Source organism: Cucurbita pepo, chromosome 4, assembly GCF_057944985.1.
Source record: "Cucurbita pepo subsp. pepo isolate OVF chromosome 4, ASM5794498v1, whole genome shotgun sequence".
Taxonomy (NCBI): Eukaryota; Viridiplantae; Streptophyta; class Magnoliopsida; order Cucurbitales; family Cucurbitaceae; genus Cucurbita; species Cucurbita pepo.
This window is the reverse complement of record NC_141801.1, coordinates 899899-967670: the sequence shown is the minus strand read 5'-3', so window position 1 is coordinate 967670 and position 67772 is coordinate 899899. Positions and strand designations below refer to the sequence as shown.

At 38.0% G+C, this 67772-nt stretch overlaps 10 protein-coding genes and 1 long non-coding RNA gene across 17 annotated transcripts in view; 5 read left to right on the top strand and 6 right to left on the bottom strand.

The window, feature by feature from the left end:
• Positions 1-4726, bottom strand: part of LOC111792551 (uncharacterized) — a 27024-nt gene extending 22298 nt beyond the window's left edge. Inside the window, exons 1-6 of one of the 7 annotated variants that reach the window (XR_015420680.1) lie at positions 4446-4726; positions 3607-3733; positions 2557-2627; positions 1548-1706; positions 924-1150; positions 483-603 (exon numbers count right to left, since the gene is read on the bottom strand). This is a non-coding gene — a long non-coding RNA (uncharacterized LOC111792551). Of the gene's footprint in view, positions 1-482; positions 607-923; positions 1151-1547; positions 1707-2556; positions 2628-3606; positions 3734-4445 lie in introns of all 7 variants that reach the window. The other 6 variants (XR_015420679.1, XR_002814806.2, XR_002814807.2 and 3 more) reach the window with 6 other exon arrangements.
• Positions 4727-5060: 334 nt separating this feature from the next.
• On the bottom strand, positions 5061-9694 carry LOC111792143 (uncharacterized). Its single transcript, XM_023673473.2, has 17 exons — positions 9549-9694; positions 9388-9477; positions 9182-9293; positions 8713-8740; positions 8487-8585; positions 8321-8387; positions 8202-8236; positions 8042-8116; positions 7867-7962; positions 7246-7309; positions 7096-7149; positions 6749-6834; positions 6585-6645; positions 6433-6497; positions 6178-6283; positions 5818-5906; positions 5061-5630 (listed from the first exon to the last, which is right to left on the bottom strand). Exons 1-17 carry the CDS (start codon positions 9612-9614, stop codon positions 5468-5470), a joined length of 1356 nt encoding a protein of 451 aa, XP_023529241.2. The 5' UTR covers positions 9615-9694; the 3' UTR covers positions 5061-5467.
• Positions 9695-10742: 1048 nt separating this feature from the next.
• On the bottom strand, positions 10743-19433 carry LOC111793168 (26S proteasome non-ATPase regulatory subunit 2 homolog A). Its single transcript, XM_023674935.2, has 25 exons — positions 19123-19433; positions 18759-18859; positions 18458-18578; positions 18322-18381; positions 18051-18118; positions 17873-17915; positions 17623-17688; positions 17474-17512; positions 17267-17349; positions 16160-16274; positions 15841-15915; positions 15215-15373; positions 14315-14422; positions 14093-14197; positions 13870-14010; positions 13691-13795; positions 13145-13366; positions 12877-12990; positions 12582-12797; positions 12132-12191; positions 11928-12041; positions 11744-11829; positions 11529-11637; positions 11261-11439; positions 10743-11179 (listed from the first exon to the last, which is right to left on the bottom strand). Exons 1-25 carry the CDS (start codon positions 19246-19248, stop codon positions 11104-11106), a joined length of 2691 nt encoding a protein of 896 aa, XP_023530703.1. The 5' UTR covers positions 19249-19433; the 3' UTR covers positions 10743-11103.
• A 1398-nt stretch (positions 19434-20831) lies between these two features.
• LOC111793432 (uncharacterized) lies at positions 20832-23379 on the top strand. Its single transcript, XM_023675302.2, has 3 exons — positions 20832-21203; positions 21415-21827; positions 22685-23379. The coding sequence occupies exons 1-3, from the start codon at positions 21039-21041 to the stop codon at positions 23118-23120; spliced, it is 1014 nt and encodes a 337-aa protein (XP_023531070.1). The 5' UTR covers positions 20832-21038; the 3' UTR covers positions 23121-23379.
• Positions 23380-28226: 4847 nt separating this feature from the next.
• Positions 28227-32058, top strand: LOC111793429 (receptor-like protein kinase HSL1). Its single transcript, XM_023675300.2, has 2 exons — positions 28227-30846; positions 31503-32058. The coding sequence occupies exons 1-2, from the start codon at positions 28263-28265 to the stop codon at positions 31847-31849; spliced, it is 2931 nt and encodes a 976-aa protein (XP_023531068.2). The 5' UTR covers positions 28227-28262; the 3' UTR covers positions 31850-32058.
• A 1388-nt stretch (positions 32059-33446) lies between these two features.
• NUC (C2H2-like zinc finger protein) lies at positions 33447-36866 on the bottom strand. Its single transcript, XM_023675304.2, has 3 exons — positions 36417-36866; positions 35304-35706; positions 33447-34635 (listed from the first exon to the last, which is right to left on the bottom strand). The coding sequence occupies exons 1-3, from the start codon at positions 36526-36528 to the stop codon at positions 33837-33839; spliced, it is 1314 nt and encodes a 437-aa protein (XP_023531072.2). The 5' UTR covers positions 36529-36866; the 3' UTR covers positions 33447-33836.
• A 4514-nt stretch (positions 36867-41380) lies between these two features.
• LOC111793430 (phosphorelay protein) lies at positions 41381-44373 on the top strand. The gene is made up of 4 exons (XM_023675301.2): positions 41381-41928; positions 42384-42496; positions 43255-43359; positions 43565-44373. The coding sequence occupies exons 1-4, from the start codon at positions 41550-41552 to the stop codon at positions 44228-44230; spliced, it is 1263 nt and encodes a 420-aa protein (XP_023531069.2). The 5' UTR covers positions 41381-41549; the 3' UTR covers positions 44231-44373.
• A 2422-nt stretch (positions 44374-46795) lies between these two features.
• Positions 46796-47929, bottom strand: FLA13 (FASCICLIN-like arabinogalactan protein 13 precursor). Its single transcript, XM_023674559.2, has 2 exons — positions 47411-47929; positions 46796-47323 (listed from the first exon to the last, which is right to left on the bottom strand). Exons 1-2 carry the CDS (start codon positions 47750-47752, stop codon positions 46925-46927), a joined length of 741 nt encoding a protein of 246 aa, XP_023530327.2. The 5' UTR covers positions 47753-47929; the 3' UTR covers positions 46796-46924.
• Positions 47930-49567: 1638 nt separating this feature from the next.
• Positions 49568-52615, top strand: LOC111793433 (uncharacterized). Its single transcript, XM_023675303.2, has 2 exons — positions 49568-50432; positions 52091-52615. Exon 1 carries the CDS (start codon positions 49780-49782, stop codon positions 50428-50430), a length of 651 nt encoding a protein of 216 aa, XP_023531071.2. The 5' UTR covers positions 49568-49779; the 3' UTR covers positions 50431-50432; positions 52091-52615.
• Positions 52616-53295: 680 nt separating this feature from the next.
• Positions 53296-61220, bottom strand: EMB2785 (elongation factor family protein). Its single transcript, XM_023675641.2, has 19 exons — positions 60754-61220; positions 60511-60585; positions 59933-60083; positions 59089-59157; positions 58557-58729; positions 58304-58441; positions 57868-57993; positions 57690-57788; positions 57316-57436; positions 57048-57111; positions 56858-56912; positions 56666-56790; positions 56066-56139; positions 55920-55969; positions 55139-55225; positions 54973-55023; positions 54811-54894; positions 54478-54528; positions 53296-53841 (listed from the first exon to the last, which is right to left on the bottom strand). Exons 1-19 carry the CDS (start codon positions 61096-61098, stop codon positions 53758-53760), a joined length of 2022 nt encoding a protein of 673 aa, XP_023531409.2. The 5' UTR covers positions 61099-61220; the 3' UTR covers positions 53296-53757.
• Positions 61221-64364: 3144 nt separating this feature from the next.
• LOC111793833 (basic leucine zipper 34) lies at positions 64365-67440 on the top strand. The gene is made up of 4 exons (XM_023675891.2): positions 64365-65287; positions 65388-65478; positions 65558-65684; positions 66884-67440. The coding sequence occupies exons 1-4, from the start codon at positions 64770-64772 to the stop codon at positions 67069-67071; spliced, it is 924 nt and encodes a 307-aa protein (XP_023531659.2). The 5' UTR covers positions 64365-64769; the 3' UTR covers positions 67072-67440.
• Positions 67441-67772: the final 332 nt, after the last annotated feature.

The following is a 67772-nucleotide window of genomic DNA, read 5'->3' as shown; positions in this document are numbered from 1 at the left end:
TCGTAAGAGAAAATTCAGAATCCAAAAGCTCATTCTCAAAACTCAAGTGGTTGAAAAGCAAAATGATTCAACGTAACAAATTTCATCAATCATAAAATATACTTGTTTGAAACTCTTAAATGTATTTTTTCCATAATGTAAGTGTATGCACAAATGCATGTAACAACAAGATAACCTCAACCTCGATCTCAAATGTTTTGGCTAGCTTTGAAACAAACACTCAACTCAACTCAACTATGAGGGCCTTACGACTAATTAGTCCAGAAATTATATTAAAACCCTTCATTTATGCTGAAATCACATGCAAATTATAAAAAAAAAATTTTAAAAAAAAAAGTGCACAGCCTTGGGCTTGGAATCATACCAGTATAAACAACAATTATAAAAACTAAAAATAAACTTATAAACAACAATTACTTCATATGACCCCAAAAACGTAAATACGTAAATTCAACTTCACAGCCTTGGGCTTGGAATCATACCAGTATTCCTAGCAGATGCGAAAATCCCACCGGCCTGAATTGACAGGACCAACTGCTTTGTTCTTCCCCACTCTGTTATCGGAACCAATCTCAATGACATAAGAGTTCGTCGTTCTCTTCTCTTCTGCCAACAAATAAATTTGAATATCAGGTTTGTCCCCTGGCTCCCCACACAAAGAAGAGATAGAAGATGACGGGGAATGAAACGAAGAGTCCAAAATCGACTAAAAACGCCTAATTCTCTGTAATCGAAACCACGGAAAATACAAAAGGTGTCGATAACAGGCAAAAAAAAAAGAACAATTGTTTGATTAACCTCTGAAGTTCTCCACATTAAAATCCTAAATCGGAATAGTTGGCTGTGCCCTTAAAATTTCAACCCAGAACAGAGTCAAGTCGAAACTACCCATAAAATTAAAGGCTGAGATGAAGTTGCATTACCTCTGTTTTTCATCACCGAGACGAGACGAGAAACTTCTTTCGATTCTGCTCTCTCTTCCTCCGATGGCCTGGTAATGATCGAGCGTCTGACTTCGGCCTCAATGACAGGACCAACTGGTCTTCTTTTGCCCAAGCAATCACTTCATCAAGAGTAACTGCTTTGTTCCTCCCCACTCTGTTATCGGAACCAATCTCAATGACATGAGAGTTCGCCGTTCTCTTCTCTTCTGCCAACACATAAATTTGAATATCAGGTTTGTTCCCTGGCTCCCCACACAGAGAAGAGATAGAAGATGATGGGGAATGAAACGAAGAATCCAAGACATAATCACGTTACCATGAGAACGAACAATGAACCTACTAAAAACGCCCTAATCCTCCATAATCGAAACCACGAAAATTACAAAAGGTGTCGATAACAAGCAAAAAAGAAAAAGAACGATCCGATCCTTGAATTAACCTCTGAAGTAGCTCGAGTGAACCCTAAATCAGAATAACATCTGAATTTCTCCAATAAACCCCTAAATCGGAGTAGCCGACTGCGCCTTTAAAATTTCAACACAAAACAGAGTATTCAAGACCAAATTACCCATAAAACTAAAGGCTGAAATCAAATTACATTACCTCTACTTTTCATCACCGAGATCAGGCGAGAAACTCCTTTCGATTCTGCTCTCTCTTCCTCCGATTGCTTGGTAATTATCTAGCGTTTGAATTCGGCAACTGACGTTCAGAAGGGAAGAGGCCGTTGATGGAGCTCTCTGATTCTAGTGCGAGAATGTCCTGAAGAAGAGTGTGAGTGTGAGTGCGAGTGTGAGTGCGAGAGGGATATATATGATCCCCGCGGGGGGCCGAGACAGCTGGCATCCGAATAAGCGGGGTAACGGCTATGAAGACCATTTGACTTTGACCGTGGAAAACGGTCAACGATACCAACGGCTAGGTAATTTAACCGATTTCTTCATCTTCCGTAGTTTTCGGGATTTTTCTGATTTTATTTTGATTTTTTTTTTTTTTTTTTTTTTCACATGCTGCTCAATACTTTAAATATTATTAAAATAATTTTTTAAAAAAATAAATATTTGAAATCACAATTTAAACACGACACCACATGGAGTTAGTTTAGAGTTTCCACTAAAAAAAAGTTGAGTTCTTTACAAAATGAGAAGGGTTGAGGGGAAGAGAAAAAGACATGTATGTATATTATTTTAAAATAAAAAAAAATGTCACGTGAACTTGGTAAAATACAAAAATTTAGGTGGGGATGTACTTGGTTCGGTTCGGTTCGGTTGAGGGATTTTTTTGGTTGGTTGGATTGGTAATTCAACCCAAAAAATTTTACAATCCAACCTCTATTCTCGGGTTGGGTTGTCTGGTTGTTAACTTTCTTCTAAAAAAAATTAAAAAAATTTATTAATTAACAATTCATAATTATTCGATGGAAGTACTACAAACAAACCCGTATCAATCTATAATCATTAAAAAAATATATATAAACAACAATAAAATATTGAACACTTATTATAATTGGTTACTCTAAAAAAAATTAAAGTATAGATGAATTTTTTAAAATTATCATAAAAATAAGAAGTATATAATGTTGCAACTGGCATAATAAATAATTTAAAATTACCTCTAATTTTTTATCCCTCCTTTTTATCCATCCAATTTGGTGTCCACAATTTTAGGTGTCGGGCCCACAGCCTACAAAAGTATTTCTAGTAAGCTCAAATTACCACTTTGTCAAACTCGTGAATATGCTTGACTTTTTACGTATGCATTTTATACCATTTGTTTGGTTCGGGTCAACCCGAGGTTTTTGTCCTATGAACCCAAAACCGAACCGAGTCAGTTTGGGTTCAGGAAAAATAACCCAACTCAATCCAACTCGAAATACTAATTCATCCCCATTCAATTCCTATAATTTGAGTTGGATGGAAAGGATAAACTCAAATTCTCATTGGAAATATTTTCTTTTAAAAGAGATGAAAGGCATAGGAAATATTTTCTTTTAAAAGAGATGAAAGGCATTGGAAAGACATAAGAAAACAACCAAATGTTCATGTTTCTTGTAGAAGAACAAGTACTCTTCCTGCATTCTAATGTCCAAATTTGAAGGATCAATTGTGTATATCACAGGTTATCCTCCAACGAAACGCAATCCAAGTAACTAACAAAGCTATTCAACTAGCAGAGCAGGTTTTAATTCATACCGACAAAAATCAGAAACTCAAATAACAAACTCACAGCATAAGAAGAACATTGAAAAGAGTAAAAATTCATCCTAGTATGATTGCCGAGCATGAAAATGGCTACAGTTGGGTCTGTTAGACGAACACGACTCTCCACAATGGTATGATATTGCCCACTTTGAGCATAAGCTCTCATGGCTTTGTTTTGGGTTTCCCTAAAAGATCTCGTACCAATGGAGATAGTATTCCAATGTGTTGTGCATAACAAAGGCAATCCAAGTAACTAACAAAGCTATTCAACTAACCGAGCAGGTTTTAATTCATACCAACAATAATAAGAAACTCAAACAACAAACTCGCAGCATAAGAAGATTGAAAAGAGTAAAAATTCATCCTAGTATGATTGCCGAGCATGAAAATGGATACAGTTGGATCATAACTTAGTCCAATTCCTAGAAACCACTAGAGGAACAAGAAGAGATTGAAAGTACCTCTTCCGAAAGCCAACCATAACTATGGCGAGAGACAGCATGCATCATCGGAGTCATCAATGCCGAAGAAGTAGCAGAATGGAGCGGAAACATGGACTCCACACACAAGCTCATTTCAACTGGAATCCTTCACAGAAAGAAAAACATTACTACCTTATTTTCTACTCATATTTGTTAGTAGACGAACATGACTCGTCCACTTTTTGAACATAATCTCTCATGACTTTACTTTGAGCTTCCCCAAAAGGCCTCGCACCAATGGAGATAGTATTCTTTGATTATAAACCCATGATCATTCCCTAAATTAGCCGATGTGGGATTTCATCATCCAACACCTCCCCTCGAACAAAGTACGTCTCCCCTTAATCGAGACTCGATTCTAAGGAGTCTTAGTCATTTTTTACTTTGCCTTCGAGGAGGATTGACTCCTCTTCTTTTAGAGTCCTTTGTTCGACATTTGAGGATTTACCAATTTATTGGCACGACTAAGTTTAGGGCATGACTCTAATACCATGTTAGACGAACACAGCTCTCCACAATGGTACGATATTGTCTACTTTGAGCATAAGCTCTCATGGCTTTGCTTTGGGACGAGGCCTTTTGAGGAAGCCCAAAGCAAAGCCATCAAAGCCATGAGAGCTTATGCTCAAAGTGGACAATATCATACCAATGTGGAGAGTCGTGTTCGTCTAACAATATCAACGTTTGTTCAGATCTATATCCGCACAAATACCCTATCTCGATCCTCAATCCTCGCACTTAACTCAACTCACACAGTTTTTATAGTTGATTTAGTTTGAATACACTTCGTTGAAATCAAATGCTGTTGAGGAAATTACCTTACATACAGCACACTGAGAGAAAGATCGTTCGGAAGAAATGCGAAATGTTGAACGAGCCGAGCCCGCTCTGGCTCCGGCACTCAGAAGAGCCGTAGCCTTGCCGGAGGAGGATCGGAAAATGGCCCTAGCAGCGAAGGAAGCCATCGGCAAATATGAGGACGCGGCGAGAAATTCTGTGCAAGCCACAACGAACAGAGCTCCCGTCTTGGACTGGGGGCATTCATTGTCCAACCCAGCCGCCGCGTCCCGAGAAATTTGGGGGTTTTCATTTCTTTCCCTTTTTTTCCTTTTTCTTTTTCTTTTTAAGATTAAATTAGTTTATTATAAATTTTCAATAGAAAAAAAATAAATAAACATTAAATTTAAAATATCCAATAACTTGTAATATATTGTTTAAAATTACATATCGTTCAACATGGTCGGATGATCAAATTTTCACATTTTATTCATTTATTTTCTCGATATCACCTCTCATTAAATTATGAATGGTATTTCAAACTATACTATAATTCACGAATAACATATGAAAGCTTTGGAGTCGTAAATCTAGGCCACTAGAAGGAGCACTATACGTAACAGCAATATATAGGAGTTTCTCATAGAACGACGTGCTGATATGTAATTTGTATTGATCATTGGGAAGTCGAAACTCGAAACTAAAGCCAATCGACATCGTCTGAGTTGGGTATTACAGGGCCTAAATATAGTCAAAGAACTAAAATTTGATGAGGTTTAACACATTCATAAAGCTAAACAAGCTGAAAGCCAAAGGTTACTTTGGTATAGTTTTAGCAAGACGTCGAGCTACTCGATCGACAATCAAGAATTTGTACAACACGGCAAAATTTTCACTCCTACGCTCGTTCAATTGTCGGTCGAAACCATGGGACGAGGGCAGGGTATTGGAAAAATCTTGAGAACTACTGATGCCTGAATCGTAATGTTAAGAACCTTACCGATCAATCCTTCGAAGCTCACGAGTTTCTAATTGTCCCCTCCTCTCCTGGTTCGTAGTTAGTTTACTCAACTTCTTTGATAATTCTTCTTCTACGGAGTGGTACAGTTGAAATGCTCCCAGGAGCGCTGTGAGCTTTCCTCCTCTCAGCCTTCTTTCGTTCGGCATCGACAATAGTGCGACGGAGGGCAGCAGCTTTGAATATTGGTTTAGGTAAATGCCTATGCCTGCGATAACGAACCAAAAATCGTAGTTTCAAAACCCCTATCTAATACAGTTTATTACCCGAGTACAGCATAGGAAATGGCACTTCACAACAGAAGAGAAACTGGGTGTATGTTATACATACACATGCTCATGGAAATATCGGATGCAGGTAGGAAAACAGATAATGAACGTCGACACGATTCTTACCTGACAATACGCTTAACCTCGGGAAGATGTTTATAACGATTCTTAACAGCCTCTTGATATTCATGCTTTCTCTTCTCCCTTGGAAGAAGCTGCAGCAACATTAATTCAATTTAAAAGCAAATCATGGCTTCTATCAACTGTTATTACAAACATTAACCATTACAACATCAAAAATTAGACTAACATCATGTTCCACCTGATCATAGTAGTTTTCATGCAAGCTTTTATAGAATAAAGTTGATGAATTAGTTCTTTTGGTAAAAATATTGGGTATTTTATCAAAAGAGAAACTGAAAAATAAACGCATCCAGATCGAACAAGTGCAAAACAGAGCAAAAATACAGATAGAAGATTTCTTACAACTCCTAATTGTTCAGATGCTTTAGCCTTCCAAAGCCGAAGGTTCGTGTCGTCACTCCCTGATATTACATAGCTTGCATCACAGCTGAACCTGACACAGAAGACCCTACAAATACCAAAAAGGAGAGAGTAACATCAGCGCAAAAGAATCAGTTGCTGTTCATATTTGAGCAATCGCTTAAGTATTGAAACTAGTAGTACATTGGAAGGCTACGATCAAATGATAAACCTATAAATAATGAATATGGATCAAACCTTTGCATTCTTTTGGTATGATAAATCTCACGGCTGTGACCCCCATTATACGGAAAAATTCTTATCTGCAGAATTAAGACATGACAAGTTCAATAACATATCTTGGAAAACAAGGTATAAATGGCTGAAAATAACCGGGGGCTAGAACTCACTGTTCTATCATATGAGCCAGTAACAAATTCTCGACCACTCGGTGAAAAATCAATATCCATTCTGAAAACAAAAAGATGAATCTTCAGATGGGTTTTAATAAAGAATGAAGATTAGGAGTGGCACTCTAATTCTTATAAACAAAAATCACAAGTCAGTATCTTACACAGCAGATACATGATCTCGGTGCACACATTTTGCCTCGCCTAGTCTCCTAGAATCGTAGCTATAACAGTTGCAGTCTTCATTTGCCTGCAATTCATAACATAAGAGGTGTCATGCTGACGGGAACGAAGAACAATTTCATACATACTAGATGGCTAAGAAATATAGATAACATTAAAAAGTCAAGACTAATTAGAAAATTCAATAATGATGAATGCTTTAAACTATTTAATATACATTAGAGCAAAGAAGATTTGATTAATCATAATGAATGCACAAGGATGTAAGTAGTATGAGCCAAAAAGCTAAGACAACAACTTCAAGGAATAAGAATGTTAAAATGCTTACAGCAGTGAAGTTCATTGGCTCCCTTGGATTCCAACAAATGGAATTTGTCTTTGTCTGTCACAAGAAAGGTAACAATAAGAATACAAGAAACATAATAAAAGGTCGTTTTCGCAAAGAAGGAACTCCTTTGACTAACCGCCACTATCATACCTGCATAATTATTTTCCTTACGGGGGATGACATGCGCAAATCATACAATGTAATGCTTCGATCACTACAAGACAAGACAAAGAACAACATAGAGGGATAAATCTATTATCATCATACAAAGTTGAAAATTTTCTGAAAGTAAACAAATTGGCAACACAGAAAATTCTACCGGATCTAATATCATTACTAGCTCAATATCTGTCCTGTTTTTTCTGATAGAGCTAGTTCAAAATTTCAAATTCACACTACTTGAATATTACAGTAGTAACTATTAAACAAAGCACAAAAAAGAACCAACTTTTTAATTGAATATTACAGTTTCCAGACATGGGAAAGTAAGATAAACATAAAGAAAAACTACCAAATGTAACTTTTAATCCAGCTAAAAATGCACAGAACTTATTAGTTTAAAATTTGTTTACGGTTAAGAATTTGACGTTTCAGTTCCAGCAAGAATGAAAAAGATTACTGCCTTAAACAGCAGGAGATAGAGAAAGAATAGACCTAGTGCAAACTAAAAAGTGCATAACAAGCATTACGCATAGACCATTATTAAGTAAACTGGCATCTTTGCTCATACGAATAAAGAATGGCAGTTAGGCCACGACTGATCATGCATACCTAGCTGATGTTGCGAGGACATTGGGTTCTCCAGGATTGAAACGAACAGAGATAACTGAGTCTGTTCCCCACTCAAAACTGCTCACTGGTTGAGACCTATAACAAAATTTAAAAAATCCTCAATATATAACAAGAATAAAGGAAAGTACTGAATTAAATGAATGGCGATGGATACCTGTTGTGATCCCAGATATTTAGTTGAGCACCGGCCGTGGCAAAAAGATTTCCATCCCATTGATGATCAACAGCCCTATAAATAAAAATTTTGGCTCAAATAAAAAGATAACTTGGATCGAAAGAAGGAAAGAAAAAACTTTCTAAAATTTAAAACTCACCAGAAAGCATTCTTCCAAACATAAACTGCCAGAGGCTGAATGTATGATTTTCAAGATGTTAGTCGGTAATAGTACAAAAAAATTCTTCAATGCAACATGTAGATAATTCAATAACACACCTCAGATGAATTGTTTGAAGTCTCATAAGAATTCAGAGTGGGAATTGGGATATTCCATAGCCTGACACTAAAACAAACAAACAAACAAACAAAGTTTGGTCCCCAGGTAGAAAATTACAACAGTGTAACATTCTAAAGTACATAGAATATAATAATGGTGACTTACGTGCAATCTGTCCCACATGATATCAAGATGCGTCCATCTGAAGATGAAGTCAAGCCTCGAACAGCACCTTGATGTCCAGGAAACTGACAAACCGTTCGCCTATATTGTACACGGGTTAGCATTTATTTTTGGATTTTTAATTGCGGTGCTATATCTCTCTTTTAAATTTTTGAGTCACTATAAAAACAAAATTTCAAACACCAAAAAGCGGGAAGCATCACATTACCTGTTAGCAATATCCCATAGGCGAATATCTGTAGACAAAAAAACAAAAATAAAACAAAGCAAAGATAAAGTCAGATATAAAACAACTACTATGCATGACAAATTATATCATTGTTTGAATGCAGCAAGAGCAGTGCAGTACAATTAATCGATGGAGATTACTAAACTGCTTCAAATTAAAATTTATCGATGGAGATCACTACAGTATATAAAGAAAATCTCAATGCTGGAAATAGAAAATAACAATCTACTGCAAATTAAAATTTAAGATTCTAGTATAAGGTTCCAACAACTGTACAGTTCAATGAGAGGTTAACCAAAAAAAACCCCACAAGATTTTAACAAACGAACACAAGGGAGGAAATTTTCTAAAATCTTCCAACCTAATCTCTGCCAACTTTACAAACACCAAAGAAAAGACTAAAAACATCAAGTCATTAGCCTAGCAGCTGGAATATTGAAAATCTTACCTCCATCCATCGAACCGGAGAATATCCCTTTCAAATGATTAGGATTCTTCGCCATACATGAAACAGCGTCTAAATGCCCATCCATGGCTCCTATAAATGGTTTTGCAAACATCTAAAACACAGAAAGCAAAAGAAAATTTAAGAAACTTTCGAAATTGCTAGACAAATCAGCTGACGGAAACCATAGTTTCAAATCATATCATTACCCTGTCCAATTTCGCGGCATTAATAGCGCGAACATACTCAACCGCCTTCTCTTGCGTTCGGAGATTGGGGTCGAAGTTCCGAAATACCCTCTAATGCAAATAACGATGTCAATTCATGTAGCAAGAAATAAATTCAACAAAAGTTTGCGTCTATTAATCACCTGAAGGTCTTGGCTTCGTTCTCGAGTGAATTCATCAGTGGAGCGGGATATTACCTTGACCTTCATTCTTGATAAAGGATGCAAGGGAGGACAGCACCGAGAGAAAAACCCTAGTTGTAGCAGAAGAAAACGTTAAACCCTGCACTGATCTGGAATATTTATTTTTAGAAATAATATTGCTTATTATATTATATTATTTAATTTATTATAAAAAATTATTTGAAACTAATATTTTTTAAAAAAATATAAATAAACCGGATTTTTTTTTTTTTTCCTGAAGAACTCGATTCCTGCAATATTTTTTAAAAAAATATGAACATATAAACAATTTTTTATTTGAAAGAAAGTAATATTTTGAAGGTAGAACAGGATTTTTTTGGCTTTGTTTTGGGTTTCGGGACTCGTACCAATCAAGATAGTATTTTTTGTTTATAGATTCATGATCATTCCCTAAATTAGTCGATGTGGGACTTTCATCATCCAACACCTCCCCTCAAACAAAGCACGCCTCCCCTTAATCGAGGCTCGACTCATTTGGAGTCCTAATCATTTTTTACTGCCTTCAAGGAGTGACTCCTTTTTCTTTTAGAGTCCTTTGTTCGACATTTGAGGATTTACCAATCTATTGGCACGACTAAGTTTAGGGCATGATTTTGATACCATGTTAGACGAACACGACTCTCCACAATGGTATGATATTGCCCACTTTGAGCATAAGCTCTCTCATGCCTTTACTTTGGGCTTCCCCAACAATAAGAAGGGGGGCAAAAAGGCTTCTCGATATTCGTCGGTCGACATATCAAGTACTCATTAACACGTCGTTGCAAATATGAGCATAGATAAATAAATTAATTCATTGCAAAAATGCTATTTCGTACTTGATAAATCACCTCATAAATCACCGCCATGTATAGCATTTTAATTTATCTTGACTCGAAAAGTAACTTTAATTTATCAATATTTTTGAATCATTGCTAGTAGACCCGGACTTATTCTAAAAAATTCGAAGCATTTCGAAGTCTTTGTTGAAGCAAACAAAGTCAAGAAAAACCTCTGAAGTCATTCCAACATTAAACCGTAGGCATAATAGTTTCAAATCGGATTTCTTCAGAAAGAAAATCTTCTGTCTCACGGTACACTACTCGGGTCCCCTTCGTAAACTTTGATTATTGGTGGGGAAGAACAAGAAGCACAGCCAAAACAAGGAAAGTCAATAACATTTATACCATTCCAAGGTGGGATTCAAGATCATCGTCTCAAATTAGAGTAACCAAATGGAGAGATTTAAATCTCAAAATCAATACAAAAAGATCCCTAGTCGGTGGGAGCAACTAAATATCTTAGCCATGAAATATATAACTTGATCAATTCAGGCACATTTCATCTTTCCAGCTCATGGCTGTTCATCAAAGCTTAACAATGCACGGTTTGGGTGAGATTAAGACCGAGCGTGTAACTCGAGCACGAGTTTTCGCCGTCCACCGACATCCTGGTTAGAACTCATATCATCAAGCAGTAATGACTTATCCATTCCTTTACTTACAACGGCTTGCTACTACTGTTCTTCCCTGTATTCTGGGTTCTCCTGTAAAACGACGAACCCTTCTAGGATCGGCGAAAGAGGGATGTACCTGAAGAAAGAAAGCTAGAGTTAGCTCGTGACATGTCGAAAAGGCAGTTAGTTACACAGACTAAATGGACAATTCTAGTACTTCTCAGTGGCCAGTTCTGCCCTGTCACCAGCAGCAAGAAGAACTGGAGTTGAGTGAGTTTGAAAACCAGTGATCGTCTTTGGACGACCAGCCTGTCCAACAACATCAACGGCCTGACCCACCCGAACAGGTACGGAAAGAGGCTTCAGATTCTCATCCACGGTCAACAGCATTCTCGGCTGTCGGGCACATTATACTTAACGATCAGAAGGGGGAACGATATAAACCCAGAAAACAGTAAGACAAGAGTGAATCAACCAAAACTGACCTGCATTGCCAGGACAAGGTAGTAGAGCACATAATGATACTTCCCCAGGATAATGGCCTTCATATCAAGACATGCGTGCAAAGTAATTATTAATCCTGCAAGCGCGGTCCTGCAATGAAGAGTACATATGTTCGAAAACAAGACGATAGATCATAAAACTATGTCGAAAAGTTAAAACTAATGGAAATAGGTTTCTCAGCAGAGCAGTCATTTACGGTGCTAATAAGAATCTGTCGGAATGATAAGGATTAAGAGTTAACAGGCCCTTTCCCAAATGTACAAGCCCTTGGGCAATCCTGACCTGAAAACATTTACAAAGTAGAGGGATCAGACAATAATTCTTCACACAACGTAGAAAGAGAATTCCAAAATGATAATTGCACAAGTGTGTGTCATTACACAGAAAAGAAGGCTCGCGTCTTTGTAGTAATAACTCGAAAGATTTCGAAGCATGCCAGCTATTCTTGCATTATTGGTTCCCGCACCAATCAGACCTAAGGAGATTACCGCTGCCTGTGACATCCATATAAGAACTTTAACTTAGAACATCAACAAAAGTAACAGACATTTAATTTAACAATTAAAAAAAAACTCGGCTCTCACCATCGCTACTTCGGAATCTGTATCATGGCTCAATCTGCTTAACGTGTCCATAACATTAACCTGCTCAAATCATCCAATCATCCAATCATCCAATTATATTCAGCATCAGAGCGTTAGCATTCAGAACCAACTCACCAAGAAAACTTCCCTTAAGCTCAATAGAGCATCCCTATACGTAGTGGGAATTTGTAGCTTACTTCTCTACATTAGGAGTGTTTGCAGCATGTTTTGCTGTAAGGGAGCGTTTACAGTATACTTTTCTATATAAGAGCCTTTGCAGCATAGTTTAAACCTTACTATTAACTATTTTCATGAAATTATAGAGCCCTTGACCCATGCATTTACTATCTTTTTTCCCCACTATTTGGTTGGAAAACATTTTTGTAGAAATCAGAAATTAAAGAATAGATCAAAGCATAACAGACTCCTCAAAGAACACATCCCACTGACCTTGGGGTTTGAGATGCAAAGGAGACCAAGAGCCAAGGGAACAGCACGACGAATATTTTGCTCCCCATACTGCAAAAGATGCTCTAATGAACGAATTGCCATCTCCAAACCCAATTCTTCAGCCATTGCCACCATTGCAATTCCAAGCACAGCAGCTCCTTGGTGGGATTCACCCTTCTCAAGATGTTGAGAACAATGACCAAGAAGGTTTTGAACCTAAATGGGGAAAGAAAGAGACACCTAAGTTTTATTCCTGGTGCAATGTGTTTATAAGTTTATAAACTAGACTGCATACCTTAAGTACATTCCCTGTTCCTGCATATGCACAGGAGAGCAATGTCATATCGCAATATTTTCTAATTTTCTCATTAAATGTCTTGGAAACTTCAGCTGTGGCCTCCACACTTTCCTGTTAGAACCAAGAGAACGAAGTTACATAAGGGAAGCCTAAATTTCTTCAAAATGCATGATGCCAAAAGCCTCAGTGGAAGATCAAATCTTAACAACAGAAAAGTAATCATGATTACTACAGATAATGTATTCACAGCAGAATGCTGGTGCACCTGCTTTCCAAGGTATAGAAGACCAAGACTAAGTGGTAGAAGGCGACCTAAAGCATCCCCCAATTCAGACTCGCTTCGATCCATTAGAGCAAATATAATTGCTTGAGCAACCTCCTCATTACAGGAGCCAAGATATATTAAGCCCAATGAGAGTGATGTGAACGCAATCACATCAAGTGAAGCTCTTGAATCATTTAATATAGGGGTCAGTTTTCGCCGTAACTGAAAGAATATACAACACAAAGGTATCAATCAGGAATGGGAAAGAATCATTGACCTGCCAAAACATACACAAGATTATCCCGTACCAAAACTTGTTATGTTAAGAAGAAAATATATATATAAGATATATATATATATATATGTTAATACTAATATATTTTAATCATTTAACTGAATTAATGGAAAAATGTCAAAGACTTCAGAAACCGCATATAAGTTGTGCAATTAGAAGTAGAAATCCCAAAGCAGCACTTACAGTGGGAAAAAGGAGATTGCAAAAAGGCTAATTGATTGATCGAACAGACACTAAACCTACAAACAAACCTGTTCATTTTGAGTTCCGGCATACGTAATGCCTAACCCCATTATTGCTCCTATTCGGGTTGATGCATCTTCTTTGTCAACATATTCTATTAGAAGTGCCAATGCCTGGAAACAGGTAGACAAGGTTCAGAAAATGAAATGGATTCCAAGATTCTGCACAATAAAGAAGAAAGTCTCACAGGATCACAATCATGCTTGATAGCGCTATTGACAATACCAACTCCCAGCAATGCACCAGCAATAACATAGTTATCATTGCTGTGCAAAAATTTGTCAATTTGAGAAAGTCCAGCATCCACGTCCCAAAGCAAAATCATACCCTGCAGTCGTGATGATAAATGATAAGACAAAGCCAGATGCTAAACAAAATGGAAAGACACAAATGGTGTAATCGGAACTTGCCAAACTTGCTGCAGCACTCATCTTTCCATGTTCTTTATTTTTAAATAACCAGTTTCCTGAAGAAGCGCCACCGGATGCATCTGGTGTAACTGTCATTAATTTATCCTGAAATGACACTAACCAATCATAACAAGATCCAAAGTTTTCCTTTTAAAAAAGGAAAATTATCAAGATCCAAAGTAATATGCCACTTCCTCTGCACATTGATTGAACACCCTTTACCTGACCAAAGCCAGCATTCACAAAAGCATTGACGAAGGTAGCAGCCAAATTTTGTCTAGCTGAATCAACACTCGCACCAGCACTAGCTCTGCCATCAAGCAAATGTGCCTGAAATATTTAAAAGAAAAAAGGATGGAAATCAGTTTAGCGAGAGTGTGGATATAAGTATGGTGAATGATAAAAACAAAACAAATAAATAAATCCCTAGTAAAGTTGACATTCATTGACCTGATGGAATGATGGTGTGACACTATGATGATATATATTTTTTAAATGAATTGATTTTTTGTTTCATACTCAAGGAACAATTAGAAACCAATTTCAAACCTCAAGGACCAGACATGTCCCTTTTGAAATCTCAATGACTAAATGGAAACTGAATTCAAATCTTTAGGATGAAAGATCAAAAGTTTTAGTTTTTGAAACTTAAGAACTAAATAGAAATAGAGTTCAAATTTTAGGAACCAACAACATATTTTCCGCTTTTTTTTTTTTCTTTGGTAGCCACACATTGAAGACAAGGTGTGTATTAGAGGCAGGTAACGATAGGAGTGTCATCAGAAGGAAATTAGACATATTAACGGGTATATTAGTAAATAGTTGGGGATTTTGTTATGATATTTGGTTATAAATAGAGGGAGTGGGAAAGGAGGAAGTTAAGCATTATGGAGGGTCCAAGTACCTTCAATTACTTGGTTTATCTTGTAGTTCTGTTAATTTTAGTATTTCAATATATTCCGGGTTCCCTCAGTTTCCTCTTCACCTCATCTTTTAGGCTGTTTTGTCCTTCTGGGTTAATGATGTTTTTGTTTCTTATCCCAAACAAAATAAAGATAAAAATACCAAGGATCATGCATTATCCCAAAAAAAAATTCAAAGAGAATAATATCCACCATATACCTTATAGATGTCTTCCGGAGATTTAGGCTCCATGACCTCAATGTCACGAGCAAGGGTGAGATAACCTTCACTTACTTTGGCATTATTGATAATATCCTGCAATCCTTCTCTATCATTCTCATCTGCACACATCTCCTCATCAATCTCAAAACAAGTGCCCTACGTGAAGGAAATATTGGCAGTTAATAAAAGCAACAAAGAAGTTTATCAAAGAAAATGAAGCTCTTAAATGATATAAAATGAAAAGATAATAGCCAGTCACTGATGACTGGTCATGTCAAGCATTCATAAATCATAAATGCTTTATGTCGTCAAAATAATCAGAAACCAACTTTTGATAGTGAATAGTACATATGCACCATAATGTATTATACAATTCGGTATGCCACCCAAACATCGCTAAAAACCCAAAGGAAATAAAAAGGGAAATATGGAAAAAAACGTGCACAATTATGAGATTGAGTTCCATTATAAGCATTATAGTCTATATTTAATAAATCAATTTTATACAACAATATATAAAATAAAATTGAAAACAAAATGTTTAACATCAATGCTCATAAAATAGATTCAAAGAACCGAGATTAAATTGCAAAACAGTTAGCATACAGTTGTACAAAAGTTACCTGTCGAGCGAGTATGTATGAAAATTGCTTCTTACGCTGCACATCATCACAGGATTGAAATATCTGCCTGACATACTGACCACAGGCATATTAAATTGTTAAAAACAGAAATAAAGTAAACTTTTTAGAGACTTTTGACACACTAAGCAGTTAAAATATACTTGTTATGTAAAACTTGACAAAAGATGGCTGGTTAAAAATTCTTCATCTTTGACCCAGAAACAAGGATAACACGTGATACTTCCAATGATATAACATACTAATACTCACAGCTTGAAAATAGAGGGCAAAAAATTTAAAGTTAAAATAGAGGGCAAACCTGCACGTTGTCAAGGAACAATGCAATCTGAAGTGCGTTGGTATATTCTTCAAATTTTAGATATATCATATATGCAATATCCAAAGCTAGCATGTCATCGGGTCCAGGAAGATATCTGTGATGTTAGCAAAGTGAAATATCATGATCAAGGAGACCAAAAAAATGGAAAATGAAGAACTAACACTAATTTTAATGGAAAATTGAGCTCCATCGAGAAAATATTAAATAATACAAGAGAGCATACAAAAAGACAGCCCAACACCAAATTAACTACATCCAAATGAGCTCCAATCTAAAATACCTAAGCATATTGGATTTATAAAAATCCTTGGAGACCAACACCAAAAGGCATTAAACCAAACAACAAACTAAACCTCTCAACCCCTCTTAAAAACCTACTTTTACTCTCAAGCCAAAACCCCAAAAACCCAAAAACAAAAAGGTTCCACCACACCTAGAATTACCATTGATTTTTTTTTTAAATATCTGTGAGTGTTTAGGCTAGCTTGCACACACCTCGACTATTCTCGTAGAATAACCAACTAACCTTGCTACATTTGGTTGCTAAGGTAATTTGTAGGATATTAAATCATAGGTAGGTGTGGTCACCATGGCTTGAACTCATTTCCTTTAAGCCGTTTATTATTTACATGACGTCTTTTTTTTTTTTTTTTTTTTTTTATTATTATCAATAGGCCAACCCATGGCGATTTTCATTAACCTACTCAAACTTGCAAAGTTTCTCATAGTATGTAGCGTATTTATTCATATCATAAGATAACCCATCAAACTTCAAATAGTAATGAGGCAAACCATTTCTTTAGAAGAATGGTAAAACAAACATAACTATGGCAAGTGCAGTTGCCCCACAGCCATAAGCAGTCATTAATTTTTCTCTTCCGAACAAATAATAGTCATACTTCAGCTAAAACTTTAAAGTGAAGTTAATCAAGAAAGGAAGTAATGACAATGAACTTTAGATGGATAGCCCAGACAAGCTTGGAAACAGAACCATCACATCAGCCCATTAATTCCTAGAAAAATAGTAAAATAGAAGGAAGTACAATAATTTGAACTACAAGAAATCAAGAAGATGATCTGACATACTTTGCTGAACTGGTAAGATAGATACAGGTCCTTTTGAAATTTGTACTGTCAACATGCTCTACTAATAGATCAAGATCTTCAACCTGGTATAAGTAAAATGGATAATTCAGTCAGCCATACCCCATTTTCCATTCCCCGCCCCCCCCCCCCCCCCCCCAAAAAAAAAAAAAAAAAAAGAATATATATAGATAAATTGTAGTATCTAACCTCCATTAATAGATCAACAGCTTCAGGTTCAGCATTGTGCTGGAGATCAATAAAACTAATTAGAGAATGAAGATGTAAATTGCTAGACAGTACTACGTTATCTACAGAAAACTATGTCTTAGTATCCAAAGCTTATCATATAGACGTGCCTTCATGTGAAAAGCAACAATTTCTTGAACAAGTTCCATTAGATCATCAATGGGGGCCTCTTCACTCTGAAACAAAGAAAGAAATCAAAGCAACAGTAAGTCCACCTCCTCTTTAGTACAATAAAATTAAATGTAGGATTATCCAACTGCAATTCACCAAGCATAGAGACAGCATATTTATGTTATCATCCATTAATTAGATCAGAAAAAGAGAGAAATTTATTGGATAATCTAAAAGAATCGTCGTAACCTGTCGCTTGGTGTATTCCTGAGCAATCTCTCCAGCCAAATTCCTGATGTTTCAGTATATTAAAAAAAATTATAGTATAATACAGATAATACCTTCTAAAATCTTTCTACCCAGTGTCACACTGACAAAGAACCATGTAATGAATAGCAGTAGAATGTTGTACTAACCATATGCTCACCTTACATACTCATGGCCCCATGAACCAATATCACTTTCTGAACCTAATAATCTGTATTTCAGGCTTTCCTGAGAATGTTTGACAAACAATCATTTATACGTAAGTGTAGCTTCATAAGGAGACATAATAGAGCTATAATAAGACGTAAACACATGACAATAAAACACGACACAGGGAAGCCAAAAACAAAGAATATCCCCCTTACATGTGATATTAAAACAAAGAAACAAAAGGAACATATTGTGGTAAATATTAAAGAAAGCGAACAAACCCGTTCTCCCTCTGCAGACATTGTCAGTGCCAATACTGATAGTATGTCTGCTAAGTATTTCTGCAATTGAGAAGCGAGTAGAGTTAAACAAAATCAATGATGGGTAACAATGAGGGGCCATGACCAAGAAACCCACCTTTAAATCCGAGTTTGCCATTGTTTCATAATAAGCTTTCAAAGTTCCATAATGTGGGCGAAGGAACTTTAGAGGCTTTGGAACAGAAGTCATGGAGCTTGTCGAAGTTCGAATTTCCTGCCTAGAATTAAAAATTCTCAAATAAGTTCAAAATATGAAACCATGAAGAAAATATATACTATACCTAACCTATTCAACCTTATATGCTAATCTACATCATAATTGCAAACCTCCACAAGCAGTGTACGATACCTGAAGTAAAAATTTATGTTCTAACTGAATTATAAATAAAAATGCGAACCTCATACTCTCAAGGGCAACTTTCCGCAACCCAGGATCAGGGTCCTGAACTCTCTCCACGTACAACTCCAACTGTTGCTTCAAGGCCAGATCCTCTTCCGACTGTGCACACAATAATCCACATAATATCAATACCCAATAGACTACTTGAAACATAAGAGGGAAAACCAACTAATCTAAATCTTCCCTTCACCTCAATTTGTACTGCGAATGAGAAGAAAGTACAGAAATGACTTAAGCTAAGTTCAGCAGATAATTTCAAAGCAAACCAGAAACATTTTACAACAAAGCCAACATCCGTCCACTTTCAATTGAGATTCTTTGCAACCTAGGCTGTAACTGGCGAAAAATTGAATGAAGCATACCAGATCCTCTTCCTTCTTCTCATCCTTCTTCTTGGCGTCCTTCGATGGGACCTTCAGAGTCGCCTCCTCTCGCTGGGAGCTGTTACTCGCACCGCCGCCAGCAGAGCCATTCGGGTCACGCGCCATTATGCAGAGAAGAACACTAACAGAATCAAAGTCCAACCAGAAGGTGATGAAGAAGATGAGCAAGGAGAGTGAACTATCAGTAAACAGGATTGGAAATGGAAGAAATTTTCCAAATGATTTGGGATTGAAGATTCTTCAGAAGAATATAAACGAAAGGGAATTGCTTTCCTTTTCCTCCCAAGCAAGAAACTCGAACTGGGGTGTACGGTTAGTTCCCTTCCCTGTCCGCCGGATTCGGGTCGGGTTAGATTCGACTTGACTTAAATGGGCTTTTCAATCAAATATCTTGGCCCAATGTAATTGAGCCCGGAATAAATAAGGCCCCTTTTATTGGGCCATTTTACGGGCTTAGCGGCCCATCAGTTCAATACCTGAGGCTGTGGTATATTTACGACATGTCGTTCTTTTTAATAAAGGCTAGAGCGAGAAAATCCACCTATCGACATGCCGTTTTCTAGTAGTTTCTTATTCTTTTTTTTTATTTATTTAATAATTATGAAAGTAGAAATAACTTCTGGGACGTATTATATTTAACTAAACAATAAACAAATTTTTCATGTTTTGTATGCCAAATAAGCTTGTTTCGGATTTATATGACTAGAAAGGTAAAATAAAGACCGTTATTACCCTCCAATAAGGTGAAATTTTTGTAGAAAGCATGTGACTGTGAGATACCATATTGATTAAAGAAGGGATCGAGACATTCCTTTAAACCCGTGAGATTGATGACGATACATAATGAGTCAAAACAGACAATATCTACTAACGGTCAACTTGGGCCATTACAAATGATATTAGTGTCTACCGAACAGCAAGCGGTGTACTGGCGAACATTGTAACGACCCAGATCCACTGCTAGCAGATATTGTCCTCTTTGAACTTTCCCTTTCGAGCTTCCCCTCAAGGCTTTAAAACGCGTCTGCTAGGAGAAGGTTTTCACACCCCCCTTATAAACATCCCCCTTTGGGTCCAGCGTCCTCGCTGCCACTCTTTTCTTCCTCCAATCGATGTGGGACCGCTCCCAAATCCACCCCCCTTTGGGGCCCAACATCCTTACTAGCACACTGCCTCGTGTCTACCCCCTTCGGAGAACAGCGAGAAGGTTGGCATAGTCTGGTGTCTGGCTTTGATACCATTTGTAACAACCCAGATCCATCGCTAGCATATATTATCCTCTTTAGGCTTTTTCTTTCAGCCTTCCCCTCAAGGCTTTAAAACGCGTCGGGAATGTTTCCACACCCTTGTAAATGGTGATTTATTCTCCTCCCCAACCAATGTGAGACATCACAGACATGCTGGGGCTGTTACAAATAGTATCAGAGCCTATTAGACAGTGAGCGGTGTGCCACGAGGACACTGGAGCTGTTACAAATGGTATCATAGCTAGTGAGATATGTATACGGGATTAAAATTAATCGAACTGAAGAAGAAAATAATTAAATTTGAATTTTTTGTTTTTTTGTTTTTAGTATTTAGTATTTATTTATATTGAAGCAACGGTGAAATTGAATTGGAGTGAATTGGGATTTGGGCATCAAATGTTATCCCAATTGAAAAAGCAAACTCATTTTCTACTCATTTTAAAAAATTAAAGAAAAAAAAAAAAAAAAAAACCCTAATTTTTGGGTTTGAAGGAAGGTCGCTGAGAGGAAATTTATGGAACTTTCTTGGGGATTTTGGTGAATCCAACCATTGGAGCTTCTATGCCCAAAACTCTACCGCAATACTTGCAGAACATCGTCGGCAGAGAAAGAAGATTTGAAGCTGAATAGGGAAAGTTGAAGGGGGCTATGGGAATCGACTATTACAAGGTTCTACAAGTCGATCGAAATGCCAAAGATGATGATTTGAAGAAGGCTTACAGGAAGCTTGCCATGAAATGGCATCCCGACAAGAACCCTACTAGCAAGAAGGAAGCCGAGGCCAAATTCAAGAAGATCTCTGAAGCTTATGAGGTTCGTTTTCTCTCTATTTCATCCGAATAATAATCGAATGACTTTGTGAAGGTCGATCTATCAGATTCTTTGATTTGATGGCCTTCAAAGTTTTGCTGAATCTTAACTAGCAATGGAATTCCTTCCTGATTCTGTTATCGTTCGTCTTTACTTCTTGAGTATTTCGACTGCCTTATATGCTAGATTTGGTTTCTGAATGTTGTGTATTTAGGTTCTTAGCGATCCCCAGAAGAGGGAAATCTATGATCAATACGGCGAAGAGGGTTTAAAGGGTCAGGTGCCGCCGCCTGATGCCGGCGGTCCTGGCGGAGCTTCCTTCTTTTCTACTGGCGATCGGTCATCAACATTTAGATTCAATCCGCGAAACGCCGAAGACATTTATGCAGAATTTTTTGGTTCGTCAAGCCCGTTTGGAGGAATGGGAGGAGGACCAAGGTTTTCTAGTAGCATTTTTGGTGATGATATATTTACGTCTTTTAGGGAAGGAGGGGGAGGATCCATGAACCAAGCTGCTACTCGTAAAGCTCCTCCAATTGAGAATAGATTGCCTTGTAGCCTTGAAGATTTGTATAAAGGAACTACCAAGAAAATGAAAATTTCTAGAGAAGTTTCAGATACAAGCGGGTATTCATCCTTCTTTGCTGCTTTAGTTTTGTACTCCTACAGATTTGATTGCATGGACTTTCTTGGTCGAACTTGGCATCAATACCATCTAGGCTTCAACTTTGAAGAGTTCAAAAATACTTGTCCTTGAATTATCAAAATGACTGTTCTTTTCCATTTTCTTGAATTGGGTGTTGTTTGATAATACTTGTGTTTGATATGTGTGATTTGTGGACGTCTGCGTCGAGAATGCTGCTGTTTACTCTTGATGGTTCTTATTTGTACCAATAGTACTTCGAACTTGGAATGAGCATGATGAATTTTTGTATTCATACTCTTGAGTATTTGCTCTTGTGGATGAGTTTGAAGAGTTGTCTGTTTAAACTGCTCAAGACATCCTTCTTGCTAAGTAGGAATAAGAATTTTTGTGTGAGATCCCACATCGGTTGGAGAAGAGAGCGAAGTATTCTTTGTAAGAGTGTGGAAACCTCTCCTTAGTAAACGTGTTTTATAAACCTTTAGGGGAAGCCCGAAAAGGAAAGTTCAAAGAGGACAATATCTGCTAGCGGTAGGCTTGGGTTATTACAAATGGTATCAGAGCAGTCACCAGGCGCGTGCCAACGAGGACGTTGGGCCCCAAGGGGGGTGGATTGTGAGATCCCACATCAGTGGAGAGGGGAATGATGCATTCCTTGTAAGGGTGTGGAAACCTCTCCCTAGTAGACGCGTTACATTTTGTTTGGCAGTCGTGTAGTAACTGTTCGACAGCTTCCATTTTAGTTCCTTTTATGGGCTAATTGTTTCATTTGAAGCTGCATGTTTCGGTTTTCTCGTCTTTGTATATACACTCATCCATCTCTCTTGTTTTGTTAATTCAGGAAGATCGTACCAGTGGAAGAGATATTAACAATCGATATAAAGCCAGGTTGGAAGAAAGGAACAAAGATCACATTCCCTGAAAAAGGGAATGAGCAGCCTCATGTGATACCTGCAGATCTTGTCTTCATCGTCGATGAGAAACCACACGGTGTGTTCACTCGTGATGGAAACGACCTAATTGTCACAGTAAAGATATCACTGGTCGAGGCTTTGACAGGTTACACCGTCCATCTCACCACCTTGGACGGGAGAAGTCTAACGATCCCAATCAACAGCGTGGTAAATCCAAGCTACGAGGAGGTCGTCCCAAGAGAAGGAATGCCGATGCAGAAAGATCCGACAAAGAAGGGAAACTTAAGAATCAAATTTAACATCAAGTTCCCATCACGGCTGACTTCAGAGCAGAAGGCTGGGATCAAGAAACTCTTGGGTTAGTAACATTTTATGATTTGTTGGCTTGGTTTTCTGTACTCAACCAAGAAACCACTCATTGCAAATACAGTGTTCGAAAATTTTGCTAAAAGTGGGCCGCCTTGTTTGTTGTTTTTGTATTTAAGGATCTTCATTTACTTTGTGTTCGTAAATATGTTTCCATAGGGCTACATCAAATCTCCTTAGCTATGCAGTAATCTTTACCTAATATAGTTGAATGCTGGAGAAATTTGGTTATAAAGATTCTGAACTTTTTGGGTAACCCTGTTTAGTTATTTCGTGTTTGCAATGTACGTTCGTTGTGGCGGTGTCGATGATGCCATTGAAATAGAAGTTAGCTGAGAGTAATCAAGGACAGTCTTTTCTCTTGTTAAGAAATCTACATATATTCTCATTGATCATCAATTGCAAGATGTGCAGGATGATTTAGTACAATGACAATACTTCTGGTAGAGATCACGGACGGAGCAGGGGATGATCGATCGATTGGTTGTGCACGCTCATGAGAGCTTCTAAGGATTGTATCTCTCCTTTAACAGTCTATTTCTAATCCCTGTTTGAGTCACTGTAATTTGAGGAAGCTCATCGGACAGCATCTCTCCTTCTTATACCATATTTGTAAGATCCTTCGTCGGTTTGAGAGGAGAACGAAGCATTCTTTAGAAGGTGTGAAAACTTCTCTAGCAGACATGTTTTAAAACTTTGAGAGGAAGCCCAAAAGGGAAAGCTCAAAGCAGTAGAGCTGATACAATATTGCTCTCAAAGTGGAAAGTCCGAAAGAGAAAGTTGAAAGAGTATAATATGTACTAGCGGTGAGCTTGGACTGTTACAATATTACTCCAAAGTTTCGGCTACTTTCTTCATTGAAACTCACCATTCATATATTGTTCGACATGAAAATCACCCTGTTCATCGTTCATATCTACGTCTATGTCGTAACTTCTGCTAGTTAGTAGATAGTCAGGTTGCTGGGACCAAGCACAATAGTTCATCGTTCATGACTTCCATCAGGTCATCACGAGTGTTGTCCGGAAAGAATTTCAGTTTGTCATGGATAGTTGGGCCTTTGACCAACTAACCATCAGCTAGCCCCCATCCCAGCCTTGCTCGCTTACAAATTTTTTTGTCAGTTCGACTCGACCAACTTAAAATTTTAGATTAGTCTTAAAAATTTTCCTATCTCATGTGTACCCCTATTTCTAGGATAGTTATGAATATTAAGATCATTTGATGATTATGAGAAATGAATATTTAATATTTATGATTTATGAGATTTTAGTTATTAATGTTTCTGATTTATGGAAAAAAAAATTAAATTAAATAATCCAATAACTAAATAATTAAGGAAAAAAAAATTAAATTAAGTAATCCGACCTCAACCCAAAATTAAATTAAATGATCAATAACCCAACCCAAAAATAAGAGTTTTTTTTTTCTTTTATTTTTATGTGCAAAAAAAAAATTATGAAAGGAGATTTGGCCTAATTTACTGCACGTGTCCAAATAAGACAAAAGCAAATTCCATAATTTAATGAAACGACATGCCGCCGACACACGTTCGAATTTTTTTAAAAAAATTATTTTGAATTTCCAAATTATTATTTTTTTAATCTAATTTTTTAAAAAATTATTATGATTATTATTATTTTCTTTGGCGAATTTATCTATTTATTTTAAATGATGGAAATTTAATTTTTGCCCAACAAAAATATTTTAGTAGAAATGTGTTGGATATTAAAGTTTTTCAAGTGTTCAAATTTCTTAACAATTATTTTTATAATTTATTTAATTATTTATATATATTGTTTGGTATTTATGGTTGAGATTATATCAACTAACCATGTTTATATAACCCGAGAATCTGACAAATTCGGACTATCCAACCCAAAACATAAATATTGGGTTAGGTTGGGTTAGATCTTTTTATGATTTTGGTTGGGTTGAATTTTTAAAAAAATCTAATCTTTGGATTAGTTCGGGTGACATTTTTTAATTTAGTCAACCTGACCAACTCGAAAACAGGATTACAACTCAACCCTACCCTGAAACTAAACACGTTTGACCTTTGTAATCTATTTTAGTGATGTATCGTGACTTTGTCACAATCGCACTTTTGATGGCAGCAGACTTGTGATTGTGCGGCACTCACTTTCCAATGACAAGTGAGCTAAGCCAATTCGTTCTTGCGTCGCCTACGGCCAAGCGACGTATGCTCGAGCCTTTGGCCTCGGTTTTAAGAGAAGGTTTTAGAAAACGAAGGCAGAAAGAGATTTTTGAAAGAGACGTAAATGTTTGATATTTGAGTTTCATGAGATTCTAGTTATTATTATAACATGTATCGTAGATAAACAAGTTTTTAAAAATAATTAAATAAAAAAACAACACTATAACTTGAGTTGGGTTGGACTGTGAACTCTATTCAAGTTGCTCGGATTATTAACCTAACCAACCCAGAATTTTGAATTGGTCCAAAAGATTTCTGGGGACGGTGTGGTTGGGATTTGGTGTGGGTCACTTTTACACAACCAAATTGCAACAACCATTTTTAAATGCATTACATCTTGGAGTTTGAATATTCAAACTTTGTCTTTATTATTCATTCAAACTTGACTCACATCAAAATCACCAACCATCTTTTTTTTTTTTTTTTTTTTTTAATATTTCCCCAATTTTCTCTCCCCTTCGTTGCTTTCACATTCAATTATACCCTAAAGTAATGGGAAAGAAATATATCCATTAAATTTTGAAAAGACCTTACATATTAAATTAATACTCGAGGTTCGGGGCGTAAACCTAATTTATCTGTTCCAATAAGTTAATTACGGTCGCATGACTTACGATAAGTACACGAGCTTTTATCTTCCTCCGTATAGCTATCTCGAGAGACTGGTTGATAGTTTTTTCAGTATGGTTATAATGAACCACTGAACATCGAGTAGGTTGAAGTTGATATAGTTGCTTTTGTGGTTGTTGAATGATTTGTTTTAATTAAATCGATAAGATTAGATTTTGTGTCGTGTTGTCTTGGAGCTTAAGAGGGTTTTGATATTTCAACAATGTGGGGACGATGACCTCAAATGTACAACAAAATTCAACCATTATAGTAGATGTGTAAACAATACCGATTTTTTCAACAGAAATAAAATAAATAAATAAAAGTGAAGACTTATTCACTGACAATTCGTGATGCCTATGTAAGAGATATATGAATAAACCAAGACTACATCGGAATGATAATAATCCTGTGAGATTCCACATTGGTTAGAGAGGAGAACGAAGTATTTTTGAGTGTAGAAACCTTTTTTTAGTAGACACGTTTTAAAATCTTGAGGGAAAGCCGAGAGATGACAATATCTGCTAGTGGTGGGTTTGGACAGTTACCAATCTCGAGAATATTAAATAGTGATAAAGAACGACTAAAAAACTTAGTTACTATCTATACTAACAAAGTGTATCAAACTCAATAACATGAACTTCAAAGTTAAAATGATAAAACACGTTAAAAGGACACGTGTTGGTCTATAGGTAACTAATGTGATCATGTCGTTAGAGAATACTTGGTGTAACGGCCCAGATCAACCGCTAGCATATATTGTCCTCTTTGGGTTTTTCTTTTCGGGCTCCCCCTCAAGATTTTAAAACACGTCTACAGGGGTAGGTTTCCATACCCTTATAAAGGGTGTTTTGTTCTCCTCTCCAACCAATGTGAGACATCACACTTGACAATCAGGTATAAAATCCAAATTTCACATTTTGATATGAATACTAAACACGAAACCCGGTAAAATTTGAAATATGTGCGTAATTAAATTAATAATTTGTATGTTATAATTTTTTTTTTTAAACTTTTCACCAAAAAAAAAAAAAAATAATAATAATAATAATAATAAATAATGGAAACAAACATTAATGGGATTAGCTTTTTGAACAAATAAACTAAGCTCATTATTAAAGCTTAAAGCAAACAAAGTTAGGACCAAAACCATATAGAAATATTATTATTTTAGTATAAACATTATAATTATTACTGAATTTATAAATATTTAATGAAAATTTTCAAAAAGGAATTATTATTTATTCAATAAACTATTATTTATTTTTCTAATTACAATTATAATTATAATTATCTCACTAATTACAATCCGCCGTTAGATGCAAATAAACGTGGGGCCCCAAAATCTTATTAATTTTCCTTTCTTTTTATTATAATAAATAAATTAATATTTTATAAATTAATCCAAACAAATATATTCAACCCTATTTAACATTTTAAAAGATTAAACATAAAATTAAAAATTTAGAATTTTATTTTTGCTATATAATTTATCGTTAATTTTTTAAAATTTCAAATACGATAAAAATTTTATCCGCTCAAGTCCATCGCTAGTAGATATTGTTCACTTTAACCCGTTAAAATAACGTATAGCCATAGCCTAAAAAAAGAAGAGATATTGTTCTTAAGTCCATCGCTAGTAGATATTGTTCGCTTTAACTCGTTATTTAACTATAACCATAGCCTAAAATTTTAAATACGATAAAAATTTATAAGCTCAAGTCCATCGCTAGTAAATATTGTTATCAAATTCTGCCTGCTCTAACCGAGATTTTTGGAGATGATTCTGTACTACAATTCGGCGGAGGAACTTTGGGGCACCCTTGGGGTAATGCACCAGGTGCCGTAGCTAACCGAGTAGCTCTAGAAGCATGTGTACAAGCTCGTAATGAGGGACGTGATCTTGCTCGTGAGGGTAATGAAATTATCCGTGAGGCTAGTAAATGGAGTCCTGAACTAGCTGCTGCTTGTGAAGTATGGAAGGCGATCAAATTCGAATTTGAGGCAGTAGATACTTTGTAGTTCGCTTTAACCGATTATTTAGCTTATAGCCATAGCCTAAAAAAAAAGAATTAATTTATTTAAATTTATTCCTACAAATTTGGAAAAAAATTAAATTTAGTACATAATGTTTTAAATTAGAAATATGAAAGTTATATTAATATTTTTAGAAATTATTTATAAGAATTTTATGGAACTTAAATCTAACATTCGTTCACAGTAGGGGTAAATTCGTAATTTTAGGTTTATATATATATAATTTCCCATTCATTCTTACCGTCCAATTCGTTTCCATTTTTTTCCTCTGCAGAATGGCTTCTGTTCTCTTCCTTCTTCTTCTTCGTCTTCTTCTGCTTCTTCTTCTTCTTCTTCCATTGATATTCTCGCTGAATCAAGAAGGACTGTATCTTCAGCAAGTCAAGCTCAGTCTCTCCGATCCTACTCAGTCCCTATCTTCATGGAACCCTCGCGATGATACTCCCTGCAACTGGTCCGGCGTTATCTGCGATTCCGTCTCTCGTTCTGTTGTCGCCGTCGACTTATCTGATTTCCAGCTCGCCGGACCTTTTCCGGCCTTCTTTTGTCGACTTCCTTCTCTTTCTTCACTCTCTCTTTTCAATAATGCCATTAACGCCTCTCTTCCTGACGATCTTGCCTCCTGTTCTGGTCTCCAGCGGCTTAACTTGTCGCAGAATTTTCTCGCTGGTTCTATTCCCGATGCGGCTTCCAAGATCACGAACCTTCGGTTACTGGATCTCTCTGGAAATAACTTCTCCGGGGAGATTCCGGTGAGTTTCGGTGAGTTTCGTTGGCTTGAGACGCTGAATTTGGTTGAAAATCTTTTGAATGGAACTATTCCGGGGAGTTTGGGTAATATTTCGAGTTTGAAAGAGCTTCAACTTGCGTATAATCCGTTTTCGCGGAGTGAGATTCCGAGTGCATTTGGGAACTTGACGAAGTTGGAGGTTCTTTGGCTTGCTAACTGTAATCTTGTCGATCGGATTCCGGATATTTTTGGCGGGATGACTAGGCTTAAGAATCTGGACTTGTCGAACAATAGACTCAGTGGGTCGATTCCGGTGTCAATCACTCATTTGAAAAGCTTAGTTCAAATTGAACTGTTTAACAACTCGCTCTCGGGCGAGTTTCCTTTGGGACTGTCGAATCTAACAGCACTTCGACGAATTGATGTGTCGATGAATCACTTAACTGGAACAATTCCGGATGATCTTTGTGCATTACAGCTTGAGTCGTTAAACTTGTTCGAGAATCGATTGGAAGGGCCATTGCCGGAGAGTATCGTCAGGTCCCCATATTTGAATGAGCTGAAATTGTTTAACAACAAGCTTAGCGGACAGTTACCCAGTAAACTCGGGCAAAACTCACCATTAGTGCATCTTGATGTTTCATACAACGGATTTTCTGGCGCCATCCCGGAAAACTTGTGTGCAAAAGGGGCATTGGAAGAGCTTATATTGATTTACAACTCGTTTTCCGGGAAAATCCCTCAGAGTCTTGGAAAATGCACGAGCTTAAGCCGTGTTCGAATGAGGAACAACAAACTCTCGGGTTCAGTTCCAGATGATTTTTGGGGTTTGCACAACGTGTATTTACTTGAGCTCGTTGAAAATTCGCTCTCTGGGTCTATCTCTTCGAAGATATCTAGCGCCAAGAATCTCTCCATTTTGATGATCTCAGAAAATCAATTTTCAGGGTCAATTCCGGAGGAGATTGGTTCGTTAAGCAATCTGACTGAACTTTCAGGTAGTGAGAACATGTTTTCCGGTAAAATTCCGGGAAATTTAGTGAAGTTAAGCCAGTTGGGTAAACTCGATCTAAGCGATAACAAGCTTTCTGGTGAATTGCCAAAGGGAATTGGAGGTCTGAAGAGGCTAAACGAGCTAAATTTGGCAAACAACAGGCTATCTGGGAATATCCCGAGTGAAATTGGAAGCCTACCTGTTCTTAATTATCTCGATCTTGCTAGTAACCATCTCAGTGGTAGCATACCTCTTGAATTACAGAATTTGAAACTGAATTCGTTAAATCTGTCGAACAATCTTTTATCAGGAGCAATTCCTCCTCTTTATGCCGAGGAAATTTACAGAGATAGCTTTCTGGGTAATCCAGGTTTATGTAAGAACACCCCAAGTCTTTGTCCTCGCATTGAAAAAGGCAAAAACCAAGGCTATTGGCTTCTCAAAGCCATTTTTCTACTCGCTATTGTTGTTTTTGCTGTTGGGGTCATTTGGTTCTTCTTTAAGTACAAGAAATTCAAGCAGAACAAGAATGGAATTGCGGTTTCCAAGTGGAAATCATTCCATAAACTTGGTTTCAGTGAATATGAAATCGCAGTCTCTCTCAGTGAAGACAAAGTCATCGGAAGTGGAGCATCCGGCAAAGTGTACAAAGTTGTGCTGAAAAACGGTGAGATCGTGGCCGTGAAGAAGCTATGGCAAGGAGCAAGGAAAGAGGACAACAGTTTGGATTCAGAGAAAGATGGATTTGATGCTGAAGTTGAGACATTGGGGAAGATTCGCCATAAGAACATTGTTAGGCTATGGTGCTGCTGCAACACTAGCAACTGCAAGCTACTTGTTTATGAGTACATGCCTAATGGGAGCTTGGGAGATTTGCTGCACGGCAGCAGAAAGCGGTTTTTGGATTGGCCGACAAGGTATAAAGTAGCTTTGGATGCAGCTGAAGGGCTTTCTTACTTGCATCACGATTGTGCTCCTCCAATTGTTCATAGAGATATCAAATCCAACAATATATTGCTTGATTCTGAGTTTGGAGCTAGAGTTGCAGACTTTGGATTAGCTAAGTTCTTGAATTCTGGCAAGGATTCAGAGCCAATGTCTGTCATTGCTGGTTCTTGTGGGTATATTGCACCAGGTACCATCTTGATTTCCCTGAACTCTTCCATGATTTAGAAACATAAGCTGTTCAGAATACTTTTAGTGATTAGATTACATTACAAATATGTGTTAAGACGAAGATCATCTTCATATTTCCATGATGTTTTAGACTTGTAATATCTGGTCTGCTGGCATGATTTTAGTTCTGAATCTGTTAGAACACCTTGGGATTACGAGATATTTGTCAATCTGCATAATCACTCAACATCTTGAGCTTAAATTCTATTTGTTTGCATTATGGAGCACTCGAATAGCCTCTCCTTAATCGAGGCCCGACTCTTTCTCTAGAGTTCTCGAACAAGGTACACCATTTGTTCAACACTTTACTCACTTTTGACTACACCTTCGAGGTTCACAATTCTTTGTTCTACATTTGAGAATTCTATTAATATGGCTAAGTTTAGGGCGTGGATCTGATACCATGTTAGGAGTTCTCATGGCTTTGCCTTGGGCTTCCCCAAAAGGCCTCATACCAATGGAGATGTATTCCTTACTTATAAACCCAGGATCATTTCCTAAATTAGGGAACGTTCAGACTTTCCTACCAACAATCCTCAATAGAATTTGATTCCATTTACTCAGACAAAAGGGGTTGAGTACTTTTTTGACTTTCATATGGTGTGCTTGATGCAGAATATGCTTATACATTAAGAGTAAACGAAAAGAGTGACATCTACAGCTTTGGAATGGTGATTTTAGAGCTGGTGACAGGGAGGCCTCCAAATGATCCAGAATTTGGAGATAAAAACTTGGCAAACTGGGTGTACACCACCGTCGACTGCAGAGGACTCGACCAAGCAATCGATCCGAAACTCGGTTCAAAATACAAGGAAGAAATCTACCGAGTCCTCAACGTGGGACTTCTCTGCACAAGCTCACTCCCCATCAACCGTCCTTCGATGAGACGAGTCGTCAAGCTGCTTCAAGAGGCTGCAACAGAATCAAGAGGCTGCAACAGAATCCAGACCCGCCATTGCTAGTAAGGAAACCAAACTTTCTCCACATTTTTCCTAGTATGCCTATAGTTTTCTCTAGTCTCTAACATTAGTCTTACAAGTTACAGCCAAAAGTATGTAGTTTCTTTAAATGTCAAAAAGTGGGTGAATGATTGATTATGAATGGAAGCCAGCAGAGATTTATGGTACTAACCCAATGATTTGTTTTGAATAAAACCCCCAAAGTTTCTTAAGATCTTCAGTTATTTTCAACAATGGAGGGTGGTGGGGTCAGTTGAGAAAGTCCCTGTTTGGCAGGACAAGTTCTATATTTTTGTTTTGTAATACAAGATGGAATGAATGCTCTAATTCAATGATGGCCAATGGCTCCTGTGGCTCAGCCGCCCCTTATTTACTGTATTGGGGCCCTTGTTTTCCTCTGGAAAGCAGCTGCTAGATGCTTCAATTATTGACCAAAATGAATGCCTTTGTGTTTGGTACCATCAAAGTTCTCCTAGGGAATGATTTGAGTTTTTGGGTAAATTTTGTGGGAAAGTTGCATAAATTATCATGTCACGGAATTACATTTTTGTTAAGTGTTGCAATCACTTCTTGTACTCGTTTTTCTTCCATGTCTACTAGTAACAAGTTCGACACGTGAAGGTCTTTAAAACGAGATTGATTGCAATATTTGGCAGAGCATAGATGGGATGATTGTAACACTTAGCAAAGTAGGTGGGCAACCGGTTAATTAATCAAATTAACATGACATTCAACAAAAGTACAAAGAATGTGATTATAACGAACTCCATAGTTTAGAAATTGAACTCATAAATTCAAAGACACGAAATTGGTTCCAAATAAGGAGTTATCTTATAGAACTTTATTTTAGGCTTACGTCCTATCATTACTCCTCGTGCCCATTATTGGGCCGACATTGAATGTTGAAGAAAGTATTTGGGCTTAATTATTTGTTGAGTTCAAATTTCTAACTCCGACCTATTTTTAGTTCAAATCCCTACTCCGACTTATTTTTCAATTCAAATCCCTACGTACTCGACTCAACATGAGTTCTAATCGTACCGTGGATATATTCTATGTATCATACATTTAGGAAATGGTTGCCTTTTCTTTACCTTTTTATTCTCTCTCTTCATTTTAAATTATTTTTTTTACATTTTCAACCATAAAAAGAAAGAAAGGAAGAAAAGATAGTAATTTTGTAGTCTAAAATGCATGCATGTGTAGAAGTACACTGTCATCCAGAGTGGAAAGTGATGGTTTTGTGAGGAAAGAATATCAATTCCTTTTATTTTTCCCCCTTCATGCATTTCACTTTTCATGTACTCCAAAGTTGTTCTTATTTTAACCTCAAATTCACATAATATTCTCCTTCTAACCTCGTTCTAAACGCTCTAACTTGAATCGAAAGTTCCGGGTGTAATTTAGTTTATATTGGGTAGTTCGTCGTGCTATAGTACCTCGAGATGGATAGAAGCAAATCGAATCCATATTACACTGTAGCTAGTCGAGCCTAACATGAACTAGAGAATAGCATCGAAACAAATGAAGTGTATCGACACTGCACATGAAAGTTAGCATCTTTTTGGACATTTTTAGTCTAAACAAATGCGATTCTCCCTAATCAAAGCGTGCTTTCGGTTCGATTAGACTAAAAAAAGTAATTGAAAATAGAGGTACATTCATTCTTTTTCAAATACCCATTTGATATCACAAGCAAAGAGCAATAAAAAATGAAAGAAATACACAATACAACATTAATGGAGTCCAAAAGGGGAATCCTTTACTTTTTTATCTCTGCCTCTGCTCCACCTTCGTTCCTTTAATCCCAAAACAAAAGGCCTCTGTTTTTGGAAGAAAAAGGCCTCAACTTTCTGTCCTTCCTCACCTGAATATGCATGGATCGCATCAGTGATCCTCCCCTGTTCTGCCATTGAAGGGTTTTTTTAAAGCTTGAGATTCCCTTTTGGTCTAACTTTATGAATACCCATTCAAATCATATCAGGTGTAATCACATCCATCCATTCACTGCTGATGGATGATGGCATATGGTGGGGATTCCCACACCCAAGAAATCCCTTGTTTCTCCTTCTCCACCCGTGACACTTTCTTCACTAACAGTGTGTCTAATTCTCTTTGCAGCAGGGTACATTTGGATCAAGTTACTAGCAGCAGAGTCTTGATGATCGCCACCATTTTCAAGGCTGCAACAACTAGGAATGGAATTTGAGTTCATTGAGCCATAAAGCCCTGAAAACAAGGCTTTCCCATCAGTTGTGGCACTGAATTTCAACCCAAAACTTGCCATTAATGATGATGGGTCTGTTGTTGTGGAGCTTGTCACTGCCATTTCAGCAGCCTTTTGCAGCAGAACAGTAGCTGACATGTTGGCTGCTGCTGATGATGATGCCATTGCTTGATTGGCTTGTTCTTCGTGGCTGTACAAGGAAGGAACTGAAAGAAGACAGCTTGTTGTTGCTGTTGGTGGTGGTGGTGGCGGCGGTGGTAGTGGTGGTGGTGCAAGTGGGTGATGGAAATTATTGTCTTGTGGGGAAGAATTTGGCATCCAAAAAGGGAATGCTATTGTGGGTGTGAGGGAATTAACGTTGTTGTTGAGGAACATTTGAGAATTTTCATGATCTTGTCTGAAAAAGGTGGAGGAGGGGAAGTATTGGTGAGGATTTGTGTTGGGTCTTAGGAAGTGGTAGCCGTTGTCAGCTGTGTTCATAGTTGATGCTGCTGCGTTTAGTCTTGCTGTTTCCTCTGCTAAGGCCATGCAGTATGCTCTGTGAGTTACATAGCTATCTCTCCTGCATTTCACACACCTTTTTTAGAACATATATAACAACAGCATAAACGAGGAAGAATATAACCGCTATAGCCCACCGCGAGCAAATATTGTCCTCTTTGAGCTTTTCTTTCTGGATTTTTCCTCGAGATTTTAAAATGCGTCTACTAGGAAGAGGTTTCACACCCTTATAAGGAATGCTTCATTCATTTTTCCAACTAACGTGGGATCTCACAATCCACCCCCCTCGGGGTCCCGGCGTCCCCGATGACACACTGTTCGATACCTGGCTCTCCCACCTCTAGCAAATATTGTCCTCTCTGGGTTTTTCTCTCCTGGGTTTCCCCTCAAGGTTTTAAAACACGTCTACTAGGAAGAGATCTTCACACCCTTATAAACAATGTTTCGCTCTCCTCTCCTACCAACGTGGGATCTCACAATCCAGTGATCCACCCTCCTTGGGAGTCGAGCGTCCTCGCCGGCACACAGTTCGATGCCTGACTCTAATACCATTTGTTATAGCCAAAGCCCACCGCGAATAGATATTGTTCTCTTTGAGCTTTTCCTTCTGGGTTTCTCCTCAAAGTTTTAAAATGCGTTTACTAGGAAGAGGTTTCCACACCCTTATAAAGAATGATTCGTTTTCCTCTTCGACCAATGTTATCGGTATGTAGTTGATAAGTATATTACCTTGAAAATGGAGTTCCACAGTCACATTTATACTCTTTGGTGCCACAAGTTTTGGAGTGTGCTTTCCAATCTGACTGCACAGCATATTTCTTGGAGCACTTCTCGCACTTCCACTTCTTCTCGCCATGCTTCCTGCAAAAGTGCTTTTTAATGCCTGTGAGGTCTCCAAGCGCCCTTGAAGGATGGTGGTGCACACAGCTCTTCTCTGGACAAACATAAACTCTCTTCCTTGGCTCTTTGTTGCTGTTGCTTCTTTGCTTCAGCTTCCATGGAAGATTGTGTCCTCTTCTATGCAGCTGTAGGTTCTGATCCCTCTGAAAACCCTTCCCACATATGTCACACAAGAATCGGTTCGTCGCCATTAGGGTCTTCGGCGACAATGCCACAACTTCCGCTTTCGGATCTGTCGCAAATACGCCATCAAGTCAATATCAATATTATCGAAAACGAAGCAATGTTACAAGATCGAGGATCTAATACCATGTTGAATCGCTACAAAAAATTCAATATTTTATTCATATTCTTGATGGGGTTTTGAACAAAAAAAGCTCTGATACTATGTTGAACCGCTGCGAGACTCAAAAGTTTAACCTAATAGGTTAAGAAAAATTCAATCTTTCATTCATATTTTTGACGGGTTTTTGAACAAAAAAAAACTCTGATACTATGTTGAATCGCTACGAGACACAAAAGTTTAACCTAATAGGATACAAAAAATTCAATCTTTTGTTCATATTCTTGACGGGGTTTTGAACAAAACAAAAAACTTTGATACGACGTTGAATCGCTTCGAGACACAAAAGTTTAACCTAATAGATTACGAAAAAATTTAATCTTTCATTCATATCCATGAAGAAAGGTGATTACTTTTTAGCTTTCATCATGAGGGTTTCTTCAAAAACATCAGAAACTCAAAGAACAACTCGTGTTAAGTGAAGTGTTTTGCAAAAGTAAACAAAATTTGGGAGAGTTTTGTGAAGAATCAAAGAGGGTTTAGATGAAAAAGTTGAATATTCATCATATTATTCCCTACAAAAGAACAGACAAAAGCCACAAAAACAAGAGCAAAAAGAACAATAAACATATGAAACAAAACACAAAGGTTGTTCTTGCCTGGATTTCCGGGGAGATTCCTCTTCTTCTTAAGAACAGGAGGGTTGTTGTTTGATCCAAGTGTTGGCAAGCTGCAAATGAAAGCATTTGAAATTGTTTGCTCTTCAGACATCTTCCTTAACACAAACAAAAATCCTATGATTTTTTTGTTTTTGTTGTGTTCTTAGCTTGAATTGTCTCTCAAATCTACAAGAAACCTAGAAGCATAAGTGTTTAGCTGAAATGAAGGGTTCATACATGTTATAAAGGGAGAGAAATTGACAAGATTTGGATCTCTCTCTCTCTCTCTCTCTCTCTCTCTCTCTCTCTCTCTCTCTCTCTCTCTCTCTCTCTCTCTCTCTCCCTCTCCTAGATTGAATAATTTATGGGAATATTTTCAAACTATCTTCTTTCTTTGGGAGAATAAAAAACTCATTTTTGGTGAAAAAGTTAAAGGTAAGAGAGGGGAAGGGATTTGATGGGCAAAGGTGCATGATGACACATATGATGAGAAGGGTTTTATAGAGTAAGAAATTAGAAAAAAGCTAGTTTTACTACCTTTTCCTTTTGGAATGATTATCCCATAATTTCTTTGGCCCTTCTCATTTTTATTCTCTCTCTCTCCCCCTAAATTATGGGTCGAAAATCGAGTTATTCAATACATAAGAACGGTCGTGTCACTGTCTCTTCATATCTGTTTAGTGCAAGTTCGATATCTATGTTAATAGCTTATTAGAAAGATATATCATTCATCGGTATTGAAACAGCCCAAGCCCACTTGTCCTCTTCGGCCCGTTATGTATCGCTGTCAGTCTCACAGTTAGCCGAAAGCATCACTAACTTACGCTTTGACCCTAGTAGCATGGGGCACGTGGAATCCCGTGTGAATCAGCAAGGACCACCTTGCAAGGCTAAATACTCTTGGGTGACCAATAATGAAGTAGTACCGTGAGGGAAGGGTGAAAAGAACCCCCATCAGGGAGTGAAATAGAACATGAAACCGTAAGCTTCCAAGCAGTAGGAGGAGACCAGGACTTAACCGCATGCTTGGAGGGGTTTCTACACCTATATGAGAAATGTTTCATTCTCTTCTCCAACCGATGTGGGATCTCACAATCCACCCCTCTTGAGGGCTCAGTGTTGCCCGAAAGGAAAAATCCAAAAAAGACAATATCTTCTAGCACCGGACTTGGGTCGTTACAGATATATACGCATCTCATTATAATGGGAACTTCAATTTGGTATAGATGTGAAGGGATGGAGAGAGAGAAATAAAGATTATAGAGTGAGAATAAACATAAAGGGATAAATAATAGTTAACTAGGGAAACATGTTTAGCTGACAAAGACAGTGAATTTTTAGAAGTATGAGCAGTCGTCCCCTTGTGAGCTGACTTTTCCTGCTCATCTTAATCATAATCTAATCATGTTTTGCTTTAAGACTTTGTTTAGTTTATAATTTTTGGAGTTTTGCTAATGAACTCTTATGGGAATAGAATATTCTCTTCCCTCTCTCCCACATTTCACCCAAAGCCCTCAACTTTCGAGGCCCCTTTCAAAGATTCTTGAGTATGAACACTTCCCCTCTCTCTTTTTTAGGTCATTTTATAATCAAAACTTTGAATTCAAGCTACACTATCAAACTATGAAGCTTAATTCAGTGTTTGATTAATAATTGGAGAAGGGGTTTAGGGAAAAGCAAATCATTGTCATCTAAGAGGGATGTTTGTTTTGTTTGGCTTGTCTTTTACACACAAACTAAATAGGGTTTTGTTTACGAGCTATTTGTATCGATTTTGTAGGTATGTTTAGCTCAATTACCTAACAAAAATGATAATTTTGAACAAAAGATTCAAACTTTACTTCACTTAAAAAGATGATATTGAATGTAGCTTATCTAAACGCGTTTTAAAATCATAAGACTGATGGTGAGACGTAATGGGCTAATACAGACAATATTTGCTAGTGGTGGCTTGGGCTGTTACAAATGGTATCATAGCTAGATACTGGGCGGCGTGTCAGCAAGGGCGCTGGGCCCTAAAGGGGAATGGATTGTGAGATCCTACATCGGTTGGAGAGGGTGTAACGACCCTAGCCCACCTCTAGCAGATATTGTCCTCTTTGGGCTTTCTCTTTCGCGCTTCCCCTCAAGGCTTTAAAACGCTTCTGCTAGGAGAAGGTTTCCACACCCTTATAAATGGTGTTTTGTTCTCCGCCCCAATCAATGTGAGATGTCACAATCCACCCCCCTTCAGGGCCTAGCGTCCTCACTGGCACTCTTTCCTTCCTCCAATCAATGTGGGACCGCCTCCAAATCCACCATCCTTTAGGGCCCATCGTCCTTATTGGCACACCGTCTCGTGTCTACCCCTTTGGGGAACAACGAGAAAGCTGGCACATCGTGATATTGTCCTCTTTGAGTTTTCCCTTTCAGGCTTTCCCTTAAGGCTTTAAAATGCGTTTACTAGGGGAAGATTTCCACACTCTTATAAACGGTACCGTTTATGTTCTCCTCCCCAACCAATGTGGGACATCACAGAGGGGAACAAAATATTCTTTGCAAGAGTGTGAAAATCTCTCCGTAGTAGGCACGTTTTAAAATCTTGAAGGGAAATCCAGAGAGGACAATACACTTCTAATAAAGAGGTAAGACGTTCGAATCTCTTCTTTTCTACACGACATTGGACGTATTAGTTAAAGAAGATTTGTTTTGAAAGAATAAATATTTTTTTGTTGAGTTTTGTAATTATTTTTGGTGGAGATTGGATATATCCCAAAAAGAAGAGCAAGTTTGGATTGTGGAATCCAACATTTACAGAAGCTCACATGCATTGCCTTGGCCAGCCATGGCCTTGTTTAAAAGTTGAAGAATCTATGCCTTTTCACAAAACCCTAATATGTCTATCTTCTTTTTAACCCTTTTCTCTTTTACTAACACCTTTTGAGTTCATATTTGTGATGGATTTAGGTCAATATATCTTGGGAGCCTTGCCCATTTGTGCATACATTCATACCCCTAATTTATATTTCTATCTCACCTTTTGTCTTCTATCGTACCCTTTTACGGATCGTGTCACTGTCTCTTTATATTTCTATCTTACCCTTTTACGGATCGTGTCACTGTCTCTTTATATTTCTATCTTACCCTTTTACGGATCGGTATTTGAATAACCACAGATGAAATTTAGAATCGTAATATTTCTCAATGAAATACATTTTCTACTTGCACTGAATTTTCGTTTGCTTCTTTCAAAATTTTAATGTCTTACTGATATCATGTATGCATCAACCATATCTACAGATTTTAGGGTTAACCCAATTGTGTATGGTTCAACTATTTTAGTAATTTGGGTGATGTGGAGCGGTGTGTGAATGACACTCACAAGATCGATGATGCATTGAGGAGTTGTTCCAGGGAGATTGAAGACACAATGCCCATCTTCCAAATCAAAAGAAAAATAGGCTCATTGGGAAGAAAGATGGAGCGTAGCCTGTAGAGCACATGTAAGGCACAGTCGTGTTGATCACGCAACGAATCTCTATCTCTCTCCAGATATCTAAAGATGGAGAGAGATGTGAAGATAATAGCCTTAGGTTATGGCCGCCCGGGCTTACTATCTTCATCCTACTACTAGCCTTAGATATCTCTCTCTATATATATATATCCAAAGACGTCCCTTTTCATAAAATTTTCAAATCAAAGAACCCGTCATTATCGTTTTGATTAAATATATATATATAAAAAAAAAACCCTTTTGCTTAATTATAAGGAAAATGAAGATTATGAATGTGTGAAATAGATGAAGGTGGGTATGAATTATTATTAAGATGAAGGTGATGGAATGGAGAAAGCACCAAATGAACAAAGATCTAAAGGGATTTTGTAAAGATTGTCTTTTTCTACTCCAAAAAAGCAATCACTAAATTTGAAACTTTTTTCCCCACACCCCTTAACAAACCTCCAATTAAATATTGTATGTTATGGGCCAAGAATGTTCCTCTCTCTTATTTTCAACTCAAACTTAGGTAGGCAACTAAGGTGCTCCTTTTGTCCCATTTAGTGAGAGAGAGAACATAATTCAATTTGGTGAATAGTGTTGATTAATAATGCCACCCCTTCTTCAATTATTGTAATATCAAACCTTTGATGCACCTGAATCCACCGCTAACAATTATTAAGATGTCGACTAGGGAGAGGTTTCCACACCCTTATAAGGAGTGTTTTGTTCCCTCTCCAACCGATGTGAGATCTCACAATCCACCTCCTTTGAAGGTCAACGTCTTGGCACAACCGATGTGGGATCTCACTAGGCGGTGTGTCAACGAGGACGCTAGCCCCTAATGAAGATGGATTGTGAGATCTCACATTGGTTGTGCCAGTAAGGATGCTTTGAGGGTCAGCGTCCTTATACTGATGTGAGATCTCGCCCTTATAAGGAATGCTTCATTCCCTCTCTAACCAATGTGAGATCTCACAATCCACCTCCTTTGAGGGTCAGCGTCTCCTTACTGGCACAACCAATGTGGGATCTCACAATCTATCTTCTTTGGGGGCCAACATCCTTACTAGCACAACCAACGTGGGATCTCACAATCCATCTTCATTAGGGGCTAGCGTCCTCGTTGACACACCGCCTAGTGACTGGCTTTAATACCATTTTTGTAACGGCCCAAGCCCACCTCTAGCAAATATTATCTGTTTTGGCACATTACATTATTGATGTTAGTCTCACGGTTTTAAAATGGTCTGGTAGAGAGAGATTTCCACACTCTTACAAACAATGTTTTGTCCCCTTTCCAACTAATGTGAGATGTAACGGCAAGAGAAAGACTAATTTAGTTTCTAAAAGCGGAGATCTTTGGCCTTTAGCATAGTTCTACATGGGCTTTCTGGTTCTCACAGCCTGGCCCAAAACGCCCACAATCACTGGTGGTAAAGCCCAAAGACCAAAGCCCAAATATAAAGTCCGAAGCCCAAGCCATGTTAGCAGCTTCATTGTTTGTCTCTGTTCGTGTGTTCTTGAAATCGGAATCTCCAACAAAACTTCCGGTAGGGCTACGAATCCCGGCTCCGTCTTCTTTCTTCAACAGATTTCGTTAAGGTTTCATCTGAATTGCCAAAGCTTTGAATTGAAAGAAGCACATCAATTTGTGGATGGATGCAAAAGCTTTAGCAAAATCAAAGAGAGCTCACTCTCAACACCACAGCAAGAAGTCTCATCCAAATCAGAAACATAAACCTCCGTCCATTGGGACAAATGCAGCTGGAAGTGCTAATAAGCCGCTAGGAAAGCACGCCAAAGATGGAAATCTCCTCTCCCAGGCTGTGCCTAAACTTCCCTCAAATTGGGATCGTTATGGCGAGGAAATTTCCGTCGAAGAGACGTCCGGTGAGGCTTCCGCGCCAGTTTCCGATGTGATTTTGCCGAAGAGCAAAGGTGCCGACTACCGCCACCTGATTGCCGAGGCTCGATCGCAGATGCAGTCGAGTACTTTTATGGATGTTTTTCCGTCTTTGGATGATGTTCTTCCGAGTAAGTGTGCGCTATCTCTTTTGATTTGTTATAATAGTTCAGTGTATGCAAATTATAAGTCTTCGAAATGGTTGCTGATTTGAACTTGCGAATGTGCTATTTTTGGAAGTGAAAATATAAGTCCCAGTCGGTTTGGTAGATTGTAGAGTTGCTGTAATTGATGGTCGGAGGTGGGGTTGAATATCCTTTGCCATATGCAGGAAGATGGTTCCAATGCTAACTAACAATTCGGTTTCTCTACGCATTATGACATAATCTTTTATTATATCCACCGTCCTTATTGGGTTGTTTAAATCTCCAATGAACATAGAAAAGAGAAATATGTTGTTTGTTTTGATAGAACCTACGGAGCATCCAAATTTCTGTTTAGTTGATAGCTTCAATGAGTAGTGTTTGGATCTTAATATCAAGATTGAAGGGTTTGATATGGAAGACTTATATGCATAATCTAACAGGAGAGTTAAGTAGTGGAGGATCTGCTATGCTTGCAGCGAGGGGGGAAGGCATATTGTCCTGGATCGAAGATAATAGTTTCGTCGTGGATGAAAAAACCACTGCAACTCCTGAGGTAATTAGTCGATTGTTCTATATTTTTTGCTTCGAGAATGCATTAAATTATTGAGCGTGCTGTAGAATTTAGATTCTAAATTGTTAGATTACATCTTAAATGGTTATCATCAGCAGACTTCTTCATACACGCGCGCATACACACACACACATATATATATATGCATATGGATGTATGTATGCATATATTTGTCTTTGTAGTGTATGTTGGACGTGAGGAAACAAACGTCGTGTCTAAACAACTCTGTGTTAAAGAACTTTTGAAGTAAATGTTACTGTGACATTTACACTTGTCCTGTTTTCTTTTCCGTTGAAGCACTATCAATTCCTTTCAGCCATTTGAAATGTGTATGACTGTGTTATGTTCTTGCTAAATGGAGTGCTCTAGCTAAGTTCTTTTTTTTTTTTTGTTATCAATCTTAATTTTGAGTCCATGCCTCCCACATTGATTGGAGAGAGCAACGAGTGCCAACGAGGACGCTAACCCCCAAAGGGGGGTGGATTGTGAGATCCCACATCGGTTGAAGAGGAGAATGCAACATTCGGGTGTGGAAACCTCTCACTAGCAAACGTGTTTTAAAAACCTTGAGGGGAAGCCCGAAAGGGAAAACCCAAAGAGGACAATATCTGCTAGCGGTGGACTTAGGCTAGAATATACGGATTTGTTACTTAACCAAAAAAAATCCTTCTCTCTTTATCTACTTTTAATATTTCATAGTTCTGTTCTACCATTTTATGGAAACTGGTTTCTTTTTGCAGGCGTCATTTCTTTCATTGAATTTGGTCACATTAGCAGAACAACTTACAAAACTAAATGTAGCAGAGAGGCTCTTTATCGAGGAAGATATATTACCTTCAGAACTGGTATGCCTGATGTTTCACAAGCTTCAATGGACTTTTAACCGATGTTAGGAGTGATCTTTAATTGCATCAAGTTAATTATTAGCTTCTTTGATTAACAATTAAAAATGCTCTTCTTCCTTTGTAATTCAGAAGTTAGCAAGTGGTCCTTGAAAGTCAAATATTGGTCTGAATTTGAATTACAGACAATGTTTTTTCCTTGCTACAGCGTGCAGAGAGAAAGGCGATCTGTGATCAACGGTCATCCGCGGTGCAAACATATGATAGTCAAGAGGGAATGAGAAACATTGAAATATCATCCGACACAGAATCCTACGAGAAGGGAAATGTCGAAGATGGAATTCGAGATGTGACCAAAGCTTCTTCGTCGAGCTATTTCGGAAGTATCCATCAAGATCCAACCTTCAATCCATCCCCAATTTCATCAAATCAGGTCCATTATAATGCTCATCCAATTGAGTTGCCAATATCCAGCCAAACTAACACACGAAAGTACACTGAACAACCCAACACGAAGTTCATAATTGAAAACGCCAACCAAAAGACCCCTATGTTTGAAGCAACAACTGCAGAAGCAGAATTGGATATGCTTCTGAACTCATTTAGTGAGACAATGGACCTCGATACCCCAGCTGCTGGGAGTAGCTCGTTCGACATAGATGAAGTCTTTAAGGCCACTCCTCACATCCCAATCAAAGGTTCAAATCCAGGCCAGAAGGCACCCATTACTGCAGAACTTGATGATGCCTTGGATGACTTGCTCCAAGATACATCCCATCTAGTACCTCATAAAGAAAAGCCCGTCAACAACAGTCATTCTGGAGCCAACTCCATTGCAAAGGATGACTTCGATTCTTGGCTTGACTCAATCTAAGCTCTGTAAGTAAACAAATTTCTCACCCATGTAACCTACTTTGCTGTGTGAAAATTTAGTCTGCATAGAGTTACTCGTTTCATTTTTCGACAATATTACACCTATTAGTCATTAAGCGAAGTTACTAACATTTTAACCTTAAACTCTACCGAGGTCGGCATTGTTACTCGTTCGATTTGAATTGATTTGAATCGATTTGAATCTTAGATCTCTTTAAACCGTCTTATCGTGCTAACCGTGTCAATTTGCTTCTAGAAAAATGCACATTGTGAGGCCCCTAACAAGCCACCATTATCAATCAAGTAATCCAAATGGTGGTTGGATTTGGTTTGATATTTTCTTGATAAAGTAAGTTTTAGATGGAGATTGAAATCTTGACGGGTTCTTATACAGCCATTAATAAACAGTTCTGAATTGCAGCTGCTGCTGTTGTTAGGACTTCAGTGGTTGGCTATTATATACTGTGGCTGATTCATTTCCTTAATAAAACCAAATTCAAACCAACTGGCATCTACTGTTTTTGTCTCTGTCTCTGTCTTTATTATTATTATTATTAGTATGGAAATATCTGTTCTAGTTTCTACAGGTATGAATTTCAGATGATAAATATCAGCATTTTGCAGAATTTTTCTGAAATTTTGATGAACTTTCTTTTTTGGGATTGTTTCAATTTTTTTGTTCGACAATTTGTATAAATCGCCTCTAAACCGTGAACTTATAACTTGATCGTTCTCGTAATTTGTTAAGTGTTATAATCACACTCGTAGCTTTTTTAATGTAACCAATCAGGCTCGGTACTTTGGTTGATTATAACACTTGACAAAATACAGGTGGGTGGGTAATTAAAACGTGCAGGTACACGTATGATCATAAACATGTCGTTGGAACGTTGGATGAAAAGTCAACGTATTTGATGTTCTTCTTTCAAACTTAATTTAAATAAACATCTTAATCATAGTCATGTCGGTGTCTTTGTCTAACATTTTAATGGATTTTTAGGAGATTAATAATAAATAAAAAGGGGTTGAAATTAATTATAAATTATTAATTAAAAATATAAAATTAATATTTGGAACAGTCTAAAATCAATAGGTTTTTTTTCCATAATGTCGGCGGAAGATTAAACCCTAATCACCAATTAAGCTTTTAATTATCGTTTAATTACTTGATTAATTAAAAGGGACCACACCTATTGTCTTGAGTTGTGTGTCGCTTTGTTCTATTTTTCATTGCATGTGGAATGCCATGTGCAAAGTGTAAAAATCTTATCCAATTTTGTTATATATTAATATCACAATTTAAATTTTAAAGTGGTTGGGCACGTGATGACCCTAACAATATGAGTGAGTCAAAACCGTTAGATGAACAGGACTCTACACAATGGTATGATATTGTGCACTTTGTGTATAAAGTGCTCATGACTTTGCTTTGGGCTTCTCCAAAAGACCGCTCGATGTGGGATTTTCATCATCCAACACCTCCCCTCAAACAAAGTAACGACTAAGTTTTAGGGCATGACTCTGATACCATCACGACTTTCCACAATGATATGATATTGTCCACTTTGAGTATAAATTCTCATGGCTTTGCTGTAGCTTCCCCCCAAAAGGTCTCATACCCATCACGACTTTCCACAATGATATGATGTTGTCCACTTTGAGTATAAATTCTCATGGCTTTGCTGTAGCTTCCCCCAAAAGGTCTCATACCCATCACGACTTTCCACAATGATATGATGTTGTCCACTTTGAGTATAAATTCTCATGGCTTTGCTGTAGCTTCCCCCAAAAGGTCTCATACCAACTGAGAGAATATTATTTTATTATAAACCCATGATCCTTCTCTAAATTAGTGGGACTTTCATCATCCAACAAAAACTACTATTCCCACGGATCAATCACAAAAACATTTTAAATTTTGATTACCTATAACTCTTATAAGTGATTGGTTTGAGAAATAGCCCGAGGTCATACTTAAATTAATCGTTCTGGAGGGGAACAAGTGTCAGCGAGAACGTTGGCCCTGAAGAGGGTGGATTATGAGATCCTATATTAGTTGGAAAAGGGAACAAGCACTTTTTACAAGGGTGTGGAAACCTCTCCCTAGTAGACGCGTTTTAAAACCATGAGATTGACAGCGTTTTAAAGCGAACAATATCAGCTAGCAGTGAGCTTGGGTTGTTACATTAACTATCATATCTTTAGAATTGTTCTCGTTCCCTTCATTATTCATGTACCATGTAAATATATTCGAATTTGTATACTAATATCAAAATTTTAAATGTTTCGACTCTCGATAACCCTAACATTTTTCTGTATCTCACTTCAAAAAGTGAAACCCGCTCTTTTATAGTACGTTGTCCTAGCTCTAGTAAAACTTTCAAAAGGCCACCGAGTATAAATCGCTCTAAGCTAAGGTAAATATACTAATTTTAGAGTTTCCTTGATTGAGTTATCAAGAAATGTACACTTCTATATCTTTAATATCACTTTCGTTTGGATATGGTATCGGTTAATTCAAATGTCATATAAAATATGACACCCGAGAGAAAAATGATCGGGGAGATTATTTTAAATTTATATGCATATATAGATAGAGAAAAAATTACAAGAAAAAAAGGATAAAATTACAATAAAAAGGAAAAAATCAATGCATATATGAGTAGACAAAGCACACACAACTCAACGTCACATCTCAAGAAAGAACACTAAAGGCAATCAAACCAAATCCCAAAACCAATCCCAAACCGACGCCGTTTCTCGGAGCCGCATCCTTATGATCCGCCGGCGAGTGGGCAGCATCAGATTTCGGCGGTGATTCGCCATCGGCCGGCGATTTTTCGCTCGCCGGACCCGAAGCTTTCGGAGGAGGGGCAGCGGGGTGGTCGCCGAAAAGAGCCTCCGGCAACAAAACTTTCTCCACTGCGTAAATAGACAACGGAGACTGCTCTCTGAGCTTGTTGTTGACAGCCACCATGACGACGCCGGTGGACACGTTGACTTGGTTTGCTTGGCCGGTGAAGTTCAACCCCCAGTCGCCGGCGAGTGTCCTGACTGGGTTACTGACGGTCTGGAGGTCCGTCAAGGTGTAGAACTGGATCGAAACCAAATTGAAATAAAAAATCAAGAAAAACCCAATTAATATTGTTCCTTAAAATTGAGAAATTGAAGATGAAATTACCTTAGTCAAGACATGGTAAAGCAATAATTGGGTTTTTTCTTGGTCGTTGAGGCCATTGAGGGCGCCTGGCTTAAGGGAATTGAAGGCATTATCAGTGGGGGCAAGAATGGTCATCCCCTGAGGAGTGTTGTTGAGCTGATTGTCGAGCTGGGTGTTGATCTTGGTTTCGTTGAGGAGGCGGATGAACGTGGTGAATTGGCCGCCCTTTTCGAGAATGCCGGTTATGTTCAATGGCCCCGGCGAGGAAGGAGCGGGAGCGGCCGGGGTTTGGGCCAGAGTGGTAACAGAGAAGAGAAGGAAGGGGAGGAGGAGGAGGAGGAGGAGGAGAGCGGTGGAGGCCATGGCGGAGGGGCGGCGGCGACGGCGGCGACGGCGACGGTGGAGTTAGTGGAGGAGGAATGATGATTTTATAAGGGAGATGGGGGGAAGTGGAGGAGGTGAAAGTGGGGTTGGATGTGAGCTGGATTTAATGGCGACAACTCATAGCTTGAGGGAATGGAGGAGAGAATAATTGGAAAATAGGCGTATTTTGGTACGCGCCTCTTAAATAAATTTAACGAAAAAGAGGTTTTTATTAGTTTTTGATATGTCTTCATGGGCCCATATGTGTTTAAGCCCAATGGGCCTTCAATATTGGGCTTCTATTGCTTCTCCACAACTTCATTCCTAATCGTACACGCTGTTGTACGTGTGCGATGTCCCACATTGGTTGGGGAGGATAACAAACCACTATTTATAAGAGTGTGGAAACTTTCTCCTAGCAGACGCGTTTTAAAGGCTTGAGGGGAAGCCCGAAAGGGAAAGCCTAAAGAGGATAATATCTGCTAGTGGTGGATTTGGGCCGTTACAACGTGTATGTGTATGTGAAATCTCTCCCTAGTAGACGCGTTTTAAAATTGTGAAGTGGATAGTATCAATGTACTAGTGGTGGGCTTGGGTTGTCGAGACGACGAAGACGTTGAGTTTTAAGGAGAGTGGACTGTGAGATCCCATATTGGTTGGAGAGGTATCTTCCATATTGGTTGGAGAGGTATCTATTTACCGGTGGTGGACTTGGGCTGTTACAAATGGTATTAGAGTCAAGACGAAGACGTTGAGTTTTAAGCATTCATTGGTGTGGGAAACATCTCCCTAGTAGACTCGTTTTAAAATCGTGAGGCTGACGGTTGTGTTATATCCATTCTCCAAATATTACTTGAGAAGACAATGTAGCCTTATTAGTCGTCCTACAGATTTGACTCTAGGTTGGTTTCTTTGGTTATGTCTAGCTTTATTGTTGTAGATAGGCTCCGGCAACTACTCCCGTTTACGAGTTAGACTCCTAATCTTGCTAGGATGCATAGTCCTTGTTTGAGATTGATACTCGTTGAGTCTGTCTCTTGTCATTTTCTCTAGGCAATGAGACTTTCTCCTTCAACCGGAGAGGCCTTACCCTTGATCTGATTCAGGATCAAAGGAGCTGGGTATTGTGTCACATGCAATTAGTCTTATCTAGATTTATTAATCAGTATACCTCTTTTCGGCCTATCCTAAAGATCGTTAGACAATGCCTCAATAAGGGAGTTTGGTTGTCATAAGATTTTATTATCGAACTTTCCTTTCGAGCTTCCCCTCAAGGTTTTTAAAATGTGTTTGCTAGGGAGAGGTTTCCACCTCATTATAAAGAATGTTTCGTTCCCCACTCCAACCAATGTGGGATCTCACAATTCACCCCCTTCGAGGCCCAGCATCCTCACTAGCACTCGTTCCTCTCTCCAATCGTCATGGGATCTCATAGTCCACCCTCATTCAGGGCCCAACGTCCTCGGTGTCCACTCCCTTTAACCTTTCCATAGCATACATGTTTTAAAATTTTTGAGGAAAAGCCGAAAAAAAATATACTAGCGGTGCGCTTAGGTTATTAGATAAGATTTTATTGTGGTATCAGACTATAGTTTTAGAGATAATCAAGACTTAAGGACGTTGTTTAACATCCTTAAAACAAATCTTTATCTTATTCATAAAAATATGTTTTTTTTTTAAGAAAATTTAAAACTAAATTTATAAGATTACCCATAAAATTTGTTCTTATGAAGCTTAAAAATAGTTAGGAGTAGTAACAAGGTTAGGCCATGTGATGTTCATTGCCTATATAACCAAATTAAGTTCAATCTCTCAGCTCTGATCTTCCTTTGCTCTGATCTTCCTTCACACGACACCGCAAAACTCCCTCCATTGCCAACCAACCCGTTTTTCCTTTCAAATTCTATAAATCTTCTTCTTCGTCTTCTTCTTCTACTGCCAGATCCTCTGTAGTTCCCCTGTTTCTGTAGAAACCCTCAAATCCCAGAAGCCTCAAACATCGATCGGTGTTCAATTGGCGGTGGTGGATGGCAAAAACCAACAAATACACCTCCATCAATTTCAATCACATCTACGACAAGAATCTCTCCTCCAATTCCAAAACTGGCACTAATCCCTCCAAGAACCCCTCTTCTTCTTCTTCTTTAGCTAGCAAGTCCCATGGCCGCATGCTCGTCCTGACCCGTCCTACCCCCAAACCCATCACCTTGCCTCCGGTTCTTCCCCCCCAGCCGCAATCTCGACCCTCATCTGCCGATCATCGTGAGCTTCCGGATCGACCCCGTTCGCAATCTGGTTCTGATTCCATCTCTCTGCGCCCTCTCGGGCGGACTGGTACAGGCGCGATCGCTCCGTCTCCGATTCCGAGCTTGGAGAAGGAGAAGGAGATTCTTCCTCCTCCTCCGGCGGTGACGTTGCATAAACCGGAGAAATTTGTGCCGCCACATCTTAGGGCGGGTTTCGTCGGGAAGGAGGAGAGACCTGTGAACGTTGGGATCCGACCTAGAGAGGTGAATCAGAGGCAGTCTGGGAATTACGGGTCTCCAAATCGGTATGCTGAAGATGGGAGGCCGAAATCCGGTGGTGGGTATGAAAGGATGAGAGGGGCGGGTGAGGCACGGCTGGGGACGGTGGTGAATCGGCCACGTTCCAGTGGGAATCGCCCGAGTTCTAGCTGATGGTATGTTTCTTCCGAATACTTGCCCTTTCACCGTTTAACTGAGATGCTGTTGGCTATGGCTTTTGAGTTTTATGAGTAAATTGTAGAGCAGATGGCTCCTTTTGTCTCAATTAATTGGGATTATTGAGACACAAACATGAAGTTAAGTGTTCTTAGAATTTAGGACTCCTTTTGATCATGGAGTTTAGGCATGGAATTACCTTCTTTGGGTGCCCTTTTACTGTTTTGTTTGTGGCTTTGATTTTTACTTTTCATTTTTTTTTTTTGAATTCTCTGTGGAGATGAATCAATCCATTTAATCTCATGAATAAATTATAGATAGATGGCTACTTTGGTTTGTCTGTCTCTGATTTTAGACTGCTGATTATTATTGGCCAATAATGTATAAGGTTCCTTAGGAAAGAAGAACATTGGCTGCATGAGTGGGGTTGTGAGATCCTTCCTCGGTTGGAGAGGGGAACGAAGTTTTGCTTATAAGGGTGTTGAAACCTCTACCTAGTAGACACGTTTTAAGAACTTTGAGGGGAAGCTTGGAAGGGAAAGCCCAAAGAGAACAATATCTACCCGTGGTGGGCTTGGGTTGTTACAAATGGTATTTGAGTGTGGAAATCTCTCCCTAGTAGACACGTTTTAAAAACCTTGAGGGGAAGCTTGGAAGGGAAAGCCCAAAGAGGACAATATCTACTAGAGGTGGGCTTGAGTTGTTACAAATGGTATTTGAGTCAGACACTGGGCAGTGTGTCAGTGAGAACACTGGGCCTCCAAAGGGGGTGGATTGTGAGATCCTACATCGGTTGGAGAGGGGAACGAAGCATTCCTTATAAGGGTGGAAACCTCTCCCTAGTAGACGCGTTTTAAAATCGTGAGACTGACAGCGATATGTAACGGGCCAAAACGAACAATATCTGCTAGCGGTGGGCTTGAGCTGTTACAGAGGTTTTACTTTGATTGAAAATCTATTCTCGAATGCAAAATATCTGTATTAGTGTGAAGGGGTTCAACTTTTGGACATGTTTTATTGTTTTCTTCACGTTGTGTCATGTTACCAGAGGAAAAGAATACGATATGATTTGGTACCAAAATAGGGCTCTTGACATTGTTATTTACTCGAGAGGTGTTCTCTATACAGATTCTGGAATTCAAGAACGTGTAGCATAGAATTAAGAAGTCCGAGAATGAGATGTCTGTGTTTTAGAAAAATGCAAGATGCTCGAGTTAGACAGTATATAGGACATTCTATTCGAGGGCTCTACGTTTTCACAGTAGAAAATTACGAATCGAAGAGATGATATGGTGAAGAATAATGAACTGTACATCTCCAATTGGTCAAACCTTCATAATAGATGCTCTTAAAAGATTCACGAGCATATTTGTACACGATCTATTCTATAGGTTATACAGCTGTGCCCCTCCAATTCTAAAGAATTTTCTGATAGAAATTCACCATCTACAGCTGTGTCCTCGAGTTCTAAAGAAAAAGTGTCTGTGTCGTTTTTTGTGCTGAATATTTGTTAATGTGTGGTCCGTGGAAACTTTACTTATATATTTAGGCCATCTTCAACGATACGCACGTCCCTGAGCCGATTCTTAGGAATCGAAAAACATGTTGATCTATCTATTGTTCTTCACTGATCACCAAATTGTGCTTAAACAAACAGATTCATTCTGAAGTTGGGTACTTTTCCAAGGATGAAGATGGATTAGATTTGAAGCAGAAGCACTGCTACTGATGAGCACCCATATATCTTGTATCCTTTTGGAATTTAAAGTTCAGATTGCCATACCCCAACAAAGTGAAGTTTCTCAGCATCCAATCCCTTTATTGATTGGTAGTTCGGCTTCACCCTCCTCTTCTGCATTTTCGTAAGGAGCGAAAGGTCGTTTCAGAATGCAGAACTGACCAGTGTTACGTGTTGTCGTTGTCGTTGACTGCTTTTAGAGACTTAGCGTCGTCTTGTCCCGTGTTGTTCCTTTTTCATCTCTCAGTTTGTAAAATGAAAGATTCTTATTGTGTAAGGATGTTAGGGTTGTTTCAGTTTGTTATGGTCTTATCAGTATATTTCATTGTTGAATCCTCTCTGGGGAAGGTGAATGAAATGGTCATTCTAATGCAATATAATGTGCTGACCATAATATATGTTCAGTTACTTATATAATATATGTTAAAGTTACTATGTTCATCACTTATATAATGACTAAAAAATCTAATTTTTGTTATTTTATACGTACTCAATTCTTTCTACGTATCTAGAAGGATGATCATTACTACTCAATTGTAAGGATGATCGTTATACAATCTACAACGTTTTTCATTTTTCCTATAGTCCTTGATTTTTTCGTTCATTTTCTTAATCATTCCCATTATGAATCACCAACAAGGGTATTCTTAAATACCGATCATTAGCAATTTGAGTTACTCCATCTAGCTAGTAATACATATTCTTCTACCACAGTCGAGTAGAGTATAGAGTTGAAACGAGACCATCGGCTTTTGTCTCCAGCAGTGCTTTGAAATTGATAATTTCATTCATATCTAATCTATTAAATTTGTGCTCGTGTTCTATAATTTCACTAATCAAGTTACCTTAACTTTATTCATTTTCGAGTACAATATGTGCTTAAAATGGTAGTTATGATGATTTCATCTACCGATTCTTTATCTTGATTTATTCATATGTTTTCTTATAATACAACGATTATTATGCTTTTAGATGACGGGAGAAATGAAAGACCGTAAATATAATATTTCAAAGGTTTAGGAGATTGCCAGTCACTCTACCTATCAATCAATCAAGTGGTACATGTGACTCAATTTAGTAAGGATGCAGCCAAAGAAGGTGGAAGAGTATACAAGAGTTTCAAATGAAAGAGAAGAAAATGGTTTCCCACTAAATGGTTTAGTGGTTAATTGTTCCCATTTTTGGAAACTAGCTTACATAAATTTGATGCTTGGGATGGTAGGTCTCCTATGTCTACTTTATTTGCAAAAGAGGCTAACAAATAGATACGAAGTTGGTAAATATTCTACTCCACTTTTGTTATCAGAACTCGAAAAGGAGCTAATTTAACAGCCGCAGCTATAAAAATCAAAACATATGCTTGTTTAGCCTACTATATAAAGAGGAAACGAATATTTTCTTTGTATTATTGTTTCTGCCCCTTGAACTCAGGTGGTCAAAAAGAATATGATACGGTGTTGTATGCACGCTTGAGCAACCGAGGTGAGATAAGTTCGATATTTGCTCGTTGATCTTTGATGTTTAGTACACCCAACACGAACCAGCTATTAAAACTACAAGAAGCAACGTTTGAGGAGCCAGGGAGTTCATTCCTTGGGCTTCTTGCTCATGGCTTTGCGCTTGTTAACCTCCAAGTATTTCTTTCTCAAACGAATGGCCTTTGGTGTAACCTGCATCCATGTAGCCAATCCACAATCCACTATAAGCATTGTAAAACAAATGTATAAAAACAAAGAGACCACATACGGATTGTTTTTGTGAGATCCCACATTGGTTGAGGAAGAGAACGAATCATTCTTTATAAGGGTGTGGAAACCTCTGCCTAGCAGATGTATTTTCAAAACCTTGAGGGTAAACCCGAAAGAAAAAGCTCAAAGAGGACAATATCTGCTAGCGGTGAGCCTGAACCGTTACAATTTTTTTACCAATGAATGTAGGAGAGAAATTCAAAATATTTCGAATTTATATCCGATAGTTATTAAGGAGCATGCCGATATTCAAATGTCTATCCTACGATTATTAAGAAATAGTCGCATTGTGCTGACTTCATCCAATAATTTTTTCAGTCGAACTACAAATACTTAACAATAAAACTAAAACCTTATCAAATGTTTGCTTCGGAGTAAAAGATGGGTTGATTAATAATTTTTTCAGTCGAACTACAATACCTAACAATAAAACTAAAACCTTATCAAATGTTTGCTTCGGAGTAAAAGATGGGTTGAATCAACCGACATGAGTATCCGAAGATAATTACGTACTAAATGGAGATGAGAAGAAAATTTGAATAAATAAGCATAAGTTACCTCAATAAGTTCGTCGGATGCTACGTATCCTATGGCTTCTTCAAGAGTCATCTGCAATTAAGTTTAGAAGAATTAGATGTTAATGTTACTAATCAAACTATAGGAAAAAAAATAATGAAGCTTTTCAGCCTACTCGTGCCCTCGAACTCCCTAGAACTGGACCCCACATTTTTTCTGCTTTACCCTTGAGAGTGTACAAATATATAATATAACACATCTTGGGAACTAGCTTCCACCCTATGACTAATCATGGAAGACTGATAAATGATCCATATTTTTAGTGCAGGCATACGAAGGGGCACAAATTGCAAAGTAAATGTAGAAAAGACATACAAGTCGAGGTGGAGATAGCTTCACGTTTTCATCCTTGGAGGCAGCACGGACGTTGGTTAATTCTTTAGTTCTTACAGGATTAACCTGGAAAAATTGATAACAATGTGAATCAAGTAGAAAGAACTTCAATCAAACAGTCCAATCGTAATATTCTTGACTTACATCTAGATCTGAGTCCCTAGAATGTTCTCCAATAATCATTCCATCATAAGCCTGCAAAAAAGAAAAAAAACAGAAAACATTTTCCAGATATTATTATAGATACAATGACGTGACAAGTGGAGCCTCATTCTAATGCAGAAAACATAATTTCCATATTTGAACAAACCTCCATTCCAGGATTCACAAAAAGAGTTCCTCGGGCTTCTAAACTCATTAAAGCATGAGATGTAATTGCTCCATAGCCCATTGATATCTATACAGAAGAAGAAGAAAAAATCAGGTTCAAGCAACTTGTTCTGTACTGTCAAACAGGTTGAGAAATCTGATTATAAGATTTTATTATTATTTTTTTTTTTTTTTTTTTTTTTTTATTGATACACTACGGCCAGACAAAATATGAAAAAGACTGAAATTGGGGATTCATCAAAGTGAAAGATCAATGCGAACAATGAATGCAATTAAAATTCAAAAACCTCAAATATCTTGAATGGACAAACTTTAGGTGTATGCACAGCAGTTCTTTTATGCTATAAACATCGATACTTTCATATTCATTAAAACTTGATGGTAGTTTTTGTTCGTGCATGCATGGCTGTATGAGAACACTTCTACTCATAGATACTTCATAACACTAAGGTTAACAAATAGTAGTTCATCCTTAGTATTATGACCAGTCCTCCGTTCCATGAGACAAAAGCTTTAGAGGCAGAAAATTGGTGATTTCGTCTCCAGTGGGTGAGGAGAGATGAGTACTTCAAAGAATTATGTTCTCACTTTTAGAAAATCCAAAACAAAGAGGAACATAACATAAATAATAAAGTTAACTTAATTTAAATAGATTCTGCCTAATAATTCTTTCTAGGGTTCAGATTAAATGCACCGGGGGGGGGGGGGGGGGGGGGGGGGTGGTCAGGTCATCAAAAATACAATTGAATTTGTCGACATACCAGTACTCCTTTTCGGACATTTCCAAGAGGACCCCGATGTTTCTCATACTCTGGAGAACAAAAACAAGGATTAGGATTACAAATATTAACATGAGGGAGCCAAAAAGGTGGAATTAAATCGTTTCAGGTTAAAAATATATATATACTCAAGAATGCTCGATGCATAAAACCAGTTCCACGTGTATCGCTGCTAAACACACTTCTGTAACCAACTAAGCCCCTGAGGAATAGTAGATGAAAAAGGTCGGTCAGTGTGATGGAATGCAAAGATCATCCGGATGCATTTTCACAAACAAAACAATTTTGAAAGTAAACAAATAAAATTTGCAGTTTTTTAAAAGATAATAGAGGAACCAGGGTTACAAATCAATTTTTAAGATACATCAGTACATCACATTATCAAAACCCTCCACTCTGAAGAAAGCCAATGAAGCAACCATTTGTAGAAAGTTACCCTTCTCTTTTCCACAGGATGTGCGCAGCCTAAGCCAAATTATATCAAATTTATGTGAAGGTTCTAATGTCGCTAGCATCCCCCTTAATAAACTTTTTCAAGAATCTACAGTCTCCGATATGGGTAAAAGTCAATTCACCCCTACATTATGTTGGTCTAAAACTGCATTGCAGATTTCTCAAGTCTTTCCTACCATTAAATCATCTACTAAGACATTCGGTTTCTGGGAACACTATTCTAAATTCTAAGGTATGGTAAAACCAAAATGGATAATCATGAAGTAGATTCTAACCTGGATGGGCATGTCAGACACAATCTAGTTCTGCCAATGTTTCCTGGGACTGGACCCATCTCAGTAATTTCGGCACGCCTATGTGATAAGGCTTCCATAACCAAACCAACATGTTCTTCATTAACCTGAAAATCCAATCACAATGCTTGAATTTTGCATCTATAATAACAATAACACATACACAAATCTTACCTCAATAGTGACTTCTTCAATTGGCTCAAGCTTCGTGGAATTCTCAGTTTTATACCTAACGCAAAAATGTAGTTTGATTCAATTACTTTATATATTCTTCATTCATTTGAAATTTTCATGTAATACAAATACAAATAAATAAATGAGATTCACATGGATAATTTCATAGAAGCATCTTCAGTAAACTCACATTACTTTAGGCGGTGAAACTGATAACTCAAATCCTTCACGTCTCATGTTCTCAATCAGAATACCTGATTTATCCCAAAATGAACACATTTGATTTCAGAAGATTTAAAATATTGGTAACAACAAGAAAATGAAATGATAAAAGAAATTTTAAAAAGTTTGAGATGCCAGAAAACAAGAACTATATTAGTAAGAACAAATGTGGTGTCTTCTTTCTTAAGCCTGAAGCCTTAGAAATTTCACTGAATGGAAGTTTCCAAAGTGGGCACCTAATTGAAGTTCGCCTCGCCCTTGCACCTCATAAGATTCTGACAAGCCTGGAAGCACATTTATGGCAAGATTTGTTTCTGCTTCAGCCATCAATCGATCACCAATTTTTCCACCGGTCAACTACAAATATAATAGTAGTAGTATGTGAGTAGTCCAAATCATTTCTCATTGCTTTCAATGTTTACATTCAAAACAACATTTCAACCAAGGATATGAAGAAAACAAAGAAAGGCTATGACTAGAAGATACAGGCAAAATGTGATAGATCATCATGCAGTAGCAAGTAAACTAAATGCAAGGACATAGTAGCAGTAAAAAAATGATGTAGAATGACTACAAGGCTGATAATTCCAAATTTCAACAAAGAACTCACATGTGTACCATCACGACCTGCCAGTGGAGAATCATTAACACCAAAAGTCATGGAAATAGTAGGAGGATCCAATTCAAAAGTAGGCAAAGCAGCCAAAACCTAGAAGACACAAGAGTAAAGGAAAACATCAGTGATGCACAACATAAACTCTAAGATAAAGGGAAGGTCAACAACGTACCTCAACATTAGCCACAGTATGACCTATCGAAGGATGTGCCAACCCAGCCATTGACACTATATCGCCTGCCCCAGCACTATCAATTTGAACAACAGTCGTACCTTTCTTTTTCATTAATTTCACAACCTACAAACACAATTGACATAATTCTCAGAATTTGTATTATATCAATTCATCATGACTGTCAAGAATAACAAAATAGAACCTCTCTTTGATAGAAAGAATAACTTCATAGAACTATAATACATAAGAAAAATACGTGTAAGATTGGTCGAAGAAGTCCCTATATTAGTCTTAGATCCTACATGTGCCCATCCAAGAGACAAACAAATCCAAATTTCAAAATGTTACTCAACTCAAGGAATTATCGTCAAACAAACCACAAAGTCCAACTTTAACCTTTTCAAGTATTATATAAAAATGCTATATGGCAAACCTTTCCCTCTTCAATTTTCTCAACGCCAGAATCCTTGACTCGGAGTCCATGAACTCTATCACCAATACGAATGACGCCACAAGCAATACGCCCGGTCAATATTCGTCCAAGATAAAAGTCTCGTTCCATCATAGAAACCTAAAAGGCACTATCAAGTATGTTGAAAATCTTATGCAAGAAAATATTTTATATTTCCCAAATCCAGAAGATCACTGAAAAATCAAAGTTAAAAATCATTACCACGTTAACCTACCAGCATCTGAAAAGGTTCGTCAAGTTTTGCCGCGGGAGGAGGAACATGTCTTACAATGGCATCAAGCAACTGCGACATATTTCTCGATTCGGCAAGTGGATCTTTAGTGAAAGTCTCCGAAGCCCATCCTTCTTTAGCAGACGCATAAAGAACAGGAAAGTCTAGCTGCTCCTCTAAATAAACGTTATAGTGAAAGAAGTTGGTTAGGCTAAACAAGTGTTTGAAAAATCATTCAGAGAAAAGAGTTCTATTGATATTTTCAAAACCGCAGTTCTAAATTGTACCTTTTTTTTCTTTTGAAAAATAGTTCATTTATGAAAGCACATCAAAAGAAGAAAGGGAAAAAATAGTATTTTAAAGAAAGGTTAGCGAAATGTGTTTTTTACTGAATTTTTGTTTTTTTTTTTATATATAAAAAAAAAAAACTGATTGAAATCATTCACAAACAACCCTAGTGCATTAGAAAATAAATTGAGGTCACAGCAGATGAAATAGCAATGTAGAAAATTTCTACTTCATGCATTAACCGTACCTGTAGCGCCCAGATTTGCAAATAGATCGAATACCAAGCTCTCAACTTCATTACATCTCTCTTCAGTTACTGCATAAGTAAATTGAAGGGTTGGTACAATTTTCTCTCCTTTGCTCACATTGTTTATTTGTCTTTAAGAATTAGGGAAATAATTTTCGTTAATGCACAAGATAATATTTAAGTAGTCACTACTATTAGTCCTAAAAGAATATTTGACAAGATGGAAAAAAGTAAGAGTTATAATGGATAAAAAGACAAATTTAGTAGAAGTAATTAAGGAGTTGAGTATCACCATATTTAAAGGCCAAAACATGCCTTATTAACGGTCATAAAACACAAAGCATTATCATAAACGGTAGCAAGCAACACTAATTAAACGTGATCAGTGAGCCTCTACTTCCATACTTCAGCAGCATCCAAACAATTATATTGATTGTATCTAGATGACCTTGAGTTCCAAGGAGATTAGACTACTTTATGTTGACATCTCATTATGATAAGAAATAAACACAATTTATAAGTGAATCTGAGCTGTTAAACATTACTCAACTAGTTTAGACATATACCCTCGACCATGAGGTCAAAGGTTCAAATCATCCCCCACATGATGTTGTACTCAAAAAAGAAAAAGGAAACACAATTTGTTTAACCTATTATTGTTCTGGTAAAGGTGCATCTAAATCATTGATTCAGTGTATCCAAAGCCTCTCTAGACGCATTTTCTCATGCAAATACATAGGCCAAGTGTTCAATCGTGGTGACATTTCAGATGGGGAAGAAAGCAGGGAGTTGCTTCTCAAACATATGTTTGACTAAAAAAGTAAAAGACTTCTTTTCCAAATACCTGATGGTCGGTCTACTTTATTCAAAAGAAGTAGGGGTCGGAGGCCATACTTTAAGGCCTTTGCAAGAACAAACTTTGTCTGTGCCAATGGACCTTCACCAGCATCAACAACTAAAATTGCGCCTTCAACCATTCCAACAACACGTTCAACCTACATCCAAATAGATCCAGCTGTGTATAATAGTGGTAGAAAAAACTTATTGCATTTGAAGCATTTCATAGACAGTGAGAGAAGGATTGTGTTTTTCTTTCTCTGGTAATCGAGGCTCAAAAGAACAAATGGAAAATAAAATCTAAAACTTCCTAATTTGATGATAAAACAATTGTCGTGACAAGTTGAGCAGGAATGTTTGTAAAATTCAGTGTGCATCATGGAGCTAACTGAACTAATTAAACTACGCTCCTCACATTTATAACAGAGTTCTTCAACTTTCTTTCTTGTCAATTCCAAAAACAGAACGTACGAACATAAATGATCATTATAAGAGACCAATTAAAATGAACATTTCACATCCTAAATATAACTTCGATTAAACGAACAAATCGAATTTCAAGTCGTTAGTGAAATGGAAACATACTTCTCCACCGAAATCTGCGTGACCGGGCGTATCCACCATGTTCAACTCATTGTCCTTCCATGAAACAGAGGTAACCTGCCAAAGACAAAATTATACATATCAGCCAATTCATAGGTATAAGATAATCTCATCCTATCTCTCCGAGGTTCTTCATATTTGTATCAATATCAATCTCCAATGAATCATCCTCCTAAAACCAAACCAAACCAAACCAACAAATATACAAAAACTAGCAGAAATTACCTTCGACGCTATGGTAATGCCTCGCTCGCGCTCAAGACTAATCGAATCCATAGCTCGCTCGTGCGGAATATCAGCACCGCACTGCCGGAGTAAACGGTCCATGAGTGTAGTTTTTCCATGATCAACATGAGCAATCACCGCAACGTTCCTAAGTCGGCTCGGATCAAGGTCGCTACTCGGTGCGACGCCAGCAGCAGAAGTGGCAGTGGCTGCTGAAAAAGCGCGCGCTAAGAGATTCGGGAAGACGGATGATTTTGAGATAAGATGAGACTTGTGATGATAAGAAGAGGAAGAAATAGATCTACGAGAAGATGACCAGAGACATCGGAGCAACGGACCCGCCATTTCCGCCGGAAATGGCAGTGCTTTAAGAGGTTTTAGCTTCCGGCGAATGTGAAGGGAGTTGCTTTGCTTGATAGGGTTTAACAATTACGTTTCTTTCTTCTTCTTCCCGGTCGCCCAAAGCTTCTCTAATATCATATTTCTAAAAGAAATTAATATATATACTTAAAAAAAATAAATAAATAATAATAATAATAATAAATAAATAAAGACTTTAATCTCTTTAATTGCAATATTATTTATTATAGCTTAATTTTAATTAAATTGGAATTGAAGTAGATAAACACCTTGAGGGAATGAGATCAATTCTTTGTGTTGTGTACTTAGAATTTATTATTTTACGTATTTTTTTACCACTCGATGGAGTAAGACTAGGTAGTTGAATAACGAGTCGACGTATAATAAGTTGGCTCGAACATACACGAATGTAAAAAAATGTCAATCCCACATTGATTGGGGCGGAGAACGAAACACCAAGGATGTGGAAACCTTTCTTAGCAAATGCGTTTTAAAATCTTGAGAGAAAGCCCGAAAGGGAAAACCCAAGGAGGAGCTAGCGGTGGGCTTGGATTGTTGCACATATATATAACTCATCGCTCTCGTACCTCCCTCCCTGGTTGGATTATTCTGCATTCTTTTAGTTTTTTTTTTTTTTAAAGTCTTCCTTAGTGTGTGGAGATAGATGGACCTGCTTGAGCTGGAGTTATCAAGGAGAGGTTTTCATGCTCTTATGAGGATTGTTCGTTCTCTTATCCAATTGACGTGGAATCTCACAATTCACCCTATTTAAGGTCTAGTGTTCTTTCTGTCACACTATCTCGTGTTCGCTCTGATACCATTTGTAGCATTCCAAGGCCAACGCCAGTAGATATTGTCCGCTTTATCTCGTTACGTATCATCGTTAGCCTCACAATTTTAAAACAGCAAGTCTCTCCTAAACAAGCAACTTAAAGGCACACCATTGAAGCAAGCGTAGCCGTCTTTGTTCTGCTTGGCTATAAGAGAGTATGTCTCTGTGATGCCCACATTCGTTGGGGAGGAGAACAAAAGACCCTAGCAGACGCGTTTTAAAGACTTGAGGGGAAGCCCGAAAAGAAAAATAAAAAAAGGACAATATCTACTAGCGGTGAATCTGGGTCGTTACAGCTTCCCATTGCATGTTTACGATATTGTTGGTTCAATATTCATTTCTCCTGACTTCTCTTATCAGTATGGTTTGCTAATGTTTATTTCAGGTACTCACAAGGCTCAGCTTGACATGCAGGATAAGGCTCTCCTTATGCTACCCTCACCCTACTTTCCAAACTTCATTTGGTAACCAACCAAATGAAAGTTGCTCAAATGTAAAACTTGGGTACCCTCTCAAGGGTCATTGTGAGATCCGTCGTTGGTTGAAGAGGGAAACGAAACGTTCCTTACAAGGGTATAGAAACCTACTTCCTAATATACACATTTTAAAATCATGAGGCTTACGGTGATACGTAACGGGCCAAAGCGGACAATATTTGTTAGCGGTGGGCTTGGGCTGTTACAAATGGTACCAGAGCCAGATACCGAGCGGTGTGCTAGCAAGAACGACAGCCCTCAAAGGGAGTGGAGTGTGCAGATCTCACGTCGGTTTAAGAGGAAAGGAAACATTTTTTTATAATAATGTGGAAACCTCTCCTTAACATATGCGTTTTAAAACCATGAGGTTGAAGGCAATACGTAATAGACCAAAGCGGACAATATTTACTAGCGGTGAGCTTGGGCTGTTACAAATGATATCAGAACCAGACACCAAGCGACATGTCAACGAGGACGCTGAGCCTCCAAGAAGGATGAATTGTAAGATCTCACATTAATTGGAGAGGGGAACGAAACATTCCTTATAAGGATATGGAAACGTCTCCCTAACAGGCGTGTTTTAAAACCGTGAGGCTGACGGCGATACGTAACGGGCCAAAGTGAATAATATCTACTAGCGGTGGGCTTGGGCTATTACAAATGGTATCATAACCAGACACCGAGCAGTGTGCCAGTGAGAACGTTGGGCTCCCATTGGAGTGGATTGTGAGATCTTATGTCGGTTGTTGGAGAGGAGAACTAAACCTTTCTTTTCATAACAGACATATTTTAAAACCATAAGGCTGGTGACGATACGTAACAGGCCAAAACGGACAATATCTACTAACCGTGAGCTTGTGGCCTCAAACTCTAACTTTCCCGACCAAAAATTCGATGTAATGTAACACAAAGCTAGGAGAGAGAGAGAGAGAGAGAATGGTTGGAGTGGGCTGGCAGGCACTTGGATGATAATGAGAGCATCTGAAAGAGTTAGAATTAGGGCATATACCCTACATGTGGGAGTGGTCTGGGGACAAAGCATAAGAAAGTTAAAAGCGTGCAAGCAATTCACATGGGGTTGTGCTACATTATCATCCCTTTTAAACCCCTTCTCTTATTCACAAATCCCACCATCTTCTTCGACTAAACATCCCCTCACCCTTCTCCCACATGGCTTTGCTTTATCATCATCTCCCCCACGACTAAACTAACATTAACACATCTATTCGAACACCGAGAGCCTCATAATATATTCTTCTCTAGTTCAGATCTGACGGTTTTAAAGGAACAATTTCGAAGAATACAAACCCGCCCTCACCCTCACAATATATTCTTTCCCAGTTCAAATCTGATAGTTATAATGGAAGAGAGTTACGGAGAGAGTTTGAAAGTTTAATTAATAAAAATACTCATAAATTTTATATTTTTGTCTTTAAACTTTCAAAAGTTTCAATAATTTCCGTTGACTTAAAAAAAATTAAAAATACCTTTGAATCCAGTCTGTTAGTAATCATGAACATCGAGTATAAGTTTCTATGGCTTTGCTTTTGGTTTTCGAAGAAGACTTCATACCAATGAAGATGTATTTCTTATTGATTCTCTCTTTAATTAGTCAACGTAAGACTCCCTCCCTACAATCCTCAACATGGTCGGAGTAGTAATTAGTTAATTAACAATAATTAAAGGGCATTTATATTTGTATTCATGAGATCCGGCATCAATTGAGAAAGAGAACGAAACATATTTTATAAGCATGTGGAAACCTGTCCCTATCATACGCGCTTTAAGAGAGAAAGCATAAATAGGACAATATCAGTAGGTTTGGACTGTTAGAAATGGTATTAGACCTAGACACCAGGCCATGTGCCAGTGAGAAGACTGAGTTCCGAAGAGAGGTGGACATAAGGCGGTGTGCCAGCAAGGACGTTGGATCTTGAACGGGGTGGGTCGGGGTTGAGGGAAAACCCAAATAGGAGAATATCGACTAGCGGTGGACTTGGGCCGTTACTGTATGAAGGATACCCTCGAAAATCAAAATTGAGGGATCACGATAGCAGCACGTGGAGGGTAATTGAGTTGAAAATATACAAAAACCAGAGGGCGACGACTTTGTAGTTATACCGTTGAACCCCAACTTCCCTCTTCCCTTTCTCTTCGTCTCGCCCTTCCCTTCCCTTTCCATGTCCCCCGCTGGACATAGCTGTCTATTCTCCTCCCCCATGTTACCCCCACTGCTATTCCCACATCGGATTTCCTCTCCACAAAATTAACATTTTTAAACCCTTTCATCCTCCCTCCTCTTCCGCTCTTCATTTTCTTCCTCTTCTTTCAATTACTCCGGCTGTGCTATGGCACAGTTGCCGCCGAAGATCCCAAACATGCCGCCGAATAATTGGCCGGAAACCTTCCCCCCCACCACCACACTTCCGGTCACCCACCAAAATCCTTCATGGGTTGACGAATTTCTTGATTTCTCTTCCTCCAGACGTGGCTCTCACCGGCGCTCCGTTAGCGATTCGATCACATTCCTCGAAATGCCAATGCCGGAGGATGATTGTCAAGGCTCCGACGCCGCGCCGACGACGGGATCTGGCAACGAATTTGATAGATTTGACGACGACCAATTCCTGTCGATGTTTAATGATGAAATCTCCGCCGCTGTTGCGCCGACTTTGTCGTCGTCGAACACCTCCACGCCGTCCGATCACAACAGCATTAACGACGAAAAAGACGGCCAACAAAGCCGGAACAAAAACGAATCCGACGAAGTACAGAGTCAACAGCAATCCAAAATTCAAACGCAATCCAATTCGCCGGCGCCGGCGGCCTCCGCCGATCGAATAACAGATCCAAAAAGAGTAAAAAGGTGAAATTTTTCATCTGGGTGTTCAAAATTTCATCTGGGTTTCAACAAAATTGAAAATTTTGAAATGGGTTTGTGATTTTTTCTTCGTTTATGGGCTTAGAATTCTGGCAAATCGGCAATCGGCGCAAAGATCACGAGTGAGGAAGCTTCAATACATATCGGAACTTGAACGAAGCGTCACGTCGTTGCAGGTACGTTGCAAAAGCTTTGTTATGGTTAAAAATTACTCACAATGGCGGCGGATTATTAACAAAATGTGGAATTGTGAAGGCGGAGGTATCGGTGCTGTCGCCGCGAGTGGCGTTTTTGGACCAACAGAGATTGCTTCTCAACGTCGACAACAGCGCTTTGAAGCAAAGAATCGCCGCCCTTGCACAAGATAAGATTTTTAAAGATGGTATGTAAATCGCCGCCCTTAATTATCTCATAATCAAACCATAATCCACCTTCATCAAACACATCAATATATATATTCTCATATCTTTTTATCATCAAACTTCATTTATAAACTCTTTTTTTCGGGTTAATTAATAAATTAATTTAAAGGGTCTACCGAGAGATGTCTATAGAGTGAGGAGGAGACGAGATGAATAAGTTTTTCCTATCTGTGTCCTCGCCTCCTATTTCAATCTTTCTCGTAGCTAAGATTTCCATTTATTTTGATTAAAATTGGAGCTAGATTCGTGTGAACGCGTGAGGATTAGATTCTTAAAAAAAATATATATATATATATAATCTTTAATTTTCAATATAGTAAAATATTTTAATAAATCAAATAAGATTGGATGGACAGTGATATAATATTCAACATTATTTTTAAAAACTCAAATTTCAATACTACAATTTAGGTTTTGCCTTAGTTTGGATATGTTTATGTAAAGTATCTTGGTCGAGATGGGGATTTGGATAGCCTCGAGCCTTCCTTTAGTTAACAAAGAGGAAACTCTCTCCACTCTCTTACATGTCCCGTTAAAACAAGAATTCTTCTCTTTGTTGGGGTAGGTATCTGAGGTACAAATTGATACCTCTAAATACAACCCTTATCTTATTTCTCTATAAAATTTCAATATTTTTATTGTCTCAAAACTTTTTTAATGAGATCAAATACGTGTATATATAGTTAAGTAGTTAAACTATATTCAAATAAGTCTGACCGAGTTAGTAAGAGCTAATGTGAACTACAACAGCCCACCATTAATAGATATTATCCACTTTGGATTTTTTCTTATTTTAAAACGGGTCTATTAGAAATAGATTTTCACACGCTTATAGAGAATTAATGGTAAGATCTCACATCTCTCTGACAGACGCGTTTTAAAACCCGTAAAACTGACGATTATACATAACGGACCAAAACAGACAACATCTCATTGCAGTGAATTTGAACTGAGTTAGACCCAGAGAATGGGGACATAATAATTGTCCATGGACTCGAGGGTAGACAGAAAAGAAGAACGTGGCGGGCACTATAAGGAAAGAGGATATAAAATTCCTTGTCTGCCAGCCAATTCTCATGCATGATTATAATAAAATTCCAGCCAAAGTTTGAATCTTTTAATGTTTCACCCTTAGTTTCAATCTTTTGCATGCATGCAGCTCATCAAGAGGCTCTCAAAAGAGAGATAGAGAGACTAAGACAAGTTTATCACCAACAAAACATCAAGAACAATGACAATCCACCGCCTCCCACCGCCACCGCCACCGCCACCGCCACCGCCACCGCCACCGACGCCAAGCTTCCGAATGTAGATCAAAAGGGCCAAGTTCTTAACGTCGTTGTTTAGCACACACCCTCCTCAATAACCCATGTGATGTGGTTGGGGCCACTTCAAAAGCCTTCCATGATTGAGTTGCAAAGAAGAACATACATACATGTGCAAGGGGAAGTAATTTAATTTTGAAAGGGTTGAGGGGCATTGGAATTGGGGGCTTGTGGTAATTATTTTTTATTCAGGGGTTTTTCTGAAATCATTGGAGGGCTCGAGGGGGTTATTAGAAAATTAGGGGAAGAGTGTTGTTGTGTCAGATATGGGTGTTTTGTTGTCTGATGTGATGAACTTTTCCACTGTTTTTTTCTCTTCTTGTTGTGACATTATCTGTCTCATTATTTGTAAATTATTAAATACCAAAATGAAAAATTATATATATTTTTTTATTAGTCTCAATTATATTATCCTATGATTTAGTATATTTATTATAATATAGTTAGATCTCACGTCGATTCCGCGAGATGGATGGTGATATGTAATAGACTAGACAGTATTTGCTAGCGATGAATTTGTGCAGTTACAATAATTTAACTGATATAATTGAAATGATCAGTTTTTTTAAATATTTTTTTTAGATGTTAGTACTGTCTAAAATGACTAAAAATGCCCAATAATTTGCCTTGAAAATAGAATTGGTTCGAGAAAAAATATTTTGGAACGGTTATTTTTATTGAATATCTGGATCAGATTTATCAATTTTAATTTCAATTGTGTGA

What these genes read in the sequence shown, in the direction of transcription:
- LOC111792143 (XM_023673473.2), bottom strand. Translation starts at nt 9,614, where the DNA reads ATGAAGGTCAAGGTAATATCCCGCTCCACTGATGAATTCACTCGAGAA. An exon ending in AGCCAATGAACTTCACTGCT is followed by an intron (nt 6,835 to 7,095) that starts GTAAGCATTTTA and finishes TATGAATTGCAG; the next exon opens with GCAAATGAAGACTGCAACTG. An exon ending in CATACCAAAAGAATGCAAAG is followed by an intron (nt 6,284 to 6,432) that starts GTTTGATCCATA and finishes TGGTATTTGTAG; the next exon opens with GGTCTTCTGTGTCAGGTTCA.
- LOC111793168 (XM_023674935.2), bottom strand. Translation starts at nt 19,248, where the DNA reads ATGGCGCGTGACCCGAATGGCTCTGCTGGCGGCGGTGCGAGTAACAGC. An exon ending in CAGATTCCGAAGTAGCGATG is followed by an intron (nt 12,042 to 12,131) that starts GTGAGAGCCGAG and finishes TGGATGTCACAG; the next exon opens with GCAGCGGTAATCTCCTTAGG. An exon ending in ACCTTGTCCTGGCAATGCAG is followed by an intron (nt 11,440 to 11,528) that starts GTCAGTTTTGGT and finishes TGTGCCCGACAG; the next exon opens with CCGAGAATGCTGTTGACCGT.
- LOC111793432 (XM_023675302.2), top strand. Translation starts at nt 21,039, where the DNA reads ATGGGAATCGACTATTACAAGGTTCTACAAGTCGATCGAAATGCCAAA. An exon ending in AGATCTCTGAAGCTTATGAG is followed by an intron (nt 21,204 to 21,414) that starts GTTCGTTTTCTC and finishes TTGTGTATTTAG; the next exon opens with GTTCTTAGCGATCCCCAGAA. An exon ending in GAAGTTTCAGATACAAGCGG is followed by an intron (nt 21,828 to 22,684) that starts GTATTCATCCTT and finishes TTGTTAATTCAG; the next exon opens with GAAGATCGTACCAGTGGAAG.
- LOC111793429 (XM_023675300.2), top strand. Translation starts at nt 28,263, where the DNA reads ATGGCTTCTGTTCTCTTCCTTCTTCTTCTTCGTCTTCTTCTGCTTCTT. An exon ending in TTGTGGGTATATTGCACCAG is followed by an intron (nt 30,847 to 31,502) that starts GTACCATCTTGA and finishes TGCTTGATGCAG; the next exon opens with AATATGCTTATACATTAAGA.
- NUC (XM_023675304.2), bottom strand. Translation starts at nt 36,528, where the DNA reads ATGTCTGAAGAGCAAACAATTTCAAATGCTTTCATTTGCAGCTTGCCA. An exon ending in GAATCTCCCCGGAAATCCAG is followed by an intron (nt 35,707 to 36,416) that starts GCAAGAACAACC and finishes TATTTGCGACAG; the next exon opens with ATCCGAAAGCGGAAGTTGTG. An exon ending in TGTGGAACTCCATTTTCAAG is followed by an intron (nt 34,636 to 35,303) that starts GTAATATACTTA and finishes TGTGAAATGCAG; the next exon opens with GAGAGATAGCTATGTAACTC.
- LOC111793430 (XM_023675301.2), top strand. Translation starts at nt 41,550, where the DNA reads ATGGATGCAAAAGCTTTAGCAAAATCAAAGAGAGCTCACTCTCAACAC. An exon ending in TTTGGATGATGTTCTTCCGA is followed by an intron (nt 41,929 to 42,383) that starts GTAAGTGTGCGC and finishes ATAATCTAACAG; the next exon opens with GAGAGTTAAGTAGTGGAGGA. An exon ending in AAACCACTGCAACTCCTGAG is followed by an intron (nt 42,497 to 43,254) that starts GTAATTAGTCGA and finishes TTCTTTTTGCAG; the next exon opens with GCGTCATTTCTTTCATTGAA.
- FLA13 (XM_023674559.2), bottom strand. Translation starts at nt 47,752, where the DNA reads ATGGCCTCCACCGCTCTCCTCCTCCTCCTCCTCCTCCTCCCCTTCCTT. An exon ending in TTTACCATGTCTTGACTAAG is followed by an intron (nt 47,324 to 47,410) that starts GTAATTTCATCT and finishes GTTTCGATCCAG; the next exon opens with TTCTACACCTTGACGGACCT.
- LOC111793433 (XM_023675303.2), top strand. Translation starts at nt 49,780, where the DNA reads ATGGCAAAAACCAACAAATACACCTCCATCAATTTCAATCACATCTAC.
- EMB2785 (XM_023675641.2), bottom strand. Translation starts at nt 61,098, where the DNA reads ATGGCGGGTCCGTTGCTCCGATGTCTCTGGTCATCTTCTCGTAGATCT. An exon ending in CAGGTCGTGATGGTACACAT is followed by an intron (nt 57,437 to 57,689) that starts GTGAGTTCTTTG and finishes TTATATTTGTAG; the next exon opens with TTGACCGGTGGAAAAATTGG. An exon ending in CATCCGACGAACTTATTGAG is followed by an intron (nt 53,842 to 54,477) that starts GTAACTTATGCT and finishes ACATGGATGCAG; the next exon opens with GTTACACCAAAGGCCATTCG.
- LOC111793833 (XM_023675891.2), top strand. Translation starts at nt 64,770, where the DNA reads ATGGCACAGTTGCCGCCGAAGATCCCAAACATGCCGCCGAATAATTGG. An exon ending in GATCCAAAAAGAGTAAAAAG is followed by an intron (nt 65,288 to 65,387) that starts GTGAAATTTTTC and finishes TTATGGGCTTAG; the next exon opens with AATTCTGGCAAATCGGCAAT. An exon ending in AGATAAGATTTTTAAAGATG is followed by an intron (nt 65,685 to 66,883) that starts GTATGTAAATCG and finishes GCATGCATGCAG; the next exon opens with CTCATCAAGAGGCTCTCAAA.